This window comes from Neopsephotus bourkii, unplaced genomic scaffold (genome assembly GCF_033783945.1).
Source record: "Neopsephotus bourkii isolate Nb327-2 ecotype Australia unplaced genomic scaffold, CSIRO-AGI_Nbou_v1 NB_567, whole genome shotgun sequence".
Taxonomy (NCBI): domain Eukaryota; kingdom Metazoa; phylum Chordata; class Aves; order Psittaciformes; family Psittacidae; genus Neopsephotus; species Neopsephotus bourkii.
Genome location: NW_026901068.1, coordinates 2,126,533 through 2,198,621, shown reverse-complemented (window position 1 = coordinate 2,198,621; position 72,089 = coordinate 2,126,533). Strand labels below are relative to the sequence as shown.

Here is a 72,089-nt window from a genome sequence, read left to right as displayed (position 1 = left end):
TTGACAGATGAATTTTAAGGATAAGTCCAAAACTGAAGCAGGTCATAGGATGAAATTTCCCAATGTGCTGAAGGTTGCTGTTCAAACCATATCCTACAGGTCCTACTTTTAAACTACGGCATTGGAGCAAATTCTACTTATTGTAAACTGGAGCTATTTATCACTTTTGCAGATATTTTTAACAGTTTGCTGGGCTCTTACATATGTGTGTGGAAATCACCTGTCTCAGATGATTGCTTTTGCTGTAAGTGAACTTTACTGTTTTGCTAAATCTGCTCCTTGTTTTCTACCAGGATGTTTTGGAAGTGGACTAGACAGCAGCCCTGCCGATTGCTACAAAAACAGCATTTACCGGACAGAGGAACTGATGCTTATGGATTTGTGCCAAAAATAATTGACCTGGTTATCCTGACTGGGTAAATATCAGAATATCAGCTGTAAAGAGTCTGAGAGAAGTGTATTCATGTCTTGGTTCTAAAATCCTGTTCATTGATACTTTTGCCAAAGGGAATGAAAAATAAATACACAGAATAGTCACTGTAATAAACCACTGGAAGTTTGTTCTACACTGTGTAAACTGCTGAAATATTCCTCGCCTCTTTATATGAATTCAGTCTACTGAAATCTGTATGAGCTAATGTCACCTGTTTGAAATTGCTGCAGAGGCTGGAAAGATAATTACCCAGTTTAAAGCAGCATTAGTTGGTTTGATAGGCCCAAAAGGAAACACCTAATCATTTTAATTTCATATTTCCTTAGTCTTGAATAATTTCCTACCTCCCTCTGCAGGTGACAACAACTTGCCTCCTACCTCCCCTACTGAGAGCCTGAGCAAGCACAAAATATGTATGTAAGTGAAGGTTTGCAGGGAAATCTTCCTGCCTCTGCATCTTCTGAGGTGGGACCTTGGGCCCTTGTTACTTCACTACACAATATTCTGTATCTGGCAGAGATGTCTTGCTAGTTCTCATCTTAGAGAACTGTGTCTCCTCACAGAAGGAGGGCAGGGACAAAAGACACATTCGAAGATGGTGTCTCCCACTTTGGTTGGTAAATATGCCTGGGTCAGTAGGTTTGTGATCTGCCTCTACTTAGGGTTCAGACAGGGCCACCATTCCCTCTTTGCTGTGCTAACAGTATTTGTTTTGGCTTGTGTGATAAAGATGAAGAGAGACTCTGTCAGAATATCCTGGGATGTCCTTATCTGCAAAGCCATTTGGAAAATCCTGTATTTTGGGACATGGACCATTTCAATGCCAGAATATTGCCTGCTGAAGGAACATTCTTAACCTCAAGGACAACTTGTCTCTGGAGGAAAGTCTGCTGAAGAAAAGGTTGGTTCTGAGGGCAGCATTTATGTTGGAAAGTTTATGTTTAAGGTCTGAGTCCAACCATTACCCCAGCACTGCCAAGTCCACCACTGAACCATGTCCCTAAGTGCTGCACCTACACATCTTCTAAATACCTCCAGGGATGATGCCTCCACCACTTTTAGTGCTTGACAATTCTTTTGGTGAAGAAATTTTTCCCAATATCCAATCTAAACCTCCCCTGGTGCAGCTTTGAGGCCATTTGCTCTTGTCCTATCACTTGTTGCTTAGGAGAGGAGGCTGACACCCACCTCACTACAACCTCCTTCCAGGTAGTTGTAGAGAGCAGTAAGGTCTCCCCTGAGCCTCCTTTTGTCCAGGTTAAACAACCCCAGTTCTCATAGCATCTCCTTGTAAGACTTGTGCCCTACACCCTTCATTCTGATTTTCCTTCTGACTTAATATGGGTAGAAGGATTTAAGCAAGGGTCTCCAGCAGTGTTATCTAGCACATCAGAGTCTGTGGGAGCACCTTTGTGGGTGTGAGAGGAAAGTGCAGCTCTTTCAAATTAGGATGTGATACTGCTGGGAATCAAGAAGATTATTTTCTACAACTGGAAACAAATTTCAAAAGCAGGCTGGTTTTTATTTGATGTTTTCAGACATGCCAGCTTAAAGCTAATCAGGCAAAGTAATTTTTTCTAGTCCTCTGAGTTTTGAGCTAATGTGTTTTGCTGGCTAAAGGATTTGGTATTAGCCAGCCAGGAAATCTGAGATACCTTTTTTTTTTCCTTGTGATTCATACAGAAACCTGTAGCATTTTAAGCCTAGCAATTGCTATAGAAAATCAAATTGATCGAGATTAAAAATGCTGTTTTATTTATCAAAACTAAGCTGGCTATCAAAAAGCATAATAAAGAGTTAAAGCAAATCAGTGATAAAAGAAGGGCAAAGAATGAAACATCACTGTCATTCTCTCTTGTGTAGAGAGAGAAAATGTGAATCCTTCCTGATTTCTGTATCATCACCTGACAGGGGCAGCCAGCTTCAGAGCTGGACTGCAGCACTCCTCACTGCTGCTTTCATAACAGCATCACCCACACCAAATCTGCTGTGAGCAAATCTGCACACCTGAGAGCTCTGAAACAATGTACAGTTGCTTCCTACTTGGCACCTAGGACACACAGTTCCCCAATGCTAGCAGAATTTTCATGAGTGAAGGGAAAGAGACTTGGTTCAATATTCGTATACTTCAAATTAATTGTCTTTCTACATATGTAGATACAGAAATGTAAACCTCCTCCCTCTTTCCCAGGAAATTAGCATCTGTGTTCATTGTTTTCCACATTCTCAGTTTTCAGGAAGAGCTGTAATCCAGCTACAGTCATAGCCCTCAACTTTTAGTTTTCACATCAGTGCAGATTTTCAGGCCCTCACAGCCTTCCTCCTAACACATAATCACTGCCCATGAGAGCAGAATCAAACCTACCATATCAGCCTGGCATCGCTCCCTAAAACTGTACACTTGGCAGGAGGGAAGGAGGGAGGAGGGAAGGAGGGAGGGGGGAAGGAAGAAGGACAGGAGAGAGCAGGAGTGCTGAAGTTGTAGCTGTATGAATTAAAATCCCTGAAATTTTCATCTCTCTTAGGCTTTGATGGAAAATTTATATACTTCTCATTAGGTCAGGATGTCTTTGGCTGGAATGTATGACTTAGAAATGAGAAAATCAGATCAGGTTTTAAGAAAACAGTTAAAAGTCTTAAATGTCATCTATATTTTAAATATCACGAAGGTGCATCTGTTCTTCCCCTCCCCACCCAGCCCCAAGTTAACATCACAGAGTAATTTCTATGGATTGCATCATACCAGGATACCTGGTTGTTATTGCTCTGGTTGATGTTTTACCTGCATGCTGCTGATAGCTTGTGTTTCTACGCTGCACAGCAATGAAAGCAGATCATTTGTGGGAATAAACCATGGGGAGGGACACTGATAGGAAAACAGCTGTTTAAACATTAAGATAAGTATCTGAATAGTTCTTGAATGGGAACTAATTTTTAACAGTCTTTGTGGATATGGGCAAACATGAGCAAAACATTGGAGTCATCCAGTTATAATTCCAGTCTGCAGGCAAGAATGTTGGTCATGTAACATCTTTATCTTCTGATAGGGAAAAAAACTTTCATTTTAAAGAGCAGCAGATCGAAACTTTTAGGAGCCAGTCCTCCTGAGTAAAGTCCAAGTACTGCTCCATTCAAGGAAATTTTGGAAAGGACTGTGGAAGTACTGACACATGTGCTGGTGCAGGACAGGGGCAAACAGTTCTCCTTGGGGTCAGGTAAGGAGTACTTCCAGACAAGGAATAGCAAATGATTATTCTGCAGCCAGAGAAAAACAGGATGATGGTTTAAGCAGATTCTTCTTTCCCAGCTATAGAGTTTGTAGGAAGATTATGGACTTGTCCTGAGTTCAGCCACGTCAGGAGTTCTTAATGTGAAAGTGTATGGCAGATGAATATGTGTAGCTAAACAACAGCTATCTTCTTTGGAACAAACCATCTCTCCCATCCTTCTCTTCCCTTCTACCACCACCACCAGTCTCACCATGTGATGTTAAAACAAATAGTGGTCCCTCAGCAACCACAGCTGTCACTGGGGAGAGAAAGAGCATTGATCCCTGCAGAGCACAACTGCCCCACCACCAGTAATGCTGCACACAGCCCCAGGTGGGGAAGCACACAGTACGCAGGCATATGCCCTAGGGCAGCAGAGCCAAGTCACAGGCAGTGAAGACACCTCTTTCTTTCTCAGTAGATGAGCAGTAATCAGGAATCTGTAAGATGATCTCTCCTCTCAAAACTGATACCTCCCCAAAAGCAGCCATTTGTGCCAGACCTAGCTTTGCCTCATTCCTGCCTTCTATCCCTCTTCTCTCCCCCTTTGACACTCCTTCTGACCCACAGTAGGTCCAGCTTAGATGTTACCCTGCAACTTTCTTTCTGCAGAAGGTGGTTTCCTGCTGCAGGAAGTCACAGTTCCCCTTTGACTTCACCAAGCAAATCACCTCTTGTCCTTCACCTGCATTTTCAACAAAACGGATGAGTTACAATCTGTGGGTAATTTGCTTAATAAAATGTTACATAAAAATACTCCCCTTTTCATCAGGCTGTTTCATCTCCCATGCCATGTGAGTGGCAGAAAGAAGGCAGCCCATAAACTCATCAAAAGAAGAGCAGAGTCTGTAGTACGGTCTGTAGCACTCTGCAGTGAGACGGCAGCTGCCGCACCACTGCTGCAGAGAGCAAGATCTCTCAGTGTGAGGAAATGCAATAAGGGACTGAAACAACTTATTCTATCCCAAATGTATAATCCTTTTTTTCTTTGGTTTTAGCTCCATACAGTCTCACTTTCACAGCTTTAAGCTTGAGCTTCATATTCATGTAATCTCTCCAAACCTTTACGTGAATTTTGGTGTTAAATGATGAAATTTATACAATTTCTCCTCATCTGGTCCCACTAATCACTCCACAGCTCCAGTTTCATCCAAATGTCTTGCAAGCTTTTCATTAAATCTGGATCGTTTTGTGCACCCAAGGGCAGGTCACAAGAGCCCACTGGCTGATGGCAGGAGAGGGCAATAAGTTCAACAGCCTGAAGCACTAAACTTCCCCTCCAAAACTGAAAGCAAGTAGCAGTCATAAAAGCTAGAGAAACAGATGTACTACCATGTGGTGTCCACATTACCCTTTATTACATGCAAAAATATAAATCTTACTAAGACCAAACAAGTGCCCAATAATGACCAAGTCAAACTTTATCATACAGCAGAGGTCTTCTTAGCCTGAAGTAGCCCAAAAATCTTTCAGATATCCCCCAAAACAAGGAAAAGCCTTTTAAGGGCACCATAGTTCACTTCTCAACCATGACTTCCCCTGCCAGAAACTGATGTGAGCAGGTAAGTAGTGGCCTTGGTACCCTTTCGGATATGGCAGTTTTGCCCTGGTAGAAAGTTGTTCTCAACTATTTCTCATCTGTAACCCAACTCAGCCTCTGACAGGAGTAACCAGCCACGTTTTGGATGTGTCAGTGTAAGGGGACATGACATCTGGGGTAGGGATGATGGGGAAAGTGTTGCACAGCACTTCAATACTGTGGCTATTCAGCTGAAACACGTGCCATTTTGGTGGTTTCATTGAGCTGTTTACAAAAAAAAAAAAAAGGAAGATGAAAAGATAAAAATATGAATGTTAATGATGTCTGTAGCATGGACATTGTGTAAGAAAGGGATTTTATGAAAAGATTGTAAAACTCTGTGTTCTGAAGAGTACCAAGCAACGGCAATCTGTCTATAGTATCATACAAGAATGACATAAGGGCACTAAAGACACTGAGCAAAGACTAAGGAGACTCCTCCACACCCATGCCCATAAACAGCTGTTACTAAAAGTGCAGTGATATTTCCTTGGGAAAACACATTCAAAAGAGTGCTCAAACTGAAAGCATTGCTTCATACTATGAAAGCATTTTTCACTCTCACAAGCATAGAAGGGAAGGGGAAGGGAGTGGGAGTTTACAGCCAAGGACATGGAAAGGCTTCACAGCACCCTGTGATGGAGCCAGGATGAATCCTCCTGGAAGTCACTCTACTGCTTGGTTCAGACAGAGTAGGCAACCACTCTTCTGGTGGCACAAATTGTGACAAGCATAACATGGAAAAGTCATGGATTAATTTAGCTCCATCTTCGGAACTGAGCTGTAATAATCCATTCAGAAACATACCTGCATAGCACTGTGGTATTACACCAGTCCAAAAGAAAAGATTACTAGTCACAGAGAGAGGAATTAAAGGTGAAGGGAATAAGAACAGGGAAGTCTTATAATGACTTTGAATTCAAAGTTCAGACTTCGTTACTGAGAGCACTCTTTAACTCTTGAAAATGTGAAGCAACACGAATTATCTTAATTCACATTCACTGACATTTAGGCAACAGTACACTTGCCTTGGCTGTGGCTCAGAACATGCATGCATACATTTAGTGCTGCAATGATGAACAGAAAATTAAGATACAGTAATTGAATTGAGGATCATTAGCTTTAGAGTGAATAGAAACCTGTGAGATTGAAAAGCTCAGCAAAAAAGGCTAGTGGGTATGTATGAAGGAAAGGTAGCTGTTGGAGGACTGGGAGGAACTCCCACAACTGAGCAAAGAGAGTGTCCTCTAAGAAGGAAAAGATAGACAAGATGGATGTTGAGGAAAGCATGGCAAGGAGGTCTTGTCAAATACTGCATTCCTTTTAGAAGTCATCTACCCATGATAAAGGCAAGAAAGAAGCTTGAGGAAGAAGCTAAGGTAGACAAACTAGGACACTGTGGGCACAAGATGTAGCAAGAGAGGTGAAGGTGATAGACAAAGAAATCAAGATTGTTGGATTCCTGTGCTGTCTCCAGACTATTGTTAGTGTGTTAGGTGGGGCTGATTGTCTTTTAGATTGGATGCATTTGGCAGGATGCAAGCGCGCATATGGCTTCCAGAGATACACTGAATTTTAGAATAGACATCTAGGTTAGACAGTATAAGGTGTGCATTGGTTTTATGGGGACACCAAGAAGGTAGCTAAAGCCAGTGATTGATTTTTAGATGGTTAAATCTTGATTTGGAGAATCTATCTTTAGGAGATCTTACATCAGTCCCATTACATTGTTGTACATAGCTATCACCCTATAAACACCCTTGGTGCAGTTCACATGAGGTTTTCAGATTGGGCATGGAGTACATCAGCTCATACACTTATTTGGGGTGCCCTTCTCCCCATCTGCCCACAGCTTTGAAAAGCTCAGTGTAAACGTTGTCATGAACCTGGCACAAAGCAGGTGACAGTTTCATCAGGTTAGCTTACATGGGTTCACAAGAGAGGAGGAAGCTTCTCCAAGCTTACCACTGTTTCTGTACTCCCTAAAATGCTACGAGTTCCCAGGGGCTGTGCTGCCAGCACTCCCTTTGCTGCATGTAACACCAACCGCCCTTCCTGCAGCAGGAGCAGTGAAGCCCTGCAGTTAAGCCGCAAGGAAAGCCAGCAGGAAGAGCACCCACTGATACCATGCTGCAGTTAGTGTCTAGCTTTCGGTGCATGAAATGACATTATTCCCTAAATATGTGACATAATCACATCAGCATGTATCCCACTGCAAGAATATGATCCAGTTCTTACCAGTCTCAATGATATCAGCAGTGGATGACAATTTACTGTTGCTGTTACAAACACATAAAGAAGGACTTGCGATAGGACAGTGGAATTTACCTACAAGTAGTGGGAAGGAGGTTTTTTAGCTTTTAAACTGTAGTTATTGCTTCACCCTTGTTTACCCTATTCTTTTTTGTCAGTTGAATAGGAATTTAAAAGCAGAACTGAATTTTTTTAATACATAAACATTTGTGGTAAGTACTGAGCCACAATAGTGTCGCAACCAAACACAGTTGCTCAACGGCACCTGTTAGTGCAATTACTTTGACATAAAATGTGTTCTTTACTGTTGTCTACAGGGAAAACCAGCAGCAGCCTGTTACCCTGCAGCTCCAGCTGGCAACAGAATTTGTTACCTTGATCTTGCATAATATTGCAGATGAAAATAACAGAATTCCAGTGATCAAACTTGTTTTTCAGTTATTACCAAGTGCAAGGTATACCCTGCAACCAGATAACCTTGAGAAACAAGACTAAACCAAGCTGCTTATTTACAGATAAATATTTTCATGGGACCTGAATTTATATACAGCAAGGGAAGCATATCTGAGGGCATATTTTTTCCTTTATTTTTGTCCAGGGTTGAGTTAGTGCTAGAGAGAAGGCAGCCTTAACATTAGTCATCTATTTCTTTGTGTGTTCTCACAGACCCTTCCACAGTCAGAAGTAGGGGGAGACTTGAAAATAGTAACTAGAGGTAAAAGGACAGCCATATAATTAGGATCTGATCAGAAGTTCTGCCAAGTTTCTCCTAAAATAACTGCTACTGTAGAGTGCACAGTGCAGATGTTACCCATATATTTTAGTTTAAGGAGTTTTATGGTTGTTAAAGACAATATCTAAGAGGCATCTGAAAGATAACTGCAGTAAGCAAGAGCAAACTGAAGGCATTCTAGTTCACTGCAACTGGGCATTTACTACTAGTGGGAAAGGTGTACAGGCTCATAACTTAAAAAAGTTAAATTGCATTAGCCAGTGTGGAAGGTCAAAGAGGCACGTGTTCCTAGCAGGTCTACAGGGAGCCTGATCCGTAAGTCCCCGGGGAACCATCTGAAATGGGAACATTTCCTGACAGTTGGCTCCTGGACCAGATTTTTATACATCTATGTGCAAGGTACAGGGAAATAGTGTAGTAGATATAGGCTGCCCAAAGCCTTCTGGAGGGCATGGGATTGGCACTGTTTTCTATCGTCTATGTAGAAGTGTAGCACAAGTATGATAATTTGTCTCTGAAGATGTCTACATGGTTTTGACACCATTACAGCAATGTATATACTGCAATACACTATACATTCGGTCTATACATTCATTCTAAAGCCAACTTTGTCAGAATAAAAAGGCAGGAGAAAAAGAAGCAAGCAGATGGAAGGATAAAAGATTTCGTCTATCTGTGAAATGAAAGAGCACAAGAGAAATGCTAAATTTATCATGGACAATTTTCATTAAGAAGATCTGACTTCAGACTGGTGGACCCATACAGCCAGAATAAGCTGAGGGATTTTAGAATCATAGAATTGCTTAGGTTAGAAAATATATTTAAGATCATCGAGTCCAACCCCTAGTTAGTTAGTGCTAGTTAACCCAGCACTGCCAAGTCCACCATAAAGCATATCCCTAGGTGCCATATCTACATGTCTTCTAAATAGCTACAGGGATGCTGACTCCATCACTTCCCTGGGTAGCCCATTCTAATGCTTGACAAACCTTTCAGTGAAGAAATGTTTCCTAATATCTAGTCTAAACCTCCCCTGGCACAACCTGAGGCCATTTCCTCTTGTCCTATTACTTGTTACTTGGGAGAAGAGACCGATACCCACCTGGCTACAACCTCCTTTCATGTAGATGTACACAGCAATAAGGTTCCCCTTGAGCCTTCTCTTCTCCAGACCAAACAACCCCAGATCCCTCATCCACTCCCAGTAAGACTTGTTTTCTAGACCCTTCACCAGCTTCGTTGCTCTTCTTTGGACACATTCCAGCACCTCCACGTATTTCATGTAGTGAGGGGCCCAAAATTGAACCTAGTATTCACCATTGCTGAGTACAGGGAAGTGACCCTGTGTCCTGCTAGCCACACTATTTCTCATACAGGCCAGGATGCTTTTGGCCTTCTTGGACACCTGGGCACAAGCTGGATCATATTCAGCTGCCTATTGAACAACGCCCCCAGGTTCTTTTTCGTCAGGCAGGTTTCCAGCCACTCTTCCCCAAGCCTGTAGCATTGCATGTGGCTGTTGTGACTCAAGTGCAGGACTTGGCACTTGGCCTTGTTGAACTTCTTTCAATTGGTCTTGGCCTATCAATCCAGCCTATCCAGATCCCTCTGTAGAGCCTTCCTACCCTCAAGGAGATACACACTCCCACCCAACTTGATGCTGTCTGCAGACTTACTGAGGGTGCACTTGATCCCCTTGTCCAGATCATTGATAAAGATATCAAACAGAGCTTACCCCAATACTGAGCCCTGGGGAACACCACTTGTGACTGCCCACTAACTGGATTTAACACTATGCTTTTGGCATGCTCTGTGGCACTCATATAAAAGTAATCTTGTATGAATTATGATGGAGTGAGGTCTTCAGAGAAAGTGCTTATCTCACCATTTAACGGAGGTGCTGGGAGCTGGTAAAATTAAGGTTGCAAAGCCAAGGAAAACAGTAAGGAAAGCAGGGCCCTGTAACAGAGACTCAAGAAAAAATGGAATTTGAGAAACCTGAAAGTGGACCCACAAATCTATGTTTAGCATCTATTCACAGCAGTGAGTAGCAGAGTGGGAAAGGTCTCTAAGTTTGTTATTCATTGTTCTATTTTTATATATTCTTTTACCTTTAAAATTGGAAAAGAAAGAATCTCAAAAAAAATGAGCAAAAAGCACACAAAAGGACACCTGAGGGAAAAAGGTTGTTCTTTATAACTTGCAAAGCTAACATTCTATAACAACAGAAGGAATAAACGTCAAAAGAAACCAACATTGTGTACAGTGCCAGCAAAAGGGCATTACTCATAGCCTGATATAAACAACTAACAACTCCCATCTGGCAACAAAAGTCTTTGCAAAGGGAAATACACTAAAATGCCTGCCGTTGATGACTGAGGCGTGTTATGGGAAATGCCTGCAGGATCCAACTGTGATTGCAGCAGAGGGAAGGGAAATGACATGGTTATGTCCAAAATAGCTTGGAGTCCGACAGTATTTGAGGCATTTCAAAATAGCACACATCCAGAAATGAAAAGCAGGTAAAAGTAGACAGTGGGTGCAGAGCAGTTCAGGCAGGTGAGGTCTGAGATGGCTCCTTGCCCCTGACTTTTTCATGACAGAGCATCTACCTTACCATAAACCCTAACATCCAGTTTGAGGGAGGGAAGAACAGAGCCAGGCAGCAGTTGTTCAAACTGAAAAATATAGGTGAAACTCTTTGGGAAAAGAAAAACAGAAACTGAAGATGATTAATTTTTGATCGTTCCAGAGAAGAAAATGTCATTCATATAGAATTTGAGCCAGAGCCCACTAAAGCCAAAAAGAGCCTTGCTGTGAGATTCAGTGGGCTTTGGCTCATGTCCATAGGCTAAACGCTTTCTCTGGCAACTCTACAGAGTGATTCAGCCCCAAACTGCTCAGTACAGCCAAATTCAAAAGCCCTATTCATATTCTAAAAAAGGCAACTGGACATCATTCCATGGTCCCAGTTGCACAATTGTCTTCAAACAGGTGGCAGAAACAACATCCGTTGCTGGCCAGAAAACCAAAGAGAAAGTCAGGAGCCTGTGCTAGAGCAAGATTTTACATCTAACACTCATACTGTGGAACCAATTGAACATTTTCCATTGAGATTACTCTCTTTGAAAGCACTAGTCGGTTGTCTTCTAATTTGTTTTTTCTATTCCCTCCTTCCCTCCCCCTCCCCCCCCCCAATTTCACTGCAGAACTAATACATTCATATCCTCTTACAGGAAACCATATTAGCATGTGGAACTGATACAGCAGACAGTAGCAGGTATGGTGAGATACTTTGAGGGGCTTTCCATTATTGCAGGAAGATACATCAAAATTAAATTAGCATTTTTAACTAAAGGTATTAGTATTATTATTTTGGATAAAGAAGATTGGAGAAGAATACATCTCACAGAACAGGAATTTCTGGTAGGAAGAAAGCAGCTATTTTTATAGATTACCCAGGAAGGATGCAAATCAATAGGCATAAAGATACATTAGTGTGCCCATCTTTTGTAAATAGAGCTTTGTCACAAGATCATAGTTTTCAGCGTTTATGTGACTAATATCTTAAATAAAGGGTAGTGGTCAATGGCTGAACTTCTCAATGGAGATCGGTGACAAGTGGTGTCCCCCAGAGGTCTACACTGGCACCAGTACTGTCTAATATCATCTTCAATTACATGGACAGGGGGATCAAGGGCACCCTCAACAAGTCTGCAGAGAAATCAAGCTGTGTAGTGCAGTTGACATGCCCAAGGGATGGGATGCCATCCAAGGCACATGGGCAAGCTCAAGAAGTGTGCCCATGTGAACCTCATGAGGTTTAACATCGCTAGGTGCAAGGTCCTGCACATGGGGCAAGGCCACCCCTGGTATCAGTACAGATTGGGGATGAAGGGATTGAAAACAGCCCTGTGGAGAAAGACTTGGGGGTACTGGTAGATGAAAAGCAGGACATAAGCCAGCAATATGTGCCTGCAGCCCAGAAAGCCAATCCGGTCCTGGGCTGCGTAGAAAAGCTTGTTTGAAAGAGGTGAAATGTTTATTTCAGTATTTTTCTAAATGATATTTTCCTCTTTCAAAATAACATTTTTTGCTTTAAAAGAATCCAGCTGACAAGGAAAAAGATGTTGAAGATCCCACAGGTTTAACAAAAGGTTTTGAATTTAGCTTAAAATTTGAGTAGTGCATCTTCTGCTTGACTCAGACTGCGCACACTCCCCTCTAGCTTTTCAGATTTGGGCCAATGAACAAAAAAAAAAAACGTTGTGTTGTTTGAACAGTGACATGGGATGAATCTGCAGTGTAATGATGCTCCAAGAGACAATATCTTGCAAGGGAAGAAATGCTCCTTATGATAACAACACTGCTGAATTCCCTGTTGCTTTGCGCTCATTGTAAACAGTTCATGTAGGTCAATGTCTGTCGAAAACCTTCCCTCCCTTAAGGCAATATTCCTTACTGCTAAAAACAGATACAGGATAACACAAGATCAGGCCCTATGAGTCCACAGCATAAGTAAATGTTGGATGGTGTCACAGCACAAAGTTGTTCTAGAAACCCCTTTATGAGAGAAAGGAAAGAATAAAGCTAACTTTCCAAAGACCTAGAAATCCAGGTTTTCATCATCAGCAGAGAAATCCTGGTTATGCTCTAAGTCATCAAAAAGTTCCCAGAGACTTCAGTGGAACAGGAATTTAAGAAAGTATGCACCAGCCTCCCTGCAGACAACTTATTTCCTTTTCTCTTGAACTTAATGTAGGGAGGTTTTTTGCTTTTTTTTAGTCCTGGGTAAGGACACAAGGAGGAAATCTCTGTTCTTTTGTAATAAGTGCATGTAGGAACTAGTTGAGGAAGAAACAATGAAGAGCATTCCTATTGTCATTTCTGAACTTCTGCAACTTCACTGTTCACATACTTCTGGCACTAAACCATAAAAGATCATATAAGTATTCCCATTTACACATTTTGTCGTTTTTCCACAAGAAAAGCATCTTGAAGAACTTGCTTTATGTTTGATGAAATAATCTAAATTCTTTGTATGATAAACATTCATGTTTAATAGTTTACTACACCCCTTTCCAAAAGAGGAAGAAAAACAAGAATTAATAAAAAAAAAAAAAAAAAAGGCAGGGAAAGGAACATGTCACACAGATACTCTCCAAATATTCCCTCTGTTTGAGCTTGGTAGAAATGAAAACAAAGGGGTAGATATGAGAAATGCTTCCTTTCCCCATCCCCCTTGCCTCTCTCTAACTGGGAGAACAGGGTAGCAGAAAAAATTCCCCTGGTGAACTGTAATCTCTGTTATATATAATAGTCTTAAGGCCATTATACAACTGAATAAACATACTTTCATTTCTTATTATCGCTTATCTGTCTTTTCATCTCACATAAATCACTCAGATTTCCTCTCCAAATTTCTCCCATTCCCCTGCAAACACACCCATTTGCTGTCTGTTGTGAGGTTCTCACCTTGTCTTCAAGGTCCCACCAACCTGACAAAAAGTGCCTTGACCTTGCCAAGGAAGAAGGACCAGGGCAGGTAGTGCAGGTTTGTTTTCCCAGGCAATTCTAGACATACAAGAAATTTATAGCTGAGAAGTTTAAACATGCTTTCAGAATATAAATATGCTGTATAAAGTACTTACTAATATGTTCTGACAGGAACACTTGCATAAACTTTGGCAAACAATCAAACGGTATTTAAAAGCTGTCTTTGCTCACTTCACATTGTAGTGTTTTCAGTTTCTTATTGTTAAATTAACAGAATAAATGAAATTACAAGAGTTGAAAGGAAAAGGTGTACTGAAGAACATCCCCAGTCAGGACCTAGCTCTGTAGTTAATTAATTGTGACCAGCCGTATGGCCTATTGTGACACATCTCTACTGCTTTTTATTAATATGTAAAGTTCATAAAGTTCGTTAAAACTACATGAAGTTGCAGAGTCAGCATTAGAAAGGTTAGAAATGCCAGAATGAATTGGCCAACATCAACCCAGCCACATATGTGAATGCATGCAGATAAGTCTTAATTTTATAACCACACACTTCTTCCCTGCTCTCTCCTACCCTGCCTCATTGTGTGCAGGAGGCTCAACACCAGCTATATCAAATTCTATTTCATACTTTCTTTTTGAAGGTCAATTAAACTAAAGAAGAATGGACACATAATTTGGCAGTGAATTTCACAGATGTTTTTTGCCAGTGAAGAAACTGGCATTTCATTCTGGGCAGCAAGGAGAGGTATGAAAAGGAGAAGACCACACGTTCTTCTCCTGACCAAACTGTCCTGCTCCTGTCTGTCTCTTCCCTATGTTTTCTACTTCTTTCTTGCACTCCCACCCTTCCTATTTCAGTCTTCTTAACCAAGGCCCAAAACATTCCCTTCTACCCTGTTGTCAGTCACAACATTTTTCATGCATTTTTCATAATGGTCTCAGTCTCTCAGACCCTCACATTTCTATTTTCTTTCCACCACTAAGCATTTCCAGCTCACCCTTCATGATCCTTACATTAGTAAGTAACTGTCTACTACCACCAGACTTGAACCTGAGCTCTTGATACTCCTTATACAAGGCAAATTAACTCCTCTTCCAGACCACCTGAGATGCCATGAGCCATCTACTTACCTTACAACCAGAAAAACAACTTCTTACAACCAGAAAAAAACAGTGTCAGAGAAAGTCCTGGTTAGAGCATGGCACCCTGGACCTTGCATGTGTCTGTGAATGACAGATATTTTTCCTCCTTTATCTTATTTTCCTCCTTTATGTTCTTTTTTTATTTGTTCACCTTTTGCTTTGCCTCTTTTTCCAGTTATCTGGGAATTTAGCTGCCAAACTGTCTCAGTGGAGCACATATGAAGAGATTTTTAAAAATGTCCAACTTGTCCAACACCGGTCCATTTTTCTAAAGGTGGTGAAGGCAAAAAGAAAATTCCTTAAAAATAAAAAAACTTGTCAGGTTTCAGAATGCTATTTCAGGGTTGTAGAGGTACAAGTTTTGACCAATTCATTCATGGAGGTGTTGAGTTTTCCTTTTTATTAAGAAAACCTTTTTTTTTTTTTTAAGTGGATTTCAGAAGAGACTTAACTATTTTGCCTGTAAAGTTTTTTCCAGAAATATTCCATTCAAGGCAGATAGCCATCTTGGAAAATATCATATGGTCCTATTTCCTCAGAAAGATCCTTGTGGGCCCACAAAATCTGAGCTATTCCATCCAAATGGTCATCCAGCTTCCACCCTGATTTCTAATAAAATGCTTTGGTTTCTTAATCAAAACAGATTTGTACAAGATTTCTTTTTTTTTTGTTTTTTTTTTTTTCTCCCAAATGACTGTTTTCTGTGCTTTGTCACAAATGAATAAGATTATTTTTTTTTCCTCTTGGAAACTCAGTTGCTGAAAAATGGAAATTTGGCTCACTGTAAAGCACTTGATATAATAAAATCATGGGTATCCATTGAACCCCTGATACTTAGGAATATCAGGAAAAATTGAAAAAGATGCAATTCAGGAACTCCTCCAAGCAAGTCTACACACAACGGTTTTGGAAACACTTCCTGGTTTTTTTGTTGCAGTTTGGCTTAGCTGACATGTACTTCGAGAAAAACAAAAGTGCACATTTCATTCCTGCAAAGATTGACCTACATGCTTAATTTTACCATTTGAAAAGTAAGATTAAATCAGTAAGATTAAATACATGCACAAATCTTTGAAGAGGTAAGGCCTGAACAACCTTCTGATGGTGGTACAGGGGAATATGTGTGATCGTGGATGACATCTTTTTCTCTCTAGATACTACAAAGGCTAAATGCAGTCTGCAGCAACTTACAGATTAACTGTCAACTACACACAAAGTTTTTTTCATTTCTTTCTTCCTTTCTTCCTTCTTCCAGCTGACAGCTGGTAGCTTTACTTTGTTCTTACTTTGAGAGTGTCTATATTTTACTAGCAATAAGTCCTCTCAAAGATTTCTGCTTGGAGTTTCTTGCATCACAGAGGGTCTTCCAATCAAACCCATTTCTTCTGGCAGCAAGTCCAGAGATTTCCAGCAACCCACTTTCAGTGGATCATAGCAATGGAAATGCCCTTGAAGACTTTTCCTGGAAGGTTTGGTCTGCTCTGGAGTATTTACAGCTCAAAAGCAATGACCACATATTAACAGGAGAAACATGGTGGCACAAAGGTACACTAGCACACTGCTGAGAAAAGGCATTCAGGATGATTTAAAGCAAGAAAAACCCAACCAAACAAATAAAAAAAAACCCCACAAAACATTCTGGGTTTGGAGAGTTGCTTTTGTTTCGTTTTAGTTTGTTCTTACCCGGCTCTATAAATCCTGCTAGTCTAACTTTTTCCTTTGGTAATGAACCACCTAAATACATTGTTTTTGAAGAAGACTATCAAATGATTTGTGGACTCCAGCAGATGAAACACTGTAATATAGTCTCTCATAGATCCGCTGGTGTAAGTAGGCTAAATTTCCACAGAGAAACTGGGAGAAACTCTTTGAAGTCAGTCTACAGCACATGCTGAATTTCACTCCTGAGAGAGAGAAAATGTCTATCAAATGCCATGCATCTCTGACATACTAGCTGGGAGACAAAGCCCAAAATGAATGCAGAGAACAGGGTCTGACCCACTGAAGCAATTCAAAGTATATCTTAGGAAACAAACTTCATGTAAGGTATTTGTATTAAATCAAAATGCTGAAGTAGAATTAGCACCAAAAGCACAGGAAGCATGAAATAACTCACTATGCTTATAATTCAGTTATTAGCATAATGGCTTCAGTGGTTCAAAGATGCACTGCACTAGTGAAACCTGCAGTGGAATGAAATGGAGCTTGGAATAAGCTCAGGCTGCAGTCCAGAAAGTGGAGAATGTTTCACTAAAAGGACCTCAAGAGATGATCACCACGTCAGCCTGAAAAGAGAGTGGGACGCATCCTGTATGTCACTTCAGCAACTCCAGATGTCAAAACAATCACTTAGCACATTAGAAAAGCTAAAGATGGACAGTGGAGATGACTGATAAAATGCAAATTTCATGCCAAAATATTCAAAAAGTATGAGCAATGGAAACAAAGCCCAAAAAAACCAATTCAGCTAGGATGTTAGAAAGCATGAGTCAGGAGAATGATGAGTACTAATGTGCCTTTGAAAAACGTGAGGCAAATACTTATACAGAACTGGACAGAAATGGGGTTAAAGAGCCAGCAAAGAGTTGAGCAAATAACCTAAGTGTTTAAAGGAACAAAACAAATTCACTGCTGGTAGCTGAAATGTGAAGATGTGAGAGAACTTGTAACCTGATTTAGCATATCAGGAGTGAGATTGCTCAGGAGGTCAACACATGTCAATCACCACATATGTATACTGTCTATTATAAAACATGAAACAATTAGAAAACCAAAATTCAATAACCATAGTCGCACTAGATGATACATAGCCATTCAGTTCAGTATACAAAAAAAATAACAATGGTGAACAAGAAAACCAGTTTATCTAACTTCTTTATCACCCTCAGCACAAATTATGTAAGCACACAGACTTGGGCATGGACAAATTCAGTATTGGCTAGCATATCACGCTCTTAACAGTCTTTGCCAAGACTTACATTTTCAAAACAACTCACTAAATTTGCACCAGATAATCTGGCATGCCAAATATTAGCCACTTAAGTGTTTACCATCAGGAATGTTCTGAACTTAACTCTCTTCCCACTGGAGCTCCTGTTCTGAGAATCCTGTCCAGTTCACAAAAAACTGAAGTGCTTGCAGGAACCATTGGCTTTAGCTATCACTGTGGCCATTCAGCTTCTTGCTTAGCTGGGGACTTGGAGCCTCAAGCTTGAGTAATTGAAATGTAGTAACCTAAAATTTGCAAAATAAATAAAATTTGGTATAAATAATTGGTCTTTGGAGAGTTTATCTTAATCTATGGCATATTCCATCCATCTCTCTCCTCCCTACCTATCCCTCTGCCCCCCAAAAAATAAAGCACATTTTTTAAAAGAATAAGAAGGAAAAAAGTGACACATCAGAGATTATTGTAAATTGTAAACAGAACGCTCAATAACTGAGAAACAGTAAAACTTTTTAAATGACCCAGATCAAGACAGGAGCTACTTTATTTGCAGATCTTAAAGGGACCAAACTACATTTTGTGGTAGATAAAACTCACAGAATCAGAGAGCTAAGGACGACAATGACTTGGAATGCCGAGTGCTCAGGATATACTGTATGCATGCATTTGTCTTACTGAGCTCCTGGCATTGCAGGACTGAGGCCTAAATCTGGGTTTGAATTTCACACTCTAAGTCTTGCAAAAATAAGTTTAGACAAATTGTAAGAAAGGTCGGGCTCATTTCATATGCTCTGATATAACGATATATCAGAGCATAACAGATACATCTAGACACACACAAAAAGAACCAAGTGTGTTGAGAAGAGAGTTATATTGTAATTCACTTGAGGTTTTCAGAGAGGAATACATGGCAGTACACGGGTGGTTAATATTTTGCCTGACCCATTGCAAAGAACTAATAAAAGTAAAAGCTGTGCAGGTGCCCCTTCTAATCTGAGAACAAATCACAAAGGCAGGCACAAACAAAAGGCAGGTGAGCTCTCAATTGAGCAATTAGGAGGAGGACAAACAGGGAAAAAAATGAAAAGGTAAAGTAATCCACCCAACCTCTTGACAAAATTTAATCAGAAAAGCAGTTTAGAAAGGGGCTTCAAATCTACTGAAAACAAAGTTTCAAATAACAAACACCAATAAAAGTATCATATAAATAATAGCCCTGAGGCCAAAGTGTAGAGATTAGCAGAGCAATCAAAAGGAGCCAGAAACAAACAATTATATGTTTGCGAAGCAGTCTGTCAAGCAAACAGCTCTCAAAACCAGATTTAGAAAACATGCTCTGTAGAAAGAATGGTCAAATGTTGACTGATAGAGTCAATATATCCACCTAGGCTGGGAGTTCTTAGTGAATGTCAATCTAACAAAACAAAAGACTTTTCCTAAAAGGCAGCTACACATTGCCAGGATAAGGTATCACAAGGAAGAGACCAGAAGTTTGCTGCCATAATCTTAGTATTAAATAGAGCTATTCCCACTTGGCACTGAAAATTTTGGTGACATTGACTTACGGTTACTCTTAGGAAATATGTGTACTGTGGGATACAGTACACAACAGCCTAAGTGACAATAATCAATACATATTTGGTATACAGTCAATGAAAATGTACACTGAGATTCAGCAGCCTTGCCCTGAGTATGGAACCGAGTACTCATTTGTGACAAAGCAGGCAAAATGTCCCTTTTTTAATCTCCTGCACTCTCCTGAATTTTTGAGATTCAGAGCCTACCACAGCTCTCAGCCAATTGTGGACTTCTGTTCTGAGATAAAAATGTCACTAGGTGACCATTTGGTCATATGTGACCCTGCCCTTGCTTGCAAGATCATAGCATCCAGGACAGCAGTATTTCACAATAAGACGGGCCTCGAATTTAGACAGTTGGCAAGTAGAATTTTATAATTGTACATTAATATTCCAGAATTCAACTATTTAAAAAAATTGCCAAATAATGAAAGATAGAGCTAATATCTGTTTCTCCAAAATATTTATTCTGCTAAGTTTGAATTTCATGCTTATTCTTTCAAATCTCGTGTTGCACCTTCTCTGCTGAGGCAGGCTTTTGTCACATTTGGAGGTAGCAAGCCCCAAACCTGCAAAGTCTGTGTCTATTCTGAACTTTCTGGTGACAAACCGTGACACTGAGGTTAGCAGGACTAATGACATGCATGAAGGTAAGTGCATATCTAATCAAATATTTGCGGGGTCAGACCCCATTATAATATTATTAACACAGGATCATTTAACGGAGAGACCTGAAACTTTTCATTGTATTCGGGGAATAAATCACCTACTGTTTCAAACCTCCTGAACAAATAGGGGTTTCATATTTGTCTGTGTCTGCTGTCTATTTTGGATCTTTGTCATTTACCTTGCCCCACATTTAGGCCTGGAGCATCTGAGAGAAAAGTCTGGATATGTTTATTTTTCTATTTCCCATGGAGCCAAGCCATGAGATAGCCCTCCCCAAAAGGAAATTAACCCTGACTGTGTGACTGACAAGATTGGAGTAAAAGAAATATAGCTCATTTTAAAACTTACCCAAAAGCAGTGTCTCTTCAAGCAGCACGACCCTGTGGCTTCATTTAATATTTCTAGGACAGAGTCTGCAAGGTTAATGTGTTAAGACAGTAAAAACTTTCCCTTTGCCTCAGGCACATCACTTCTATTCAGCAAGGCAAATAATACCCCACCTACAGAAGCCTGCCCAGAAGCCCAAAGGCTGCACAGCAACAAGCCTTCATTTCTTCCCTGTCTCCTTGTCTCCTTGAGACTGACATTGCCTGGGTGCTGAATAGCCTGGTGGGAAGAGTTCAATGCAGGGTTTGCACTTTCCCAGCCATTAGCCAGCTGCCATCGCATTTCATTATCTTAGGGGCTGCTTTTATACATCAAAGGCACTTCCAAACAGTGTGATGAAGTGGAAGTAACGGAGCTTGGTCCACGTTGCAAGTCACAGTATTATTTATTGTCATTATTTTTTTTGCACCCATCTCATGCCATCTGGCCCTCTAACTGTAAAGGCCAGTGATGGAAAAAAGGCTCAACACACCCCTCGGTTTCTTGGAGTGAATCCTGCTGAACAACTAGGCCTTGGAGCAACTGCCTGTCGTTATCAGGACTCTCTATTGTTTTGCACAAGGAGCCCTCTAAAAAGCAAAGGGAAAAAAAACAAAGGTAGTGCACAGGATCTCATGTGAAAACAAAGTAAGCAGAGCATGAAAAGTGGCACTGAGATGGCTTTTTCTTTGCCTTCTTTCCAACGTAGCCAAGAAATAAAGAGTTGAAAAAGGTTTTCTTTGTCTTCTAAAGAAGCTGCCTGTGAACAAGCCAAGGTAGTGGGTTTTGCATTAGCCTGCCTCAGATCACTGTTCAGCTGTTTTAACTTACTTTGGCTTTTGTCTTATTATGTCTTTTAATGACAAAAGCCCATATGGTTGGTGATTTATTGTACTTCTCCAGAGTTTGAGACCTGCTTTCCCTTACCGGAAATCTGTAATTGATACATTCATAAAATGTTGAGAATTACATTAAAAGGTGAAAAACCTGAAATCTCTCTCTGCGTCACAGAGTGCTAATTAGTGGCTTAAACAGGAGTTGTCAGTGGATGTATGATTAAGTTGCAGTCTTATATGGTAGCTTGGTTTTAGAGGCCAGGGAATAAACTACAACACATTTCTGCCTCTGCTGTGCCTGCCTGCCATCAAAACAGCCTGTTGCCAGAAAAATAAACCCAACAAGAAATGTTCATCCTTCCACAGTCACATATTTTGGCATATATGTTTTGTGCAATGATTTATTTTACCTATTAACTTCAGGCTTTAAGAATACCATAGTTTGACTCTGAATGAGACAGGGCAATTGACTGCAATGTCAAGGTAGTAAGGCTTGAAAAATGCCCCGGACATGTAAGTCAGTGCTTGCAAAACATTGTTTCTCTTTTTAAAAACAACACAACATTGTTTTGCATTTTTGAATGCTTGTCATGAAAGTAAATATTTGGTATGGTGAATACTGGTGCATAAGGCCCTGATTCTGTAAACCGAGTCACGTAAGTAAAGCTTTTGCCCATACAGATTCCGAAGGTGAGTGTGCATGAAAAAGAGCTTGCAGAATCAGGGTCAAATCTGGCAGCCTTTTAGTAGGCTTGATTAACTTAATTTGAGATTGGCATGAGACAGTATAAGACTTAATTTCGTCCTGAAAACTTTTTCTGTTCCGTGCTTGCCACAGCTAACCTGTAGCTGTGAAATATCTCCCTGTAAGCTAGCAATTAGATTGCTATCTGAGACCAACTTGGAAATAGGAGTCAGAGAAGTCAAGCCACTGGCAGCTAACATCAAAACCAAAAATCCCTGACCTTGACTGCTCTTAATACAAAGGCCCTTTTCCTGCTGTTTTTGAATGAACGAAGGAATGAGAGCCAGCAAATGATATAGCAGACACTTTCTTCTGAAAAGATAAAGCAAATTTATTTTATTTCTGTATACAATCCACTGCCCAGACACAAAGCCAGGAAGCAATATTGGGAAATTCCTAAAAATATGATTTATGCTGGATAGCGCCTCCTCCTTCTCATCACTTGGAACTAATAGCGAGCCAAGAATTTCCTGACCTTTTGCAATTCTTTTGGAAAATGTGCTTTCCCCTCATTGCTACCTCATTGTGAAGAAAGTGTTTATTTCTAGTACTAGGTTTTAAATTTGACTTGAAATAAGAACGCATCTTATACACTCTGTCTCTGCTCCTTTCTTTGGTATGGGATTGAACAGGTGCTGCAACACAGCTTCATTTTCAAGCTGCACACAGATAATCTTCCCATTTTAGAGCACGGCAGGCATCCCTTCTTGGGTGACCAACCTCACACCATCCAAATGGGGGGAACGGTCACAAAGAAAGAAGTCCTTTGCTCAGTTTTAGAAACATGAGCAAGCCAGATGTATCCTGTAAGTCTCCACCAGACAGATTTGTGAAGTGTCCCAGATGAGGCATCCACAGGAGATTTAGGGCTCATGGGACAGATATTTTTATGTGGATGAACAGGGGGAATTGCTCAAAAGCAATATGACCAATGCAAGTAGGTTTCCCATCTGCAGAAGGCAATAGGATAGCACTTCTTTTGTCATTTCAATGAGCATTTATTCCCCATTCAGGACCAAATGTGTAAAACAGGGTCCCTTGATAGCCTGGATGGGCAGCGTTTTACCCCAGCAGCCCCACAAGCTGTCATTTAGGCTATGGCACCTGGACAAGCCCCCCCTTGGGGAGGCAGTGTGCAGTGTCTGCTGCAGGGAAGGGGGCAGCCAGCACAACCCCTCTCTGTGGGGTTTAAAGGCGGAAAACACAGCTGAGTAGCACGAAGCTGCAGGGCGTAGGGCTCCAAGCAGCCCAGAAAGCAGAGGAGAGAAAGGCTCCTGGAAGGCCCTGTGTTCTGAAGAAGTGAGCGTTCAGTCTTGGCAGTGTTTTTGTCTGGAGGGAGAAGCTAATTTCACCCTCTGATAGACTGGATTAGGGAAAAATTCACTGAGATAGCCTTCAGGCTTGGTTCCTCACCTGATGAAAGCAGGATGGGCTTTTATCGTCCCACCGGAGCGGAGCAGCAGCTGAGGACGTCGCTCCCATCGCTTTCTGCCCTCCTGCGAGCTCTCCACTGGCAGTGATGCTGTCAGCCCCTCGGTGCAGGCAGGTGCAAGCTGAGGGCCAGATTGCAGCTTGCTCAAACACAGCTACCACAGAGAGCACGGTCCTCTCCAGCCCTCACCTCCCCCTTGCCATCCCGCACGGATGTCATATGGATACTTTTCTTTGCCAGCTGGTTTGGAGCAGCCCAAACTGCCACTGTGACATGGCCCTGGTGTGGTAGGAACAAGAAAGGAGGTTGGATCTGGCATTGCTACAGGGAAAACAGGGAGGAAATGGAGAGAGAAAATGCAAACAGTGCTGTATTCAGAGCTACATGTAGCTCTTTCCCTTCCCAGAGAAAGGGGAAACACATTGCAGCGCTCAGGATTGCCTGTCAAACCATGCAGCAGAGCTGGTCAGCCGTGTCCTAAATCTGATGGTCTGAGAGAAAAGTTCAAACAGCACATCCCATTCACCAAAACAATGATGAAAGTAGGCTTCCATGTGAAGATATGTTTCCTCTGCTTGGAGTATCTTTAAATATCGTGACAGAAAAGACTAAAGTTAATAATAATTCTTACATTGTTTCAGACGTGGTAAACTAAAAGCAGCTTTCTTTAGCTTCGCAATGAATTATGAACCTCTCTTCTGAACTGCTCAGCTGTTTCCATGCAGTGTCACTGTCTGGACAGCCCTCCTAACACTGCAACAGCTAACAAGCAATGACAATCAGCTATGAAGCACAATTCAAGGAAACAGAAAACAAAAATGGAAGGATGTGAATTCTATGGAGCACACAAAGAAAAATGGGTGGGATGCTCGTTTCCTCAAATTGTGTATCAACTTCATAAGTTAGCTACAAATTATCCCCCTTTAAAGGATGAGGGTATCGTACATCCCACCTTTGTGTTCTTTTTCCAGCACTCCATTGTGGAACCTGATCTCTGCTGCTTCTGTTTGAAGAACTGTGATTTTTTTACATGTGTTTGAAAGATAAAGCACGGTTGTTGAAATGATCAGCGCTGCTCTTGCAGCACAAAAAAAAATCAACAGATGACTTCAAAATACCTGAAGAAAAGAAATCACAATGCAGACTTACACTAACTTATGCTCAAATGATAGTGCTTAGACTGTATTTAGCAAGTCAATAAATTAAGGATTATTACATCTTGAAAACAAACCAGATTTTTCATACAAAATCTTTCAGCAGCTCTCAGTCAAGATGCCTGCATTCCTGAATGAGACATTTTTGATATGTATTTTTAAAACTTGTGGGTTTGTTTTCCTGTTACTTCATTGTCTATTTTTCGCCGTGAAAAACAAACTCAATAAAAGCACTTTCCTCTTTTTTTTGTAACTCAGTACTTCAGGAATTCATTTTTAATCCAGTTGTTTAGTTTCTACATTATCACTGATGTCTTCTGCTTTCAATGAGATTTACACAGTAGCTAAAAATGCTGTTGCACTGATATACTGTATGCAGTACACTGTGTACCAAATGTGTGTTTGTTTTTAATGCTTAGCAGTTCTTGGTCATTAGCCTAACAGAACTTCTCTCTCCCCTCCTCCCTTTCACTCTCCATATTACTTAGGAAAAACAAAAAAGGAAAATCCTGAATCCATTTTAAGAAAATAGTTTCTCTGTAGTATTAAGGGTTTGAAACACTGATAAGTTGCAGGTTTCTGAGAACAAAATGAGAAGTAACTCTATGTAAAAATACTGATTTACAGACCAAATTTGTACATCTTTTGCTTCACAAATACAGACTTGCAAGACAGAACAAATGTGTTATATCTGTAAGGGGGCATTTTCTAAGAGAATACTTCTGTGTTTAGGAAACAGTAAATTAATGTTACTGTAGGATAGATTAATTAAATGCCAGCTCAACATTAGAGCAAAGAACATATTTGTTTCTTACATGAAATATACACTATCCAGACGAGGAAGAGTTGCAATTAGATGTAACAAGCATGGGTTTGTGTTGACAAACAAAATAGCAAGTATATAGAATAGTAATTCAAGACAAAGCAAAACAAATGGATTTTTTTTTGCTTGTTAGAATTTCACACAATAGATGCAAATTCAGAGTTAAGCAAATATAGAAACAAATAAAACTGAAAGAGGATGCTCTGTATTGAAGAAAATTTAGTTTGACATTGTTAGGTAGAGAGCTGGGATCTGCTGGGAATACATACCTTGGTTTCATCTGATTGACCTCATATCATTGTTATGGCACATAACTACACCTGACAGGTCATTGATTTGATGATATGTAAAGTGGATCCTTAAGGAAACAGCTTGGCAGAGAGCAGCTTCGCATGTTTTTACGCTCCCACAACAAAAATTCAAGTCTCTATTATAGTATTCATCACATATGGAGAGGAAAGAAAAACAATGCTCTTACAAAATGCTTTATAAAGAAAAAAGATGGCTATCAACAGCCTCACATGTCACTTAACAGATTTCAGGGCTCAGATCACAAAAATGACAGAATAATATTGATTTCAAATTTCAGAATGAAAAAAGCAATACATTTTTTTCTCTTTCCAGCCCAGCTTTCACACCACAACTCCAACAACTTTAACACTTCTCGTGCAGAAGGTCCTGCTTGATAATCTTGCCAGAAATATGCAGCACACACGTGCACAATAACAAAACCAAATTAGAATGCTATTTATTCTTCTGCCACAAAAGCATTTTTACTCTGTGCCACCAAATGTACCACAATGTTTTCATCACCAAGTTAAAGAGAGTATGCCTAATGGCTTATACGGTTCTACTGCACAAGAACCCTATTCAAACATTTGCTCAAGTCATGCATGGCTTTAGTCACATGCATAATAGCCTACAGACAAAAGGCACAAGAGACAAGGAGGGCTTTATGTATCAAACTGAAAGTAGTATTTCCCTGTGCTAATACTATGTAAACAACAGAGAGCTGCAGGATATCATAGTAACATGATTTTTTTTGTGAGAAAGGAAGATTAATCAATACCTAAAAACTAAAGTACCTGTGTCTGGAGAGAAGAAACACATAAAAAAAAATTATGAGAGACAAAACATCAATTTAGATGAAGGAAAAACCCCCAAACAAAACGATGTTTCTTACATGTTTACAATAAACCAAATTATATTACTTTAACATAGACTAATCAAAAACCTCTTCATTGGGATATAAAAGAACCACCTTTTGGGTTTCTTATTAGATAGATGGACACACACACAATTTCAGGAAGAGACATAAATAGGTAAAACATCACTCCATATTGAAAGAAGAGTGTTTAGCCATAGCATACTTCAGCATCCAGTGCCTGTATAAAACCTTATGCATTAACATGGGGCTATTGCTCTGGACTCAACACCACTCATAAGGTGTCACCCCAAGAGACAAGAGTAGGGAGAGGGGAATCATTAGGCAAAATCATCTGTTGATGTAAAATAACAGGACACTCCTCACTTCCCACTACTCCACCCCCTGCCTTCACAGCAGCCAAAGCTGCACTTCACAGTAGCAAACACAGACTACAAAACTATGACTGAAATCACTGTAATCTGACCATATTCATGGACAGCACATACAGCTCTTCTATGAGTCTAAAGGGCAGGTCACAGTCAACAGAGTTGTCTCAAATCAGATGCCTACTCAGTAACACAGGACTAGTTTGGAGATAAACTGCCATTTTCCAAGCAAAAAGCAAAGGACCCATAGGGGAAGCAGTCCTATGGATCAAGTCCTTGTTTCCACCAAGAAGACATGATGCACCTCTCCTACATCGTCCTATTATTCAAGAGTGACAATAAAAGCAGATTTTCAGAAAAGCCCAGTCTTTGAATCTTGATACAAAATGTTGCTTTAAAATATACGTAAGTCATCTAGACAAAAATTTTCCTCACTAACAAGGAGGGTCTGGTTGAAGGAGTGAAGGTTGAGGGCTGCCTTGGTTGCAGCGACCACGAGATGGTAGAATTCAGGATCTTGTCTGGTAGGGTCAGTAGAATAGCAAGTAGAATCGCAACCCTGGACTTTAGCAGGGCAAACTTTGGCCTCTTCAAGCGATTGCTAGGGGAAATCCAGTGGGCTAGGCTGCTTGAAGGGAAAGGGGCCCAAGATAGTTGGTTGACGTTCAAGGACTGCTTTTTCCGAGCTCAAGATCGGAGCATCCCGACACGTAGGAAGTCGAGGAAGAGGGTCAGGAGACCTGCGTGGTTAAATAGGGAATTGCTCGGTATGCTCAAGTGGAAGAGGAGAGTTTACAGGTCATGGAAAGAAGGGCTGGCCACTTGGGAAGAATATAAGGCTGCTGCTAGAGGATGTAGGAAAGCTGCTAGGATGGCTAAGGCCTCCTTGGAATTAAAGCTGGCGAGAGGGGTCAAGGACAGCAGAAAGAGCTTTTTCAAATACATGGCAGGTAAAACTAACACCAGAGGCAATGTAGGCCCGCTGATGAACGGGACGGGTGCCCTGGTGACAGAAGATACAGAGATGGCAGAGTTACTGAATGACTTCTTTGTCTCTGTCTACTCTGCTGGAGGCAGTCCTGAAGAGCCCTGTACCGCTGAGACCCCGGATGAAGATAGGTCAACGGAGCGGTCTGCCTTAGTTGATGAGGAATGGGTTAAAGACCAGTTGAGCAATCTGGATATCCATAAATCCATGGGTCCAGATGGGATGCACCCGCGGGTGCTGAGGGAACTGGCTGAGGTCATTGCTAGACCACTCTCCATCATCTTTACCAAGTCTTGGGAAAGGGAGAGGTGCCTGAGGACTGGAGGAAAGCAAATGTCACTCCTGTCTTCAAAAAGGGCAAGAAGGAGGACCCGGGTAACTATAGACCGTTAGCCTCACCTCCGTTCCTGGGAAAGTGATGGAACACCTTATCCTTGGTGCCATCTTAAGGCATATCAAGGATAAGAGGGTTATGAGGGGCAGTCAACATGGCTTCACCAAGGGGAAGTCGTGCTTGACCAATCTTGTAGCCTTTTATGAGGAAATAACGCGGTGGATGGATGATGGTAGAGGGGTGGATGTGGTCTACCTCGACTTCAGCAAAGCGTTTGACACGGTCTCCCACAGCATCCTTGCGGCTAAATTGAGGAAGTGTGGTCTGGATGATCGGGTAGTGAGGTGGACTGTGAACTGGCTGAAGGAGAGAAGCCAGAGAGTTGTAGTCTATGGGGCGGGTCTAGTTGGAGGCCTGTATCTAGTGGAGTGCCTCAAGGGTCAGTACTGGGACCAGTATTATTTAATATATTCATAACGATTTAGATGAGGGAATTGAGTGTACTATCAGCAAGTTTGCTGATGACACTAAGCTGGGAGGGGTGGCCGACACGCCAGAAGGCTGTGCTGCCATCCAGAGGGACCTGGACAGGCTGGAGAGCTGGGCGGGGAATAACTTGATGAAATATAACAAGGGAAAGTGTAGAGTCCTGCATCTGGGCAGGAACAACCCCAGGTTCCAGTATAGGCTGGGGAACGACCTGTTAGAGAGCAGTGTAGGGGAGAGGGACCTGGGGGTCCTGGTGGACGACAGGGTGACCATGAGCCGACACTGCCCTTGTGGCCAAGAAGGCCAATGGCATCCTGGGTTGTATTAGAAGGGGGGTGGTTAGTAGGTCGAGAGAGGTCCTCCTTCCCCTCTACTCTGCCCTGGTGAGACCTCATCTGGAATATTGTGTCCAGTTCTGGGCCCCTCAGTTTAAAAAGGACAGGGACCTGCTGGAGAGAGTCCAGCGCAGGGCAACTAAGATGATTAAGGGAGTGGAGCATCTCCCTTATGAGGAAAGACTGAGGGAGCTGGGTCTCTATAGTTTGGAGAAGAGGAGATTAGGGGTGACCTTATTAGTGTATATAAATATATAAAGGGGAGTGTCACGAGGATGGAGCCAGGCTCTTCTCAGTGGCAAACAATGAAAGGACAAGGGGTAATGGGTACAAATTGGAGCACAAGAGGTTCCACTTAAACCTGAGAAGAAACTTCTTCTCAGTGAGGGTGACGGAACACTGGAACAGGCTGCCCAGGGAGGTTGTGGAATCTCCTTCTTTGGAGACATTCAAACCCGCCTGGACACGTTCCTGTGTAACCTTATCTAGGTGTTCCTGCTCCGGCAGGGGGATTGGACTAGATGATCTTTTGAGGTCCCTTCCAATCTCTAACCTACTGTGATACTGTGTGATACTGTGAAAAATACACCTGCAGGATTTCCATCTGTAGATTCTGAAGCATGGTATGAATGAGATAAGCAAGGGTATTCTCATTTTCTAATGGAATTCAGGATATTAGGACAAGGAAAGTGAACTAGCCCCAGTCCCTCAGCAACCTGAAAATGAGCCAAGTCCTTTGTAGTCCTTTCTGAGTCCAAGTGTCGTATCTACAAGAATGTGTCACCTCCCTCAACACTAGGCTGGAACCCAAGCTGAGAAAGACCTCTATGGCAAACAGCTGCATAATTCAACAAAGCAGTGTGAAATGGAAGCTCATTCCAGATCAGAAAAAAAAAAAAAAAAAAAAAAAAAGTTAACTTATAGAAATGAAAATTTCTATGGCAATGGCTTACTTTTAAGAAAATGTTCAGAAAGAAATTGTTTCTCATGTCCAGAATAAGATTTTGTTTCAAAATGAATTGAGTTAGGTCCCTAAAATGGCTTTGTAGTTTGAATCCCCATGTACAGTGTGAGCATTTCCCACCTGATATTTCATACTCTGGCAGTTTTCTCACAGCCTAGAAGACAGACTGATGATATGACGTTAATAGGAGAAGAGGTTCAGCTTAAGCCTTCTGCCCCCCCTTGAATGCCTCATCACCAGGCTGTTACTGTTCTGGTGTATTTACTGCCCATAGCTTCAGTGTCAGGAAGACTGAATTTTTAAGGTGATATTTTTCAAGTATTTTTCCAAGGGTTAATGCTGGATGATCTTGACTTACTCATTGCATGGGAATAAGAGGTCAACGAAATCCTTCCTCACAAAAGAAAACCCTAAATAACCAATGAAACACACACAAAAGCCATAAGCCCTCATTGGGTAGTAGACTACAGGATGATGCACCCTTAGGAGGAAGCCAAGCTGCTGATCTGGCAGTTAGATACCAGCACTGCCCTTTGCAGAATGTTTTGCAGGATAGCTATCTGGCTGTTGCACACACAGATACACCCTCTTCTGAGGGAACATAACTATTCCCACACAGTGCACTTTTCCTTCTCATATCTTTTACACGTTGCCACATAACCTGCGCCTTGTTAAGAGATTAACTCAATTTACCACTACATGTAGTGTGCTTTATTGTCAACATATTTTTCAGACTATCCATCTGTGTGCACTAGCATTTCTAAAATTAAACAAAAACCCTGTGTGGAGTGCCAGTACCTACAGATTAACTGTACCTTCAGGAATCTAAAATATTAGAAAAGAATCAGGAGTTACCTTTCAGATACCCCCCTGCAGCCTGCACTGCTCAGTCAGGGTGGTTATGCTTGCAATGGGTTTTAAGCACACTCCAGATCCACCCAAAAAGCCTGGCAGTCCCCACAGCCTGTCGTGCCCATCATGTTATTTTCCTTTTTCCTATTTCCAATTGGGAACAGTTGATCAGCAGTCCTCTGGCCACCTGATATCAGCAACAGACATGAACCAAAGGAGGAAAACTTTGCCAGGACTACAGATTTTTGCTCTTTCCTTGTGTGCCAGTTTGAGCAAGGGTTATACTGTGTGTAGACCCAAGTCCTAACTCACTCATCAGGACTGACCCTTGGATAAGCCTTCTACCACCATTTGCAGGATATAAGCCTATATACAGTGTTTGAACAAGGCAAATGGAAGTGTGATAAAGCTTGAAACTAAGGTTTTGACCTTGGCTTAACATTTGTGACAACATACTCAGATACAAGATAACAGGCAGCTAGCTCCTTTATTTACCATCCTACAAAGCATGCAGGTATATTAACCTTAAGATTGCTCTTTTAGTACTGACAGAAACAAATCATTTACTAATAAGTGAAATTTCCCATTAGCTTTTAAACCTAAGCTCTGTCAAGTGACAATACAGTCTCACTGAAAGCCAACAATGAAACTATCATAAGCTTTACTGAATTGATCTTCAGGTTATAAGAACTATGAAGTACATGAAGAAGTAGGTTTTTATTTTTGGTGGGATTTAGAGAAAGTCATGAGAACACAGGTGAAATGACAACTGAGATTTTTTGTTGGGATTTTTTCCCCCTTTGTTTGCAAAATAAAAAATAAACTGCTTAAACACCTCTTTCACCGATACCAAAAGCTTTGCAAATTTGGCTTAAATTGAGTGAATGGATTTGACAGGCTGAAATACAGAAAAGAATCAGAAACACTGAAACCTTGGCTTTCCACATTTGCTACTCAAACCATAGGTTTCTGATTTTAGGGTGTTTTCACTCAGAAGGCTGCTAAAGCTTTTTACAAGCAGCAAAAATTTTAGTGGATTTTTCTCTTGGGCAATTTGAACAATTTTTTCCACTGTGTGTTCTGACTCCTAAATATATAATTTCCACAACATTAATTCTTTAGATTAGTTATTATGACATAACACTTGTGTAACCCTCAGAAACAAGCAAATTCATGTTTTCTGTGAACACAAGAGAAGAATGTACAAAGCTGGTTGGTCCCTCTGGCATTCACACCTCTCTCAGCAGTTCCTCACCGCTACCTGAAAGTGTAAAACTATTAAGCTGTCCATGGAAGGAGCTTTCTAATAGGCCTGGGCTCTGTGATGATGCAAACCTGGTGTAACATTTGTGGTGTTGCTCCCCAGGGCTGCTCCCAAGGCACGTTTCTGTGAGAAGAGCCACAAAAAGGCATAGGACTCTGGCTTCTAAGGTGACCAAGCCGCTCCTTTCACCACCAAGAAGGCAGTGCACAAGCTTTCAGGTCTCTGAAGTCCCTCTAGTCAAGCACACCAAACTCTTTCAGCATTGCAGTTCAAGCCAATTTTTAAATGGCTGCTTCCATCATTACAGCTGCAGGACAAAGACATGCACCAACATGGGCAAAGATGACTATTTTGTATCAAGAAGTATGGGCAGGAAAAGATGTTCAGGGCGTCTACCTCAGCCTTCTTCCCCCCACTGTGTTTCAGGAGCTATATTAATCAGCCTCTTTTACAATAGCTGGTGGAAATCTCTAGGGACCTTTTATTTAAGAAAAATAACAAAAAGTAATATTGCTGGCAAAGAAAACAGGGTGATTTCCGAGCCACCAAAAGGCCGAAACAAAATATGCATAGTTGGGTTTAACCCAACTGCAGCTGTAAGTTTCCGAAATTAACTGTTTCATTTATTATGACAGTAAAATGTAGGGAGAACCATCATATGCTTATTAATGCAACATCTGCAGGACTGAATGCAGGGATCACTTCCATGGATCTGACTGGCTCACAAAAATGTCCATGCTACAGGAAGTTGTATTTGTTCAGTAGCCGTTGCCAAAGTGTGAAATCATGGTCAGTCCAGGTAGAAGATAAAAGCTTCGTTCATTTAGACTTCTTGTCTGAATTTGTGTTTAAGCAAAAGGAAATCAAATATGAATTCTGTAACTGATGGAGTAAGAAATATACACCACACTTAAAACAGCTGGATAACCTGTGTACCTCTCCTGTCCCATACAGCAGACCATACTACCATGATTTAGCCAACATATGCAAAATGCCACTGCTTTTCAATCACATCTATTGGGCTTATAGATTCCTTACTTGGGGGACCCTCTCCTCCTAGAAGCTAAATCCCAATCTCAGTCTTAAATGCTAGCAAATAAGGCACTTATGGAAATAAAAGGATTAATCAAGCTTCTGTCTTTCAGTAGTTGTGCCTGTTAAAATACTGTACTTAACACAGAGAGGGCCAAAAACTCCGAGGAATCTGAGGCAGGTAACTAATTTGCCACTATGAAGTACCAAATGATGCTTTGCAATTGTCAGATGCATTTGGAACTCTAATATATATTTAAACATGCATTGAAACAATTGTCCCTTGTAGACAGTCACTTTTTCAATATGAACTCTGGTCTTATTTTTGTTTCCCTTTTGTATTTACCTTGTCCTCTATTCACTAAACCATGAGCTCAAAATGATAACATAACCTAAGCAAATAAAACAGGCATCAAAGCAATGAAAATGTTATTTTTGAAAGATAAAATTTCAACAATATCAAATACACAGGAAAAGCACTTTTGCCTTTCAGATTCCCTGAGAACCTCTCCCCTTCCTCCAGGCTTCCTATACCAGTCCAAGTGAACACACAAAAGACTTCATTTGCACAGTATGTGTATGTACTGTATGCTACTGCCCAGAGCAGTTTTCTTACATTCCTTCACCTCCATAGTGACAGAGGGGTTGACTACACTTGGAAAAGCAGAATAACCCAAAACATTTTAAAAGGCCTAGTTTATACTTTTATAGAGATTGTTTAATCATGCAACTTTTTTTAAAGTATCAGAGCTGAAGACAACTTAGTGATCACTGGAAAGAAAAGAAGTGTCTCTAAACGTGTATACATCACTGATGTTAATGAAAGCTCTTCCTCTCTAAGAAAAAGCCAAACCCTAAATATTCATAAAGTGTTTTTTTGGTTGGTTGGTTTGGTGTTTTGTTTGTCTGTATGGTTTGGCTTGAGTTGCTGGGGGTGTTTTTTTTGTTGTTGTTGTTCTTGTTGGGGGAGGTTGCTTCGGGTTGGGTTTGTTAGTTTGGTTGGTTTGGGTTTTTTGTCAGGACAGATGCATAAGGCACAGCTTGGGAAGAATGTACAAAAAAATCTGAAGTTTTAATGAACCTTACACCTCACAAATAATGAATACCAAGGCAGCATGGCACGGCTAGTTATTGATCAGGGAATGCAGGCAAATGTGAGAAAATGCCCCAAATATAGAAGCTTACATATGTGTAAACTCAAGAGTTTAAGGGAATGGAAAAAAAAGGAGGCTAATGATGTACTGTTCTATTGTTTCAACCTCTCATCTATCACATTTCATCCAGTTTTTCTAATGACAAACCTACTAACTGGTGTTTAACTTAAATATACCTTCCAGAAAGTCACATGGCTTTCATTTGCAGACACCAGGAAATGGGTCCCTTGGTTCCTTTGGTAGGTTGCTCAAAGGATTAAACCCTCTTTGTGAAAAATGTGTAATCTTATTCCAAAAAATGCCTGGATTCAGGCATTTCCCAAACTTATCATTATCTCTCTCTCCATAAGGAGAGGATTCTTGGTCACTGGCACTTGATGCTAGGAAGGTTCTTTCAGGCTGTTAAGCAGCTTCCCAGTCCTGTCCTTTTGAAATGCTAACCAGGATAGAGAGCTACAGTCCAACTGTCAGGAACTCTTTCAAGCCTGATGTCATTCTGGTGGCACTGCTCTGCTCTCTTCTCCAGTTTCTGAAGTCCTTCCTACACCAACATTGACACCAACATGATAAGCAATTTCCTAACATCCGTCATGTTGCATTTCAAAGTAAAATCACACCTTTACTTCCCCCAGCTGTTATACACCCAAGGAGCTCACTTTCTGTCCCAACATTGTGCTGTTAGCTGCTACTCTTCCTTTTCTGCCAAGCTGCAATTTCAATTCCAGCCACTAGACAGTTTCCCATTGCATACGGAGGATCTGTATTTTACACACTTAAGTGTATGAGAAACTTTGTATGCGTTTCCAAAAGGTCAAATATAATATAAACAGACTGCTTATTAAGCAATATAGATCACTCGGTATAAGCACTTTACTGTGCCTGTTTTATGCTCCTCCAAACTGTAGCATATAGGCATTTCAAGAGCAGAGATTATATGAATTTTCAAAACACTAATGAAAATCCTTAATGGCATTTTCACAGTGTTTGTCTCTGCAGGACTTCACTGGAAATATTTCCATTCAGTGATGAGTCTCCATTGACGGTCTTTCTGAGAACAGCTAGTTCTACTCCATTTATTGCATTCTATGATACATTACATAGTTCTTAACAAAGCTATTATGACTGGAAAAAATATCCAAACAAATGAAAGCTCTGTATGTCAGATCACCAAGGGACAAATCCTCTTCTCTCCAAAATCAAGTAGAGCCTGGGAATGTTCTTTGTCGAGAGCAAGAGCAGCCTCAACCTAAAAAATTAAGCCATGACTCACTCCTATATTGCCACATTCACAGAGGAAATTCATTTGCGGCAATCAACAGCATCTTTCCCTCTAATTCAAGGTAACACCAATCTGTTCTATGTAATCTGAATTACACTGTTCAACTGAGGAACTTCTTAGTGGATTTAACTAAAATGATCCATCAGCATTCACAAACACAGACAGCAAGCCAAAACTGAATAGCAACTTACTTTGAAAAGCAAAGCAAAATAAAATAACCCACAACTATTTATTTCTAGGTGCATTAATTTATGAGTAGGATAAATTCACAACCATATCAATGGATCATCATGCAAAAAGTATGATACTGTGGGGGTTTATGCAGTCACTGAATATCCATACATTCAGCTGAAAGGTGATGTTTAAAATAAATGTGCAATAAAATGCACAGAGCCAGATAAAATACAGACAGACCCCCTCCTACCATTTAATGGAAACACAAGTGTAAAATTTAGGAGAAACAATGAAATTTGATGCACTTGTGTGCTATTCTGAATTTGAGCTCACTGTCTGGTCCTTTTCACCATCACTTTTAGCTGGACAGATAAACAGGAGTAGGAGGCAGCTTTATTTAAAACACATTAAAAGAAAGATAAGGTGGAGTTCAGTGCACCACCTAAAACAGTGACACCTCTGAGTCTATCTGTTGCTCTCTGCTCTTTTAGTGGCCCTGGCTGCCCTTCCCTGAAATGAGTAAGCATCTTCCGTGCCATGAGACAACCCTGTTTCACAAGATGCCAATTCAATACAACCACCCTCCTGGTTTCGTGCAGCAAAAAGAAAACAAGCACTTAGGAAAGTGTTAGCAGTCTCCTAAAGTAAGAGGACATGGGGCAGCCCTTCTTGCTTCCTAAACTTATTTCACTATTTCATAAGGATGATGTTAAGGTTGCCCTGCTTCCTTGGGTTGCCCTTCTGTATTTTAAGATTCCCAAAGCTTCACAACAGCATACAACTCTCATCCAAAAATGGATGTTTGAGAAGATAAAGATAGCCATAATCTGGAGCTGCATGAGAAAGATTGGTTTTAATCTTATTCTGACTCCTTATAGTTTACTGTTGATACTTTTATCGGTGGGTTACAAAAAAAGTAAACAGGTATGTGATCTGTAGCTACTACATAAAAGTATTGCCATTTAAATAACTTAAGATGTCCCAAGAAGTCAGCAGTAGTACTGGGGAAAATTCTCTTTTCAAGACTGCAGAGTACAATAGGCAGCATCTATTATCCAGCTGGCTTTGACTCAGAAAAACAACCATGTTAAACTGGCAGAGACTCCTTTACCAGGCACTTTCCAGGATGCAGTGAGAGTACATCTCTTGCACTTTGGTAGCCACTATCAGACAATACTTTTCTGTTCCTCTGGCTCTGCAACACCTGCAATGCTACCTGAAAGAAGCAGAGAGACCCCATCCTACCATGTGATTCCTCAAATGGTTTGACAGCCCAATACTCTCATCCAAACCCTGAACACCTGAACTAGAGGTATAATTCACCTGGCAGGGCTACCACCCCAACAGCTACCACCCAGGAGCCAGAGTCCAGCTGTGTTCAGTTTGGGAATGGACTTTTGAAAACTGAGAGAAGCATGAAATGGGGAATGAAATAAAGATTTATTTCTTCTTTACCTAAGAAAGTAATATATATAAATTAGCATGTAGTACAAAATTCCCTGGGGAAAAGTATGTATGCCCAAGGGCACAGAGCATGGGAAGCTGCCATGGGACAAGCCAAACCCTGCAACTTCTCAGAAATACATTTCTACCATTCCAACTACTTAAACACATGCTTCCAAAATTCAGGAAACATATTGCTAATGATTTCCTGCTAGGTACTGCAATTCCAGTGTATTCCCACATGAACATTTGAGCAGAGTAACCTATTCCTCATTTGGGGCATTAGGAGTTATTAAAACAATGACAGGTACCTAATCAATATACTGCAAGCTAAAGCACATTAAACAATCACATGTAGGACCATGTGGAAGGAGAGGACCTAACTAGATGGACTGAGTGCTCTTTCTTCATAGAAGAAGAGAGCCCAGTGCTTACTCTGGAATGCATCCCCTCTAGCCTAGGACACTGAAATCAGTTTGAGGATTTTTCCATGCAGAATGTTATTTCTTCATCAGCCACCAGGAAAGCCTTGGGAAGAGGTCTCAGACTCAGGTGTGGAGGTGACCGGAGACAGTTAATCTGGGGAGAGAGAAGCCAACAGGGCATGGAGAGGCATTCTCACCTGGATGCAGGGCACTAGTAAAAGAGGTGACAAGCCTCTCTGAAAGTACTTTCTTTACCTGTGGATCAGCTTCTCCAGCTCCTGATAAAAAACAACCAAATTAACTTAAACCCAAACTGATGACACCTATGTCACACCTATTCAGAAAATGACATTTGTTCATGGCTTGAACATTCTGTAATGAGAGCCCTAACTTCAGACTTTCCTTTGACTTTCCACCCGCAAGTTTCTCCAGTTCCCTCCTCTCACTGGCATTTCTCCAAAGGACAGAACTTCAGATAAAAAGGCTAAGTATAAGAATTCTCCTCATGTTTCCAGAGAGAAGGACATCAGGTGTTGTCTTGCCTTTGGATCTGTTCACCACTTTTTGCACAAATGTTACACAATAATAATTGTTCAACCATACCAAGGTGTCCACTCCAATCTCTTCTTTCATAGCCTTCATTTAGGTTCTTGTGTATTCGCACGGATATACATACCTCCATGTACATGCAGCATGTATGTAACTGAACTGCTGAACATTTTAGGTAACCTGACAATTCTCTAGAAGGTGCGGCAGTGCGCAGGCCCACCACGGGAACAGCCAACCAACCACAATTAACTCCCCCTGAATAATTTCCACTGAAAGGGACTCTTTCTTTAGAAATCATTAGCCAAAAAGGCCTCTTTGCAGTTTATCTTATACCCCCCCCCCCACCACCACTGACAGAGTAACTGCCTTCTACATCACTGCAGCTCCCCTGGCTGCTGACCTTACATTATCTGCAGCCCAGGCTGGATCCACACTGCCTACAGCTACATCTGGAAAGCAGGCTGCGGAGAAAATAATCACTTGAGAACCTAATTCCAGCAAATCAGCACTGCCATTTATCTTGGACTTGAGCAATATATAGTAACAGGGGAGGCAGTTAAACACATACCAAACTCAAGGACCACGAAGATGAAGGACAGGATTATCCACTGAATTGTGAACGTGCAAAGTCTGTTTCCTAAAATACCACTGGCGTGCTATCTAACAAGCAGCTAACATGAATGCTGCAGAGTGACGCCCCATGTCCTGTTGGTGTACAGTTGTACAATGCTTGTTCACTTTCTATCACGCACGCTTAGCTCACAAGCAAAATTCGCCAGGCTTATTGGCACAGGAACCTGGGGCAATGAGATTTAGAATAAGGAAACTTTCAGACATACACAAGAAGTAAGCTAAAATTAAAAGCTTGCTGGGTACTTTTCCCCTGTAAATTCCCTTGCTTATCCTCAAGGACAGCATACAAATGTGTACGTTGCAGCCCATGTGATCAGACACTCTCAAGAACTATAAACAATGGGACTGAGTCATTATTACATGGAATTACGTTCAGTTCTTTCCCACTGACTCACCATACGGATTGTCCAATCTTTTGCTCTCTCCTTTCTTCCCCTTCCCAGACCATACATGACCCCTTCCTAAATTTCAGCACAAGTGTGTTTGCCTTAAACATCCTAGCTCTTGCAGCCTGGTGACACATACAGTCGCTGAGCTCACCACATCTCCAACACCCCCAGCCGTCTGCCAGAGCCTGCCAGCTCCCCAGCAGATGTGACAGCAGCACTGGGCTCCCATTGTGTCTCAGGCACTGCGGTCTGACATGACACAAATTGACCAACCCTAACAAGTTCAGCTAATTCTGAGCAAGCGTCAGAAGAGCCATTTCTGCCACCTCACCTAACAGGATAGTAATTTCTGGCAAAGTGGAGGAAGGATTGGGTTTGGATAGTTACACATCTTAACCCACTGCAGCTAGGTCAGACCTAGCAATACATCAGTCAAAGCTTTCATCTCTCATTTAAAAGAAAAAGGTAAAGGTAGCGTCTAGCCTTCATAGTTGTAGAAAAAATACGTTAAAGTTATGACTTTCAAATCTTCAAAGGCAGATTGTAAATAAAAGCACTGACATTTATTGCTTTTAAGCAAATCACATACTGGAGTGTGACTCATGAACATCGGAACTGGCAAGCACCAAGGCAATCATGTTGAGAATGAGATCATGATGCAGTAGGTGTGCAGCATTCTCTTTTCAGCCTATTCGCTATCTCTATTCTACAGTAATAAAGAGGAAAGTTTAAGTCAAAAATAAAGATTTTAATGTGCCTTCCAGTACCTATGGAAATGATAAAAAACCCCACATTTCTGCTTCACTGGGAAAGCTTTTGACACATATTTGATCTCCTAAAATACTGAAGGGCACATGACGTATTCACATGAATAAGTCAAAAGGCTTCATGGTACTCATAACGGTAAAATTAGGAATGTGCAAAGGCTGGGGTCTTAGGTTTTAAAAGCGCAGATCACATTGGAACTCCAGTCTTCCTTTTATTGAATGCAAACTGCTTACAAAGGGATGCTCCTATAGACAGGGAGGTGTACCAAAAGGGGCAAGAGAAGGAAATGAACATATTTGCACTGCAGAATTAGACACAGGGTTGCATCAGTTTGATAATTCAGGAGACATTTTGTACACATATCAGCTTGGCTTGGAATTAACCTCAGTAAACTCTATGAACAGTGCACGTATTTTTCTACTGAATAATTGCAGAAGCTATCACTTTCAGTACTCAGAGTCAGGGCTCTGCTGTTCATGATGCAGGACTTGTCAATTCTGCAAGCAACAAGCTTTGAAGATAGTCACAGGAACATTAGGATAAACAATCAGGCAGATACATCTGTTCAGCTGTCCTTCTGAAAAGTACTTACATACTTACAACACGGTTTTTCTCAGTTATATTACAAAAGCTTCATCCATGTTAAATATATCCAGACAACAAATGAACTATGATAAATATCATCAAAATTTAGACTCTGATACCTTTGTCACACAGAAACAGATCCTTCATAAACATGAAACTAAATTTATCATTGCTTTAATGTCATCATGATTCAGACTGATACTGCCATTTCCACTGCCTTATTTTCTCCCTATGGATCTGAAGTCTACAAACAGCTGATTGCAAGCTGGGGAATTAGACGACTGGCTATACATGACAAAGGAAGCAAGCAGTTAAGGGTTAAAAAAGCAATTATTATAACACAAGCTAAAGGTAGGGGTGGAATTACAAAGGTTGGTTAGTATCACCAGCATAACTTTGTAGCAGTAGGTGTACCACAGAGGCAGCAAGATATTGCAGTTATGATATACAGCCTTTCACACTTGTAAACAGATTTCTAATTCACACACTACAGAACCTGAATTCTATCAGGCATAAGCAACTGTTCTGGTGCACCCATCTAGGGAAGCATGCTAGGCTCAACCGAAACGAACCTTTCGCTAGTTGTTCAGACAACTGCTTACCAGCAACCAGAGAAAGCTCTCTTCTTCATTACAAAGTATTAGTATGAATGTACAGTTAAGATCCTAACAGTATCTTAGCTTTATTTCATTTCAGCCTGATGTTAAATTGATTAAAATGTTGCAAGCATTCCTTTTGACAAGTACGAATTGCTTTAAAATGCTACTGAAAATCTTGAAAATCTGCTCAACTGACTAGCAAATTGAGCTGAGCTGCAAATTCACATTCAGAAAGTTGAAAAAGAGGAAGACGTGTTCCTGTTAATACCAATGTATTAAGGCACAAAAAGTGCAAGATGAGGAGAATTTTCCTCCATCTATGTGAATTTACAATGTTCAGAACACCTGCAATGATTTGTGAATTAAATCACAGTGAGCAGGGACTTCAGGATGACCCACCAAAAAATACTCTAGCAATTGAATATGTATGTGCATATATATATTTATACAAGAAATTTAAATATGTGCCCCTGTGTATATACAAATAAAATTTGGCTTAAACTTCAATGCATGGAAGGAATGTTGTCTTTCAATATTCTTCTCAATGTACAAGAAACTCATCAATTAACCTGTGGCCAGCAGAACTCCAAAGACACGTGTTCTTAGGTTACAAAAAGGAATAAAAAATTCATTTTATAGAACATAGAACAGCAAGGGCATATTCTGCTGGATTTTTTTAATTGCAGTTAGTATCAGCAGATGATACAATAGGTACTAGATATCTGTCTTTAAGATGACCTTGGAGTTAGAAGCTGTACCCAAGCCTTAACTCCTTGTTATATAGCCCGTTAGGTAAGTGTGCAGTCTGGAACCCTACCATGAAAGCTGGGCAGGATCACCAGCCCTGCCCCTGTCAGTGGCCATTTTAGACACTGCTGCTCCTTGCACACATTCAAGGCTGCTCCAAGAATGCTGATGTTCTTCTTCCTTGCATTCCTACAACACTAACAGATTCATTTATTTATCACTTTATTTAGTTATATAATCAGCACATAAAATTTCAGGACTTAAAATCACATGAAATCACGCTGGATTTTATAATGCTCAGAAAAACTACACAGCTAGAAGGCATTTCCTGACATCCAAGAGGTGAAATAAAGCTACACCTCTCAAGGAAACTTTAAAAGGTTGATGCAAGTTGCGATGAGAGACTGAGCAGCTGATCACAAGGAATCGCAAGGTAAACTCATCCCTCTGCAAAAATGTACTCTACATTTTCTCATCCGAACAACCATGTTTGCCTTCCTCATGTACTGTCATGGGTCCCTTTCAATGAAGAAAAATCTCAAAATGAAGATGCAGCGTTTTGCTTTTTTTCCTCAGTTTTGAGACATCCCTCCTTGCCAGCTTTGCAGTCACAGAACTGCAATACTACTAGGGCAAATATCCACTGTCACTCCTGCAGTATTACTGCTCATGTGGATTTCTTCCCAGCAGCTGGGAGGAAATATCCCTTCTTGTTTAGGCAAATATATCAAGTGGTTAGGAAATAAGGAGTTAGGAAAAGCTGTAGACAAGGTTCATGCTTGAGAAACACAAGGGCACAGAAGACTTAGCCACTAAGAAAATTCCACTGGACATTAAGTTACAACAGTTTAGCTCTGCTCATTTATGGTAAGTCAGCCATTTTACTGTTGACCTATTTTGTATCAGCAATAATTTGTCATAGTGCATTCTCCAACAGCTACTGAAAGAAAGGTTGAAACCATACATTAGAGCACAGTGTCAAAGCAACTGACATTAATTATACCCTGCAATTCCTATGTTGATGAAATTGTCACTGCTAACCATTAATACAGCATTTACTGTTTAAGCCCAGCTTGCCCTACCAACCCTTGAAAGCCACTGAATTAACATCCTGCTTCACAATGTTCACATTGGAATGTAAATCTGAAACATGCAAAAATAACCTCTGCTATTACACCAAGAACGTGTAAATATACATTCCTTTTTCTGGAGAGCTATTTATCTCCAGTCTATAGATGTTTCACTCTTTAAACTAAAAACAGCTTTAATGTTCTTCAGTCGAGTGGCAGCTTTTGCCAATATAAACTATTTTCCCTAAAAAAATATGGCATCAAGTAGAAGAAATTGTGGAAAATGTGGAGTAAATGTAGAGTGCTACTTGATTTATGGAAACTCAGAAGTAAGCTTTACGTAGATACACAAAAAAAAAAGAAAAGCAGCAATGTTCTTAATTTTATTCATTGCTAACCTGTACAATAACAAGAGATCATATTCTCCCAGCATAAGTAAGCAAGGTTAATTAGAAGGACATCTTATGCATAGTGTTCATGTTCAGTGACATCTGCTTAATTTGGTGACAGAAATGTTTACAAGCATCAGCACGAACCAACCACTCCAGGAGCATTAACTGGATTCTTTATGGTTTGCACATCAGTAAACTGTTTTGTAAGGTCCTACTATTGCAGCACAGTTCCCCCTGCTTCTAAATCATCTCCCAAGCTACTCTTTTACCCATATAAATGGAAGGCAGTCAAGAGCATATGGGCTGAAAAATATTTAGCCTTCAGAATTGTCATCACTAGCTATGACACGAGACAGCACAACTTCATCTTCTGATCCAAGAAGACTCTTTTTAGTGACAAATAGGAAAGACTTTTATCCTATGAACTGATTCAATATGAGATACCACAAATTAGAGGCTGGTGCTGGCATTTTCACATCAGAAGAGTGCCTTACGTAGGTTACTTCCAAATTCTCATGCAGACTGATAGAGCAAACTAATAATAAGAAAATCCCATGGCACGATGAGTCCTGTCATACACCTCTACTGGAAAATCTTTGCAGAGTCAGCAGAAAAGTAGAAAACTAAATTCAGCATTATTAGTAATTGAATGAAAGCAAGCCCTCTCATCTCTATTCAGACCTAAGAATGACCTGAAGAACTACAGGAAGAAAGTTATCATGGTCCAAATAACTGGAGATGTACATCTCCAGAATAAACAGGAAGAAAATACACAACTGCAAAAAAGAAGGATGAAAATTCTTACAGGATATGTAAAATACAATCTGTACAAGAGCATCATTATTACCAAACATGAAATACAAAAGTAAACTTGAGTGCATAGGATGATACCATGCATAGAACATACTGTGAGGAAAAGAAATGTTTGCTCACCTGCCATAAACTAAAAGGCAACTGTACACTTTATAAAGACATTCACTGAATGGTGAACAACTCTTAGTAGACCAGTCCACCAGTCTAAGGAGAGCAGTAACATTAAAATTGCATACAGCTTAGCCTGCCCTTACACCAACAACAGGATTATTCAGTGCTTCATAAGGAAAGTCCATCTAATTTAACTAACGTGCACTGGGCAAGCAGGTCTTGAATGTGCTCTCTCATCTCTAATGTTTGCATTAAAATAAAAGCCTTGCTAGTTTCATAATTGCACCTTAAACAAAATTCAAAAGCGACAAGTGTTTAGCTTAGTGCTCTGTTTGTTCTACCTACACCAAAACATAGGATTGGCAACAGCCACCTCCTACAGACATACTCCATTTCTCTCAGGAGTCCTTCCTATGCCCTGCTGCCCCAGTATGCTAAGTACTTTCAAAATCAAACAAGGGCACATTGTGTGCACATTGGGGTACATTTAAATTCCAGCTGGAAGAAATCCCAACAACTCCGAGGACACAGGTTGTACCAATTACTAGTTACAGCTGCAGCTGAAAATTATGCCATGAATGAAAGCACCCTACCGTAAAAGGACTAAAATGTTAACCATCTAAGGATGCAGGCTCATTCTTGGTTCAGTGTCAATACCAGCCTCGCAGATGGAATACTTGCTGCCTTACAAAGCTGTGCTTATCAAAAGAAAGTACCGACAGCTAATGCTTTCATAACGTGCATAGATCATGTCAAAGATCAACTACACAGCTACCCTTTCTGATGGTGTTCTTTCTGTGCAGCAGCAAAGACTATAAGCAGCACCACGATATACCAAGCACAGCTAAGGCAGCAGCAAGCTTCATGAAAGTTTAATATAGCTTTACAGGAAGCCAAGCTCAATGTTTTTCTTTCTATTTGGCTACACTTATGCTGTCTGCGGACATGTAATGCAACAGAAATGCCTCTGAGTACTCCTACAGCTTGAATAAATCTCTTCCTTACAGACTTAACTTGAAAGCATCATCTTAAAAGTAGCAGAATTTTTAAGCTATCAGGATGTGCATCTACACTTTGAATCTATGTATGACTAACATCAGTACTTTACAGCAAGCTCATTCTGAGGCTTCTGAAGATGTTATTGCCAGATCCAGATACTGAGAAAGCTCTTTAAAGTTCACTGCTTCAGAACACTTATGCTTTCACCAGTCTACGCCACATAGTACAGAAGCCCCAGCAACACTTTACAGTGCTGAATGTTGACATACATTCATGGCAAAAAAACCCATCTGTAAAGCTAAGCTTTTAAAAAAAGAGTGGGGAAAATATTAGTAAAAAAAGTTCCAGCATTCAGTCTTGGTTTTGCTTATCTATAATCAGTTATATTACAGAGCAGACAACAAAGATTGAACTAGATATGATATTAGGATTGCCACATTGTAAAGGCTCACATTTGAGTAGCAGCTGCCACAATGCATGGCAAGTCTAAAGCTCAGTTCTGTTCAAGCTATTAAACAGCTGGCAAGTAACGATTATTCTTCCTTCAGAGAAAAAGCAGCATTTCTCCTACTGAAGTGACTAAGTTGGGTAGGCCTTTTATTAAACACTCACAAAACAAAGCACACAGGAGATAAGGACCAGAAAGTTCTTCAGCTTTACTCCTGCACTTCATCAAGCGTAAATGAAGTGGTAAGGAATTCCTCTCAAGTGTAACTAACTACTGTGCTGTATACAAATGACGGTGTGGTGCTTAAGTGAATCACATCTCCACATCATTCATTAACTTTGAACACAAATATAAGTATGGGCCTCAACCAACCTTTTAAGTTTGGGAAAAAAGATCTACATACCTTTTGTTGAATCCCATCTTAATGATTTCTAAAGTGAAAGTCTTGCATCTGAAGAAAGCAAAAGGCGAGCAACATTTCTGTAGAGTGGTTAACCTGCTCTTAAGGCTAAGAGACACTTGCCCCAGAAACTCTTACTGAGCAGGGAATCCATCAGGGAAGAACTGAGAACTTGTGAGCAAGTAGGTCAAAATGGACATTTAGGTTTGCTATATCCTTCATCAGGAAGCCAAGTAAATTTTAATCCTCTGGATTTATTCAAGTCATCTTTGGCGGATGTTATTTCTGTACCTTTTCCTTATATCCTGGAATTATTGGCCCTGGAGTTATTTCCACATTGATTTTAAAAGATTAAAAGTGACATGTACATCATTGTGTTTCCCTAAACTTCTCAAGCATTTACATATGAGGTCTTCATTAATCCATGTCTGTACAAGTGTCCCCTAGCATCAGGGTGCCATTGACATTCTTAAGCCTTTATAGTACCTGTTTTGTTTCCACTGTGAGACAAAAATATTTTAACTGATCCTAGGTAATCAAGACAGGAGATTAATTAAAATGCCAAGATAGGAAACAATTTATTATAGAGAGAAGAAAAATTTCTCATCCAAAATATAGAAATCTGTACAACTTTGCCACAATCAATATACATGAACTGTACAAATTTACACCAGTTCATAATTTACCAAATAAAAGATGACTAACAAAGTTCACAAAATAGATGGTGGTTTGTGGAAAAGACTTTTACCCAATTAAGAACAAGGAAATTACAAACCAGACCTCCACTTTCTAAAAATAAGAAGTTTACTCAGTCTTAGAAAACTACAAGCTAGCAAATGTACAGATAGCTGGCTGGTGCTAACACCACAGTTCAGACAGTGTCTTTATAAGGTCTTTTTAAAGCCTGTTGCCATGGCAGATTCTGATCACTTGCTACTTTTGAGTCCCATGTAAAGATCTGACCATTTCCCCAGGTCATACTTACTAGTTTATCTTATGTACATTTATACATATTTGTAAGTGCTAGGTAAAAGTCTGAAAAACAAAATTTCCAGTACTATGGTGTTCATAATAATGTCTTGTTACTGAGCTGCCAAAAATGCTAACAATTAATAAATGTAATAGTGCAAATTTACTCTGCAAGACCTACCGCAGAGAATCACTTTATAAATACAGATTGGGGTTGAAAATTGATGTAGAAATTAAAGTAAGATGTCTTGGAGAAACTGACCCTTCCTAGATCTTCTTCACTCCCTAGCAAGTTGCAATCATTTTGACTCACAGGCTATTAAATCACTGAAAGGTACTGTCCAAACTATGGCACTGTCACTTTAAAGTACACCACTCTAACGTGTGCCAGATCTTCACAGCTGTGACATGGTTTAAATTCCATAATCCATCCCCAGAGGTGCCCACCCAAAGTAAAAACCAAATTTATCCATCCATTTTAAGGTGATCCATCCACAGACTATATCTTAACCTGATACAGTCATCATATTGTAGCTTTTGGAAGGGCTAGTTCTGCCCAAGAGAAGTTCCTCCTTACAGCTTATTCTGCTGTCTACCATCTGCATGTTGGTGTTATTTTGGCTACCTCCTGCTGGTGCAGCTTCATACAGCACACAGATGGAGCCATCCTCTCCAATACGATAGGACACTTCATACGGGTCAACCCATAGAGTGAGTTCGCTGGGAAGAAGCTGGAACAGTTCCTGACTGCTCAATCCAATCCGCTGTGCTGCCTGTCCAATGAGAGGATCCATTTTATGGTTGATCCGGATACATCGGTAACCTGATCCCTTGCATGGCTTTTCTGGGAACCAGTGGTGTTTATAATGTTCTATAAAATAAAATAAAAAAAATTATCCTCTTTAAATCCCTGTTCAAAAAGACGGACAGTGTTCACTGTTCGCTGGCAACTTTCACGCCTTGAGATGTTGGGAAAGCTGATTGTTTTAGCATTGAGCGACCTGAAAAATCATTATACCCTTTATTCTTGCTGATGATTTACATAACTGCAACACCCCTTGGGAAACACTTGTGTACAAAGTTACCATTTCACACTACTATACACAGAGAACAACATTTGCCATCGAAAGGGAATAAAATACAACTTCCTGGCATTCACAGAAACAAACTAGAATACAGAAGTGATTGCACACGCAGCAGAAAAACTCAAAGGCTTCAAAACTCCAGAACCAAGAAGTGAAAAAGCACCTTTCCAGCCTCCTCTCGAGATCACACCCATGCTCAGATCCTCACGTTCTAAAAACACCCAAAAATAAACAGGGAAGGAGCTGGGCAGCGTTTACCAACTGACTCAAGCCGTATTTCACCACTGCTCTTTCCCAGCCTGTTTTCCAGGGCGAGACAGCAGTGACTTCACTTACCTTAGGAGTGTTCTCCCACCCAAAACCCTCTTGGTCTGAGACTACTTATAGACACTACCAAGCGCACTGGGACACAGGCTCGGGATTACAAAACCCACAGGGCAGCGAAGAAACCCTCGGTATTTGATCCTAACCAGGGCTGTCAGGTGGCTAAAAGATTTTCCAAAAGAAAGGGGAACTGAGGCTCATAGTCCACCGATTAGTTTTACTGACACACACAAAAAAAAAAAAAAAATAGCAACTTCGGAGCATTTTTCCTTGTGTAAACTGGGCGGCTTGAGCCCTTGGAGCGGAGCCCATGTCCAGGCTGCTCGGAACGCTTTGTCTAGGGAGCCAAGGGGGGGCTGCCGAGCCCCTTTTGTTTACAGCCCGCTCCTGCCGCCCCCACCCGAGGAAGCCGCCTCGGAACCGACGGGGGATCCCTGGAAAAGGGGAGCCTCTGTCACGGAGCCCCGCACCGGCCCCAGCCCCTCTTCCCCTTCCACCCGCCCCAGTCACCCGCTGGGCGCGGCGCTGCTTCGATCGGAGCTGTCGCCCGCACCCCGCCGTCCCAGGCGGGCGGCCCCACGGCGGAGAGGGATAGAGCGGCTCCCTCCGCCCCACGCCGCCTCACCTGCCAGCAACTCCTGCAGGCTCTGGCTGAAGGTCTGAAGCTGCCGCTCATTCATCAGCCCCTTGGTCCGCAAGAACTTGGAGATGAAACCCACGGCCGCGGCGATCTCGCGTATCATGCTGGCCCGGGTGTACAGGGCGGGATGCATGGAGGCGGCGGCGGGCGGCAGCCAGCTCTCCGGGACAGCCGGCGCTGGGAAGGGACGGGGCGCGGGGCGACCGGCGCGGAGCAGGACGGGACGGGAACGGAACGGCTCTAACTGGGAGAGGAGCGAACGGCGGAGCCGAGCTCACATCCCGGGGGCGGCAGCCTCCGCCTCCTCTTCCTTCGGCAGGGGGGCGGCGGCGGCAGCAGCGGCGGCCGCGGCAGCGCTCCCCGCATTTCCTGCTGCGAGAGGCGAAGGGAGCTGCCTGCTGCACGCCCCTTCTTATAGATCCCGACAGACGGAAGCAACGTCACGGCGCCGGGGGCGCGCCGCCGCCAATACGGCGATCGCACCATTGTGACGACAGGCTGCGGGGCGGGGACGGCGAGCGGGAGGGGGGGTGGGGGGTGACGTAATCGATTGTAAACAAATAGAGCCGGCGCGCACGGAGGGGTGTAGGGGTTTGTGTGTCGCGCAAGTGTCTCCGCGTGCGCGCAGCTTGGTCGCGGCCGCATTGCGGAGTCCGCTGTCAGGGCAGCGGTGGGGGTAGCGCTTGTGCTGTGTGTTCCCGCGCAAGTCCCTCTCTAGGAGTGAAAGCGGCGCCCATAATCCGCGCACGGGTGGGGGGAGAGTGATAGGGGTGCGCCGCGCGGATGCAGCGATGGCTGCCTGCGCGGGTGCGCAACCGGGGGCGACTGCCACGTTCGGGCGCCGCGGCGCGGGGACGGAGCGGCGGCCGTGCGCTGTATCTGGGGAGAGCTGAGCCACGTCAGCGGCGGGCGGGCAGGAGTAGCGCGCAGGCGAGTGAACTTCTTTCACTACCCTGGCGCGGCGCCTGGCCCCGCGCAGGCGGCGGGCGGTGTGTGTGTGCGGTGGAACGTGCTCCTACTTGCCTCCCCATTGGAACCAGCCGCGGCGGCGGTGCTCGAGGATCTGTTTACCCCTACAGCCTTCGGAGGTGACGCGGCTTTCTCCCTTTTACCGGAGTGCCCCCGTGGGACCGCTCCTGCGCTCAGCACGCCGGGGGGGGGAGCCGAGCGTGGCTGTGTCCTCACTCTTGTTCACCATGGCCGCAAGACCACGGTGACATGATGGGCTCCAGGCAGGGTCCTTTGCGCGTAGAGCTAAAGCCCTACCTCTGGGCACTGGTGGGCCGTCGTGCCCCGTGGCAAACGTGGGCGAAGGGCACGCCGGCCAGCAGGGAAAGGAGCTTCCCCCAGGCCACCGACAAAGCCTCACAGCCCATGTTCTCTTAGGACACCCCAAATACACAACTTCCAGTCTTCCATGCACCTCTTGCACACTGCTCAACGGCATCGTTTTCCTCGGGACTACACAATTACCCGTTTTTTCGATCACTTGCCTTGAAAGGGAAAAAACCCTGGGTAGGGGAGAGGACTGATGTATGTTGCTGAACTAGTGATGGCCAATAAGAGTGTAAAATCTAAAGCCTCCCAATGCCGTGTGTCTCTTTTTGCAAAACCAAAGGGGAGATAAAAGAAGCAGCAAAAGTATTTTTATTTTATTCTATTTTTGTTGTTGAAAACACAGAGTAGCTTCTTTGAAAACTCACTCTTCCACTAGGGTATATGCCCTGCCCTGTGCAAAGTTGCAAGTGAAATACAGCCAGATATTTACATGTGCAGTTTGACCAGTCAAAGATCAGAAATCAGACCATTAAAGGCACAATAATAGCACACTTAAATCCTAAGATTTCTCCTTTAGTAAAAGTAATTCTATAATGAAATATATAAAAATACACGTGTGAAATAATTTGAATGAACGATTAAAGTACACCATTTTTTGCTGCTTGGTGTTTGAGCTTACCTGGAGTTCTGGCCTTTTCTCTGCACTCAGGAGCTATTCTGTGTGAGACTCAGCCTCCAAGAGCTCTCTCTTTGACTGTCTATACACAGAGGAGAGCTGCAAAACACCCTCAAAAGATAATCCTGAGAGCTTAAACTCGCAACTTTACAGCATACTAAAAATGTTGGTGTGGTTTTCAGAGCACAGTCTCATCCATTTTGCCCCTACGAACCTCTGAATATTGCGCTAGTGATCATGAGCTGTCCGTCTGTCCTGTGAGAAGGGAGGAGCTGGTAATCTGGCTCCTCCTTTTGCTGCTCCATAGGTGTCTGTACATCCTTACCAGTGTTCTGCAGTGTGTGTGAGATATATCCAGAGTTGCCATTTCTGCTCTGTTCATAGGTTGGATTTTTTTAATTTTTTTCATTTGTTTGTTTGTTTTAAAGTGAGACCATCAAATGGTTTCCCTCAAATCTCCTGCAAAGTCAAGAAATTAAAAGCTCTTTAGCGATCAATATAGTTCCTGTTGCTTCTGATCAGTTACAGCATGTATAAAAAGGGTCTTGTCTATGGAAAGGGTAAATGGCTCTTCAGTCTACTAGGAAGGAATGAACTACCTCGGTGTTTTTGCTGTGCAGCCATCAAGCAGTTTAAGTGTCACATCGAGGGGAAGGCACTGTGAGGTGCCTGCCAGCAGGATCTCATCCCTACCTGTGGGAGGGAACAAGGTAACAGAAGCTGCTGATGCAGAGAAGTATCTTGTTTTCCCAGTCTAAGCAAGTCCACCTCCATCTCAGACCTGTGGTGGGATAACAAAGGAGCTGCTGCCATTTCCTGCCTGTGAAATTCTTACAAAGATCCTCATCTGTAAAGTATGCAGGTCTCGGCAGCGATGGTGACTTTGGCATACAGCTCACGGTGTCAAGGAAAGTCAACTTTCATTGAAAGGTCTTCAGTGGAGAACATCAGAGAAACTGGCCATACCTTAGCCCATTGATGGTTTGTACCTTAACCTCATGCCAGTATGTCAGTGTGTTTCTCTGCTCCAGTATTTTGCTGCAGACTTCTTCAGCACTTGTACATTTTGGGATATAGGAAGTAGTAGCCAGGTCCCAGCTGTCTATCCTGCCTCTGCAACTCCAGACACAGAGGAGGCAGTTTGCCTGATCAGTAGTGCAAGATGCTCACCGATACCTTAACGGCAGGGTGCTGAAGAAGATAAATGTGAACATTTAACAACTGCCTTATTCAGCCCATCTGATACTTTAAATGAGGCAGAGGCCCTAGAGAGAGAAAATAAAAGAGTATGCGACGATGTAATTAAATACTTGATCATAATGAATATGCAGAGAAAGGTTGAATTAAGGTTGTACTGGCAACCCATCTTCTTATATTTCCTAACTTTTAAGCAACACAATGCAACCTTTGCAACACTTCTTTCATGTTGTTTTGGCAGGAACTGTTTCTCGCCATTGGTTTGGAGAGAGCCTAGCACTTTGTGAGTTCTGTCATAATGGAAATAAGTAATAGAAATGCAACCACTTTTATCTGTGCCACACACACATACACACCCTGCAACTATTGCAACATGCTCTTTTTTCGCAGCTTTTTCAGAAGGAAGCTACTGAGTGTTCTTTATGTAAGTGGGAAGATTCAAGAGTTCAAAGGAGAAGAATTAGAATTATTTGATTTAAAAAAAAATATGTTCTGGTCTTAGAGGCTGAATTAGTATATATTTGTTTATGAAAATAAATACACTGCATGTACAGCATGTTTGGGGTTTTTTTCCTGTTTGGGAAATTTTGCCTGACAGAACAAAGAAACGCATGAAAGTCTGAAAGAGTTACAGGCTCTTTCTGTGGTGTCTTGTTAAAGCCTTTCAGTATAGAAAAGTGTTAGGTCTGTTCTCTTCCTATTTCACTGGCAGTTCTAGCTATGGTTCTGCACTGTTTGACATTGACCTAAAAGAACTAACAGTTGAGAAACAATTGGTATTTGTTTCCAAAAAGCTGTATATGTGCCTTAGATTGTCATAAGCTTTCTCTCACCAGTTAGATGAAGAGTACTGTTTGCAATACATAAAATACAACAATCCATTCTATGTATAGAGTTTAGTGTAGGCTAATGTTATTAAGATGCCACATTATTTTTGTCATTTAGCAGACATTTGAAACTGCAAGAGGTTGCTTCTTTATTTTTCGTTTCTGCAGAGGAAAGCTAAGCCTGGGATGCACAAAATATGTATTAATGATGCACAAAATATGTATTAATGTTTAGCTCCCTTCAATCTTTGCTCTGCATATGTAGTTACAGCTGTAGCAACATGAAGTTGCTATTTCAGGAGGCAGATGTAACCCAGAGAGTCCATAGCCTCTCTGAAGATAGAAGCAGTTAGCCCCCATCCCTGCAAGATGAGGGCCCTTAGGTTCCTCTCAAGGGGTATCCCTGAAGCTTTGAGAGTAGGTTGTCATTATATTGTGTTGCCACAAGAAATGGTTGCACCCAAGCTCAGGTTCAGACCCAGGCTTAGAATTGTCTTATGGATCTAGCCCACATTTAAAGTGGCAGTCTGCAGTAGAAGCAGGGATAAGGGCTTTTATTGTAAGCTCTGATTGTAAGCCTTTCTCTCAACCCAGCATTACAACATTGAAAGTAGCCGCAGTGTTGTAGCAATGAGTGTTTTATCCTGAAAAAGTGTGGGGGTGAAGAAGTCAGTCACATACAGTCTTCCAAAATGGAGAAGTAATGCTGCTGAAAGCAGAAGATAGACTGGTATGAGTCAGAGAAAGGGCAAAAGTCTGATTTGTGACCGCAGTGGGAACCCCCATCTCCCTCACCATGCTCACTTGTACACAAACACACACACACACATGCACACACTCTGCAGTTATAGACTGGTCTATCAGGCAATGAATTCCTTAAACCATTTATCACACAAATAGTCCTATGTAAGCAAGTGGAACAAATCCCAGAGTTCTATTCTGTGGTCCAGCAATAGTTGAGCAAACATCTTTGCCGCTGCAGGAAACTTGGGGGATGGAAAGACTCAGACAAGGGGAAGCTGTCAGCAAAAGTAATTTCAGGAAAACCAACTCATGACATCCTAAAATGGCAAAAGTCTGCTGCACCTATTCCATAGAGAAAAAGGCTTGCCCTGTGAGAGATAAGTTTGATTTCAAATGGACCACTTACAGAGAAGATACTCCTTATGGCATGAGCCTCAGGTGGCAAAAACCAGAATCTGGCCAGGACAGATTGAACAGAAGGCTTTTCCTATGCTATTGCTTTGATTTCAGCAAACAGCATGTGACAGCATGCACATGTAGCAGATAAAAAGCAAATTCAGAAAATAGTATTCTGGTTTTGTTATAAAGATGATGGGGTTTTTTTTCAAGCAGGATAGTAGCAGGTGTGGCAGCACATGGGGCGCTTGTTTTTAACAAAACAATCATAGTTCAGATCCAGTAACAACAAAAATTTAAGAAGACAATAGAAGAAGATTATTTGAAAGCTTGTCAATAGAGAGCTCCTGACAACACAGAGTTATACATAACCATTACTGCACAGCCAATTTTTTCATTTGTATGCACTTATGAATAAAACAGGAGAGGCTAGTATAGATGAGATAAACAATCAGACATTGCAATCCTGCATGGGAAAGTTATTAACAATAATATTAAAGTGAAAGGAGCTTTAATGTGGAAAGAACGATTTAACCATTTGTTGTCGTGGTCTGCAGTCAAATGTTGTAATCTCAAATTCCAGATTTTTACCTCTCTGGTAGTTTTTCATAGTGCAACTGGGATGGGAAGGGTGGTAAAGAGGTTTAGAGTTCTCTGTTTCCCAACATTTTCCTTTCTGGCCTATGGTACAGATTTCAGGAAGGCCTGAAGTCATTTCAGAACTCCCTTTTTCATTGTGGCTGTATATGGGCTTTTGCAGTGACTGGTCTTTTCCACCTTGGTTGATTCCATGACTCCATGACTGCCAGAAGAGCCTGTGTTGGTCATCGTGGCTGTTGGGCCCCCTGTGGTCAAGCAGGGGGAGAACCAACAGAGGTAATCTGCTGGAAGAAGAATATCCTGACATCCCTTAGGCATTTCAGGGATTCTTTGTGATGCTGAAGCAGCTTAAAGAATCTGGGGGAGGAAGGTCTAACATTTATTCCCATGTTTAATTCCACATTAAGTGGTGTTCTTGAAGGGGTGGTTTCTAGATTTGAAAGCAATAGTTCCCTCCGCAGGGGTCACAGCAATAACAAGTAGTGTTCTCAGCTCAACCACAAGTTCGTTTCTTTTGGTGTTTATGCTAGTAGTTGAGGGGGCATGAAATCAGCAGCAGGGAAACAAGACTGCATCTAGAACAAGCTTATTAGCTACTGCGTTAAGGACAGCAAAAATCAGTATGAGTTTATAATGTGGCCTTCTGCATAATGTTTGTCCACAGAATAAGCATCTAAACATCTGATCCAACTAAATGCACGTCTAAATCTTTTTATGCAGATAATCTCCAGTACAGAGCTTCATATAGTGAAGAGTTCATCAGCCTGACTATATTATCCAAAACACAGGAATTTTAAGAATAATTTCCTAACAGTATTTCTGTATGTTAGAACTATGTCTGCGGATTTTGGGTGCAAATTTCATCAAAATAATTAAAGCTTTTAAGAAACCACTATGTTGGTCCTGCAAGTGTTATTTTTTCCCCTCGTGTTTGCAGATTGTGTACTTCGATGAGCAACCTGGTCTAATGGAAGACGTCCCTGCTCATGGCAGGGGGGTTGGAACTAGATGATCTAAAGGTCCTTTCCAACCCCAAACATTCTATGATTCTGTGATGTGTTTAAAAAAACCTAGAAAAGTTTTTAAAGACAAACTTTAAAATATCTGAGAAAAAAACCCAAATCCTTTCATTTAATTTCCAGTTATGTCATAAATTTCTCTTAAGCAGTTTTATTTACTTTTGTGATTTGGAAACCAGGTACGCTTTCAGAGGGATAGAGTCTTTGGACCTGGTATTAAAAACTAGCTACACACCTTCAGCAAATCTGTCTCAAAAATACCTCAAAATAGCAAAACATGGAGCCATGGTGATGGTAACACTGGGGATTTTAGGCTAGACCTGCACAGACTACAGAGGAGCTTGCCCCCTATTCACTTAAGACAGAAGAATCAGTAAAACAGTGATGTAGGTAGACACGTACCTGCCACACAAATTCATAACATCCCTCTGCCAAAGCTGGACATGATGGTTTTGGATGTAAATCAGGTGCTCCTATTCATGCTTCATGCAGTGCAGGGTCTGACTTTGAGTACAAATGATTTTAGATTAGCTGTTTTCTATTCTTTCATTGTGGTTTGTCACATCTAAATCCTGCATATCAACATAATGAATACACACTTGTAAAAACAGGCACATACCATTTTATTTTTCATTTTTCCTAGCCAACACTTAACCACAGCTTACTCTCCCATTGTCATTTGTAGTCATGGCACCGCTCCTATTACAGCTTTTTTTTTCTCCTTCCAATGGTATTAACTTGAGCATTTTAATCAGAGACAAAAATTTAGCCTGTAAATTCTCAGGACAAAATTAATATAATTAGCTCTCTAGAACAGATTTGGCAGGCTGAGGGAACATCACATTGAGAGTCTGTATATTACCTTCTTTTGTGTACTGATAGATTTTCTGGGTATAATCAGGTAAGGGAAAAAATCACAGATACACAGTTCTTACTTAATTGTGTAGCTGTATATATATTGCTGTTTAACTACATTTATGTGTGAACACTTCAAACATGCTGTGTGAAAATATAGGTAATCATCCCTTTAACGGGATTGTATTGCATGTTGCATGCCTAAAGTTAAATCTGCTTGGCCAGTCCCTGTGCAACTTGAACTCTTTCCCCAGAAGCAATGAACACTCACTAACTTCCTTTCCTAAATTCACTCATGTGAGTAATCTCCCTGACTTTGATGAGATTATCCATATAATTGCAAACCAACAGGATCATGATTTTAGGGCATATATCCCAAGACTTTGCATCTCAGAGCTCCCACCACATGCTTTTTCTCCTTTCTGATAGATGTACCATAAACTGAGGAACCAGCTCTTAAATAAAATAAAATAAAATAAAAAAAGGAAAAAAAAGTTTTAATGGTACTGTTTTTGCAGGACATGAGCTATCTGACTGCTAATACAAATATGAGCATGCTTGATAGCACTAGAAATGGGGGGAGAGGGGCCTACATACAAGCAGAGGTAGTAGGCTACTTTTATCTCACCGAAAATCATTAATTTTCCTCCATTGTTTTTAAAGAACATCAGAAAAGACTAAAGTCTTGACAGCAGAAACATGCACCTCTATAATATTAGGCCATTAGTTCTGGTTAACAAGATGTCTCAAAGAGGCCTGCGATGAAAAACAAGAAAAGCACAGCTTTTTAATTATAATAATAAAAAAAAAACAACCCACGATGCATAGCATTTATGAATCTAAAAAAGCACAGCCTTGTGATCTAAGGCTGTTCGTCTTCTGCTTCCAACATCACCTTCAAACAGTGACCATTTTCCCTTCTGGTGCATTTCCAGACACAGAGGAACAAAAAGCTGCTTGATACCTCTCTTACAATAGAAAGGAGATGTGCCTGGCTGTGTGGGAGGAGCCGCTCGATTCTTCCATGCAGTGCTGGGTACACATGCTTTGAGCGGCATTAAGTGTTCCTGGGAGCAGGGAACAGAGTGTTCCAGCAGGCAAAGATAGAAAGCCATTTTCTTCACAACTACGCAATGCATTAATACAAGATCCCGAGCTTGCAGAGGATGAACCTACTGCTGCAGAACTTTTTCTTTCCTTTTTTGCATCTCAGTTAACTTTTAAATTATTTAATAGGACACTGATTTTCTTCAAACATGATTTTTTTTTTTTAATTCACTGCTTGAGGAAAGCCTACTTATAAAAAGATGAATGAGAGATATAGCAGTCGCATAAAGCATCCCTTAAAGATCTTCTAAGATGTCTTTGTGACAACATTTTCTTCACCTTGGGGTATTGCAACCCACAACTTGGGTAGCAGTCAGTGAAGAGGGAGAAAGTATAAATTCACATGAGATCTCAAGGGAGAAGGGAGAGCTAAAGCCATGCACACCTAGTCTATGGAACGGGAACGTGCCCCTCCAGCTGTGTCAGACCTCCTCTGATACCACGTCATTGCAGCCAGCTCAGTCCCTGAAACTGTGCTACTTCATACCAAGAAACCAACATGTACAAGGCTGAGGCAGGGAATGTCTACAGTGCATTCCTTTCCTCCCGTGTAGACATGCCTTCATTGTTTCCACTCAGTTTTGTTACCCCGGAGCTGTAGGGTATTTCCTGCAGAGTCATCTCCTCCCACTGGCTCAGAGCTTCAGTCTCATCTATCTACCAGGCAGCGTGGTTTCAGTAGAGCCATGCCAGAGTTGGTGCTGCCAGCACCCAAACACTTGTTTCACATAAATAAAATTAAAAAAGCAAACCGTAATAACAACAAAAAAAACCCTGCTAATTCCTCCCCCTCTTCCCTTACACACACACACACCCCGAAAATTACAGATCTGTTCAAAGCTCCCTTCAAGTGTTGGGTGCATACCCCCTGGATTTTCTATATTGATACCAGAGTATAAGCACATTACTAAGGATGTCCAGAAGTTACCATAAGAGAGCTCCTTCAGTTGCTACAGTCCTAGAGGAAATGGTCTGTCCGTCGGTTATGCAATTTCCTACTTTATATCAAAGGCAAGTTCAGTAGTTTATATAAAGATGGCTTAGTAATAGCTGATATTTCCTGAGCACGAGTCATCTTTTTCGTTTTTAAAGTAGTGGAATGTACAGTAAGAAATAGTGATTGAAACCTGGATTTCTCATGTACATATCTGAAATTGCTAGACTACTGCAGTGATTTCAACACAAAACAGACAATCTTAGAACAATGAACCAAACCTTACTTCTCTGCTTTGTTCATTTAACCTAAATATTTCAGCCAATGGCCAAAACTATGACAAGATGACCTTCAGTTGCTTGAGATTTGAGGAGTAATTACAACCCTCAGAAGAGCACAACAGCTATGAGGGCTCAAGACTTTGAGGAGCTTTGATGATGTGAAGAATCCCAATTTCTCAGGTGCAGATGCAAAGTTTGCCTTTTGCCATCTTATGGTGCATTTGATAACTGTGGATCTCATTTCATTTTTAATCTGATAATCTCAAATCACTTTGACCCTGTGTTTGTAAGTGCCAGAAGCATTCTTTACCTTCCCCACTCCAGCTGTAAAGCAGTTACATTGACCACAGAAATGCTTATGTCATCAGTGGAAGGTTTAGAACAAAGGCAATAGCAGTTTTACTATTCCTGATAAGGGTAAACACTCTCCTTTGTTAACACAGAGACATAAAGGATTACTTGTAGTAAATAAAGGTATGGATGGTCACATAAAAATGCAATAGTGTTGCTCATTAACTCCAAAGACTGGAGACCAAGCAGATGTTTAATGGAGGGTAGAGGAGACTTTTACATGTACTTGTTTCTGAAGCAAATGAAACAAAGGCAGTGGATTATTTTTTATATGTATATAACTGCCATGACTCCTCTCCAAGTACTTTTATAGTTATCATTACTAAATTCTTCATTGATTATATATCAGTCACACTAACTCCTTGAAAAGAAGGTGACCAGCCAATTTATCCACACATTTCTCTTCTGGAAGCATAAGGTCAACACGGTTGTGCACTGATGTCAGCTGCTTGCCATTGCATACACTTCTCAAATTCAACAGGCTTTCTTCTCATGTGAGAATAATTTTGGCATGGACTTCTGTGGGACAAGGGCAAGGTTTTTACAATATTTTTCACTGTGCTGAATGATTTAGAACCTTTCCTTTAAAATTTACCAAGGCAATTTTCCTTCACCTGGCTTTTGACCTATTGACTGACATTCACACTTGTTTTCCTCAGTTTTAACTGTCAAAGCCTTAAAAAGCTGGGAAATAGCTGAGTATGAGATCAGGCATTGTGAAGAGATAGAGTCCAAAGGATGCTGTTAGGAACTATAGACCTTAAGAACTTAGTAGCCCTTTAGCATCTAGCTCTGAGTCCTAGGACCGAAGAATCTGGTTACCCCATGGACATGGCAAATGGGTTTAAAAGCTATTAATCAAAAATGCTGGAATACTGAAGGGCCACTTTGAAGGGAGTTAGGCATATAAGTTAGGCATATATAATACTGTAACAGGTATACACTATTTCTAGGATGGTTGAATGAACTGTTTCTCTCATGCAAATGAAGCAACACAAGCAGCAATGAATGTCACCCATTTGCTAATTTGAATTATTTGAATCCCTCTGCGACTACTAAAATAACTAAAACCCATTTGTCGTGGTTTAAACTCAGCCACGCAGCCTCTCTCTCACTCCTCCCCTCTTTTCTCCCCCCCACTCCCAGAGGGATGGGGAGGAGAATCAAAAGAATGTAACTCCCATGGGTTGAGATAAGAACAGTCCAGTAACTAAGGTATAACACAAATCACTACTGCTACCACCAATAATAGTAATGGTAAGGGAAGTAATGAGGGAAGAGAATACAACCGCTCAGCACCCACTGACTGATACCCAGCCTGACTGAGCAGTGATCTAACTCTTCTGGGTAACTGCCCCCAGTTTACATCCTGGGCATGACGTGCTGTGGTATGGAATACCTCTTTGGTCAGTTCGGGTCAGGTGTCCTGTCTCTGCTTCCTCCCAGCTTCCCCTCCTCCCTGGCTCACAAAGTCCTTGGTTAGACTAAACATTACTGAGCAGCAACGAAAAACATCGGTGTTATCAGCACTGTTCCCAGGCCGAAAGTCAAAACCACAGCACGGCACCAGCTACTGAGAAGGAGAAAAATGACTGCTACTGCTGAACACAGGACACCATTTTCTAAAAAATTATGAATTACTGCACAGATAAAACACAGTTCAATGGGCACTTTCCTCAACAAGTCATTCACAATTTAGTAGGTGAAAACAGCAAATTAAATTCTAAAGAAGTTTGAAAATGTTTTCAGTTAACAGACTTTGAAGTTCTACTATTAAATTGGGACTACACTATTCACACAAATAAAGTCCTAACCCAAAAGAGGAATAAATCCATTTTGACTTTCAGTCTCATATGCACAGGTAGTACTTTGAAGAGAATTGAGTATATCCCCTGAAAAAAATTTAAAGTTTAAGCACTCTTCAACCTGCCAGGACAGAAAATGAAGGCATAACTGTATAACTGCAAGTAATGGAGCAATTCAGGTTTGTTTAGGTATGTAATTTGTACATTGCAGAGCTTGTAAAAGATGAGTAATTATTTTCACCTCCACCTTGGAAAGCCTTTTATGAAAAGAAGAAAACCCAAAACCCAACAAAACCAAAACAGTCATTCCTTTTCTCTTCTTGTGCAGGCTCTCCCATACCCTCTCCGCATGTTCCTGGCTGTAGCTGGTTTCCCACAAAGATGAAAGGACATTGGAGTCTCTACCCCACTGCCTCTGGGAGATCTGCACAGGGCTTGGTTAACATAAGCTGCATCTACAGGCATGCCTAGAAAGAATAGCCGGGGCAGAAGAGTCTTTTTTGTTCTATATGATTCCCATTTAATTCCTGATTGATTAACACTTCTTTTGCCTGTTCTGCATCTCCTCACCCTGAATTACAACCTGCGGCTGTGCCCACAAGACCGCACAGTAGCTGTGTCTGTGTGCTGTGGCACAAGAGAAGCAAATTTAGAGAGTGAAACTTCTGGTGCTGAGGACCCAAAACTCCATATACATCTTCTGGGACCTGGTCCTGAGGGCTGTATGTGACCACCCTATCCCAGTCCCATGGGCTGTATGTGCATTAGTGGATGGAGCCTATTAGGTAGGCTGTTAGGTCCTTCACAAGGATGACATACATCACGCTACTTAAATGCTGTCAGCATGGAGGAAAGCATTGCTGCAGTGGTAGCTGATAGCACATCTAAATATACTAGTGACTGGGGCTACCCTGCATAAATTAAAGTCACAGCTTTGTATCTCCCATCTGAGGCACAACCGTAGGCTTCATGACAGCACAAACATGAACTCTGTGACCTGTTTTTCCGAACTGTTTTATTGAGCACACTTTAATATATGGGGTCACTGTAGTAGTGGATCACCACAAATGCAGTCCCTTCTCCTAGGATGCCTTCCTTAAACTCCAGAAATTGTACTAGGGTGGAGCAGGCTGCATGGTTAGGAGGTCAGCTCCTTAATATTTTAGATGCGTGTGAGTTTGCCACCTTGTATTTAAAAAAACAAAACCAAAACCAAACAAAACCTGAGAAAAAAACAGAACAAATCAAAACCACTAAACTCTGTGTACAACAAAAGCTTTAAGCAAAAGCAAAAGCTCAAATTCAGGCATTTCTTTTTGTCACCACTATGGAAACAATGAATGAGATACCCTGTTTTGTCATAATGCCACCTCTTCTTTAGGGGCCTCTGTTATCTGTCTTACACATTTCAGGGGACAGAAACGGATACTGTGATCCTGAGCAAGCTGTTCTAATTGTTTGTCTGTCCAGAGGCTGAATTTAAGGCATTGCTGCCTACCTTGGCAAACAGGAGTCCCTTTGCTCTCCCTCAGAAATCCCCAATATAATTATAGAAGATCCAATTCTTCTTGTATTTTTCCCTAGGCAATGACCTGCTTTGCTTGTATGGGAAAATCAACTCCGATTTTATCATCCAGAGGATAACAAAGTTGCCTTACCCTTTTCAAATAAATACAACTGGGAATTGCAAAAAGAAAAAAAAAAGTCCTTATTCCTTTAATTGTTCACCATTTTATCATGAAGAAGTTACACACAGGGGAGCCTTGAAACTTCTTTCATGTTCATACCCTTTAATTCAATTAAGGCCCTAAGCTAAAGCAAAGAGCTAGCAAGAGTCAGATACTATTGCTACTGATAATGTAACTGCCAAAAAAATTAATGGCATATAAACAACTCAAGTAGCTGTTTTGTTATGAGAGTCCCCTTTTGAAGCAGATTCTTATGCCTAGTAGATGACAAAATTATGGATGAATTCCTGACTCACTTTTTTTCAGTCTTTGATTTAAAATAGGCCACTGGATTTAGGCACTTGAGGTGCAAAGAAGTATTTATATTTTCTAAATGTGCTTCTGTGATCTGAAGAGATCAATGGCATACATTTTACTTGCATTGCCTGCATTTGGAGCCTAGGGGGAAAGCAAAAGCGCAAATAATGGATTGATTTAGATGGAATTTGAGATTCTAAGGATTTCAGACACATTTTGAGGATGTGTGAGAGGTCATGTAAAGGCCCAACCACATGGGGGGGGGAGGGTGTTGTATGGTAAAGAGATTAGATGCCAAATGTGACTTTAAAGAAAATGGAATTTAGGCTTATGATCATTAATGTTGTCAAAGGGAAGGATTGTCATCCTGATCCTGAGCCCTAGAATGTAAAACAAAAAGCAAGTAATAGGAAAGCAAAGAAATATTTTACTGAACTAAAAAATTAATGTAGTCATGATGAAGACTTCTACACTGACACATTTTCATTTAGTATGAAATAAAGAACTCACTCAGAAATACCTGTTTTGACCCAGAGAAGAAATACATGTATATAAAATGAAAAAATACTCAGAAAAATGTCTAAAAACCCCATGAAAATACCTAAATCTGCTGAAAATACGTGAAGAAATATATTTCATTATCAAACAAAGATACTGAAATAATTGACAGTGTATATTTGAGGAGCTGCATTTTTCTCTTTTATGTTGTTTAATTAAATAATGACAAAAAGAGAAACGTGGACAATATTGGCTATACACATTTGGGATGGCTGGCCTGAAAAAGGCAAAAAATTCTCACCATCTAAAGGGAGAAGTCAGGTAGAGCTGTTACTCAATTATCTACCTGCAGATCCCCTCTCACAACAGGGATTTTAAGAAGAAGATACTTCAGCTGCTTTCTCTTGCAGCTGTTGAATACTGCTTTGGATCAAACTGATCGGAAAGTTCCCACAGAGGAACTCTGGAGTTGAAGGCAATGAGACACTGGCAACCTGGTTTGCTTGTCATCTTCTCCCAGGAGCTCCTGAGTCACAGAGTTTCTCAGGGTGAGGTGGGAGAGAGGAACCTTCTCCCTATGTAATACATGCAAATGCCAACATCCAATTCAGAAACCAGTGTAGGTCCTGTAGGTTATGTGAATTTCTCCATCAGGAGTGTTGTATGAGAAATAATTCACCTTTAGTGAAAAAGCTGGCTCTTGGACTTCACTGCACCTCCTTAGGATGTCCACGCTGCCTGACCTCATTAATCTTGTTTTTCATGGTCACTGTACTGTGCAGTTATTCCATTAACATATTGTAGTGCTGCCCGAGGCTGCTCTAATGTGTGCTGTATTCTATATTTGCCTAATTTATTTAGGCATTTGTAGTGCATTGCCCACTGTAGGGTCTCTCTTTCTATGGGCAAATGAGGAGAGCATATGGCATGGAACTGTGAGCTGTTGACTGTGCCTCTGGAAAGCCCTGTGAAAGGGCACAGATACTCTGGCACAGCAGTTCTACACACCAGCTCAATTAAAAAAAAAACACTACAACAGTTTTCCACAGAAGGAGCACTTTATATACATTTATGTGTACTCTGCAACAAAGGAAAGGAAGAGAGGAAGTGTCTACAGCTTGTAATAGGTGCTTAAACCCCCTGACAAATCTGGGATCCAACTCAAAGAATAGATGTTGCAGATCTTAGAAGCAGACCATGTGGTGTGATAACGCAGGGAGCAGCACACAGTTCACTCACTGTATATTCTATTTTCTGTCAGTTTTTACAGAGAACAATAGAACTGGCCAGATTCAGCAAGCAAAGTAAAAAAACTGTGACAAAGCACTAATGGAAAAAGGGCTTCTTTCCACGAGATCATCTCTTCTGCATTTTGCATATATACATATGTTTCCTTGCTTGGAAATAAGGGCCACTAAATGTATACAGGGCCTCTTTCTTTACAAACACACAGAAAGCACAAGAAGCCAACTGACAGAATCTAAAAAGCATGAGAATGTTGGGGTTTTTTTTTCATTACACTGAGGTTTAATATATGTTGGTGGAAGTTATGAATCAAATATAAATGATTCTGTTTTGCAAGAAAGCATAAGCATCATCCATTATTGAAAAACATTTTTAATATTAAATTGCTTCACATCCAATCCTTATTAGCATCTAAGTTTTATTATTAACTTATTTAGCAGAATAAAAGTGGAGAGAAAGCGTGGTATGTTACTGTTTCATTCTTTCATCATCAGTGTTTAAATGGTATTCCATGTTTAATGGATAGTCATCAGACAGTAAGTACCTGTAGTTCATTCTGAGTTGTTTTCCCTATGTTAAGAAAAATACTATGGATTTCTGATTATATTGTTCAGAAATGGTTGGTGACTTTGGGCACCAGTTTCGAGAACCTTTAACAGGTGTTACCCATGGTTACTGTGAATACAGTTCACACACTAAAGAACTAGCACAATATTAACAGTGAGAAACAGAAACTGATTCGCTCCAAGTCTAGGAAAATTAAAGAGCAGACAACCTGTCTTTTGTTTAAGCATTAAAACATCCATTCATCTCCAAAGTAAGCCAGGACAGCACTGCTCAAAGTAATGAAAAGCTAGTTTCAGCTTAAACTTAAGTACCCATCACTCCTCTGTCGCTGTCATTACATGTGCAGTTGATGCAGGCACAGAGAAGACATGCTTTTAGACCAGAGAGCAGTTATCAGCTCACAGCCCTGCCTTGACCATTTGTTCCTCAATAACAGCAAGAAACAAGACAGTTGGGAGAATGGAGCTGAGTGCTGCTAGAAGGATAGGAACATCCTGAAAGGCTCAAAAGCTTGTACAGATTGCTTAATGGCAACGAAGTAGCCTTTGAAATTACTTGAATGACAAAGTGAAAGTTTACTGTTAAACCGGTTATTGTTTCTGAGCCACAGGGGGCATCTGAGCAAGGAGGGAAGAGCTGGAGCCAGATGGAGGGGGAGCTTGTTACAAGTGTATGGCCAGCACAGCATCTCGAATAGTGCTAAGAGCAGATATTTGCTGGGGGAAGTAAAGCCTTTACCATTCAGGACCTATTTAGTTACCAGCACTGATCAGCTTAGTCCTGTGCTCAGGTAGGCTGCAGGAGGAAGGGGACACCATGGAAATACAAGAGGACAGAAGTATCAATATCTACATTCTTCTCCAAATCTATTTTCCTCTACAGTATCGCACATAACTTTATCTTCCCATGTGATTCTGACTTCAGTTCTAGGTGGAGCTTCTGGAGGTGAGAAAATACGGAGAAAGTGTTGAAAGTCTATAATTGGTGTTTACATCTTGTATGTCCTGAGGGAACTGAGTTCATCTTCTCACAGCTATAAAACCTGGAGGAAGAGTCCACAAGCAGGTATGTGCACACTATAATGTTGTGTGGTCCCAACATCATAAGGTCATATGGAGGTAGTTTTTCTGGAGAACTGATACTTCCCACTGATTCAGGTCAAGAGAGGAACCATCCTCTTGGGGAGAAGTTCCAGATTCCAGAAATCATGCAAAAACTACACTCTTGTACTCTACTGTACAGAGAAATGAAGTTTAAAAACTGCTGTACATTATAGCTCTACTAACGTGACTGACCAGATCTCCAGAGAAAACCAGAGAATCTAAATACAGCTGCTTGGCCCACCGATATTAACGTATCAGCCTGAAGTCCCCGATTTTAACTGTACCAGTGCATCCTTGGAACAGGAAGAAGTATTTGCTCAGAAAATGATGTCCAGAAGTGTTAGAAGCACCAGCTGATCCAAGCAAAAAACATGCTATTCCCAAGTCTGAGTAACTGATTTATGCTTCTGCTGAGGGGACACACCATTAATAAAGTTACGTCTCATTTCAGCAAGACCTCCTACCTCCAAACATCTGAAAGCACATTATCAGTGCAACAAGTGACAGCTTCAGCTCTAGGTAGGATGCATTCTGTAAAGAAACCAACTCTCTGATGAAACACAGGAAAACCTGTATAACTGCATACATTGCACAAAGTAAATTAGCAATTTATAACTCATTCTCATGATGCAGTTGCTCACAGCAGGAAGCAGACAACAATACCATATTCAGTGAAGCTTTAGGAAGACACTATTTTCACTCTGCTTACAAAAACCGGTTGCTAGGGAGGCCAAAAGGAAACTGTAGGTGTTAGCTAGCCTAACCATTGTGGATTTGACTGCCAGTTTTATGTCATATCAAGGTTGTGCATGCTTGCGTGCACATCTAAATGTCAGACTCCTTACATGCACTGCAACTCAACTAGGTCATGTTAACAAGATATTCAGAAGTGTGTCTTTAGGTGTTCCTGAGGCCAAACCAGCTTTAATCAAAGTTTTTCCTCAGCCTCATCCTCAGTAACAAAAATACACTTGTACTTTCTTCTTGGTGTTGTCAGAACTCTGACTTGACGGCCTGAGATAAAATGTGTATGCACATGTTCACATGCAAAACTAGTACTTCATGAATGCCAGAGTATTTGTCTTTGGAAATTTGTTTGAGTTGCTTATTTCCTGTCTGAGCTTTGTAAAGGCATCTCACAGTGTGACTTGGGGCGAGGGAGTGGTAATGCATGCAACAAATACATGCCCAAACCATTAAAACATTTATAGACACCAGCATGCTCATGCCCAAAATATAAGAACTTAGAAAAAGTTCTCTGTCTGTTTACATGGATTTTTTATTTTTCTCATTTTTCACCTGAAGTGGTATCAATGTAGAGGAGCTGTATTGCACAATGGGACTTAATTCAGAAATAACGCATTTGACTAGTCCCATGACATGTTATTATTTTGCAGGGTATTTAAATTACTGAATGATTATACAGACATTTACACATTCATGCAGTGTTTGCCAAAGTGAATTTCATATTCTTTTCTCTCACATTCATTACATAAGGAAATAATTTCTGATTTATATAAATGGCATACAAAACCACTTTCCCCCTCCTTTTCCAAAGTTTAATCCAACAATCAAAAATGACAGCAGCATAGATAAGCACAAATGTCAGCCAGCTGCACGCTAGCACAGACATGTTTCATGGAAGAGGTGGTAACAGCTCACAGTTTTCTACAGAAGGAAGGCTGATGTAGAGGCGTGTTCTCTTTCCAGTATATATGTTCTTAAAATACTTGTGTTGCTCAGTTAAAATAAAACAATTGCTGCTAACATGAAGACAAGCTTCAAGTGACCCTTCAGTTTTCTAGGTCATGGTTTGTTATCTTGAAATAACACATGCACACGCACATACACATGCTCTCGTACACAGAGATAAATTTTCTAAATACTAGCAGATTTTCTTAGTGCTCAAGTGCTTTTGCTGCAGAGCATGTTCTCTATGACAGAATAAATAGTTTGAGTCAAATGTAGCATTTTTTCTTACATTAGACAGAAACTTCCTCCTCAAAGCCCAAGCACAGGGAAAGCATGGGAAGTGCAAGACTAAGGACTGCACTTTGGGGAAGGGGTGGCTGGCTTCCAAGGGCACAGAAAGAGTACATGTCAGAGCAGCTGCAAATGCTTGAACTGGGATTTAAGCACACAACTGCAGCCCTCACGGTGATTAAGGAACAAGTTAACTCTCTATAGGAAGATGTTATTTATAACGTGCAGTGCTCAGCAGTTTACCACCAAGGAGAGAAGCACTGGCTTGGCTTCTTTTCTCCAATGTTAAAGTTAGCAGCAGCTTTGGATCACTCCCTGCACATGCTGCACTTGAAGCTCAGACACCTGGTTACACCAGCTTTCTTAATCATGCATTTTAAATGCATTCCTCCTCTGATTTTATACTTTCAAACCAGTTCAGCTATCACCTGATTGCAGTTTACACACAACCCTAATCAACATATTGCAGCTTGGGAACTGCTGTGCCATGTCTTTCCATGAAAAGGAAACGAGCTGTTCCTGTGATGCATCCAATTGCCTGTTCACACAACAAAGTTAAACACTTAAGGAAAAAAAAAAAAAAAAGAAAAAGAAAAGAAAGCAGGAAGTATTAAATGCTTTTTGAACTGTGCAGTCATATGAGATTAAGCCTTTCCCACCCCCTGCATAATGCACATTATGCTTCTGGAAACCTGTCCAGGTGTGCTTCCCACTGCCTGGAATCACGGGGTTGGTAGAGACAGGATCTGGAACTGCTGACATTGGCTTTCAATAGACTCCTTATTTCTAAGTAACTATTCTGCAAGCGTGTGATTTTTTGGCACTACCTTAACTATTGTGGCATTGCCCCGAAGGACAGACTAACCCAGTTTAAGTGTATTTAATAGTGCAGAGCTCTATAGTCTGTCTAGTAGGACTTTAACCATGGCTTTGTAAATGATTTCAAAACCAAGTTACAAACCAAACTGAATTTTTGTTTTTTTATAAATATTTTAAAGGTGGTTTTTCAGGTTTTTGTTTCTGCAAAGTGCACAGGTTTACCTAACTGTAAGCATATTTGTGAAGGCATCAGATTTATTTTTTGCTTTTGAATCATAACATAGACTAATGTTTTCAGAAAGTTTTCTATATTGAGCTTGCTCAATATGCATGCAGCCAGGAGGAAAACAGACCTACTGACTGACCTTCCCTCCCTCCTACCCAGACACACAGAAACTCTTATACTAGAGCCAGATCTAGTAAATGCTGGGAGTTAATTTCAACTGCTTTAGTTTATGTCCAGCACAGTTGTTGTGTTTTATGTCAATGGCCATGTAGTACTGGACTTGAGATTCAAATCTTTAATGTAAAATATTTGTGTTATTAGTAAAGCACTTGGTTGTTAATTTATGTACTAATAATGAAACATACTTTAAGTACATCTGTTAATCTATGTTTTAACACGGTAAGAAAAATTATTATCTTCAGGAAGCAGAGTCCTGAAATTATTCAACATGGAGACGATTTACTCAAATAGAGTTGTTCAAAGGTTTCATAACAAAGCCATGCCCAGTTTGGAATTTATTGCATGACCGACACACTTGGACCGGGCTTGCTGTAAGGTCCTTATGCTTCTTTCAAAGATTCTACACTGGATTTTAGCTATGCTTCTTGTGAGCCATTTCATAACCAAGTGATGGGAAAACTGGGGTTTTGCAGTCTAAGCAAAATTTACTGATTTTTGAAAAATGATGCGATCAAGACTTCGAAAATTGACCCAGGGTGAGGCTCCAACTAAAGAACATTAAGACCTAGCATGCTGCTTTTTGCTGGATCTCTATTTCCCTTCTTTCCTCTTCCTGTTCAATCTTAGAATCAGGATGGTTTGGATTGGAATGGACCTTAAAGACCATCTAGTTCAAACCCCCCTGCCATGGGCAGAGACACCTTCCACTAGTGGAAGTGCCCTTGAATACTGCCAGGGATGGGGCATCCACCACTTCTTTGGGCAACCTGTTCCAGTGAAGGACAGATAGAAAGTGACTTTAGCAGCTAAGTTAAAGCCATTAAATACTGTGTCAGCACAGTAATCTTTTTTCAAACAATTTTGTTCTAGTGATAATGTTGCTCCAATTCCCATAGTAATCCTGCATTTTTGTTTCACATCTGGTGAGGGGACAATGAGGTAATCCTGAATGATATACAAATACAAATTCATATTTGCACACCACTGTCTTTTTTTGCCCATCAGTATTCTTTGAAACAGGAAAGGTTTTGTCTTTGTTAGCACATTGGTCTACAAAAACATAAGAATGGAACGATATAGCCATTATTTGTATTACAGAAAAAGCTCAGAAAAATGTATGAAATTGTCCTGATGTCTTGTGTAGGCAAGATACGACCAAAATTTTGTTCTTCTCAACTGACTGGCGTTCTACATCTTGTTTGAATAAGACTTCTAAGGACTATTAGAAATCTACTCAAAGCCACTTCAAATGCAGAATGGACTAGGCCAGTAAGTCAGGGAAAATATAACTTTTCTCCTTGCAGACTCACCTTTGATGCAATAATATTGGCCTAAGTACAGCCCTGACAATTTGAAGTGCTTCTCTTGCTTAAGTGAGTATGAAATCTTTGCCTTCATGTTCAAAAACAACCAAGTTTTAATTGTGCTATCAGAGCTCTGGTGTTTGAGAGTCTCTCAAATACTTGCTGATGATTCTGGAGACAATAAATTAGATGATTCTATGTTTTCCCAGTATGTTTTGATTTTTAAGGGAGAACCAGTCCTCAGGAGACAGGTGTCTAGACCAAGGAAACAGCATTAAGTGGCCAACTGTCTGACAAAGCAGACAGCAGAAGCATAGCTTCATGCAGGCATCAGTCAAAGCTTCACAAAATCCTAATTTTGCCCCATCAGCAAGATACTACTTATGTCAGGAGACAGACATCAGAAAGGTGGTACACAGATGGAAAGTGGGTCACTCAAAGGTGAAGGGGCACAACAGGATACGTTTAGCTGCTGTCGCTGCTTGAAGATAAGATTATCTGAAGTCTTGCATTTTCAGTTGTTTATAGATACATCTTACTATTTGGTTCAAATATTTACTAGACCCCATCAAATAATCAAGTGAGATTTATTATTGTTTTTTCCAAAGCTGATTACAGAGAACAGATATTGCTTGTTAATCTTGTCCTATTCTTTGATTATACACTTAGAATATATGTTCCTGCATCTCTCCTCAGAGCACAGATGCTAAAACCACAGGACATCATTTTAATCCTCAGGTACTGTCACAGCTATGTATCCAACTGGTTTTATCCCAGGTAAAGTGCAGCCAACTGCGATATGCCATTAATTGGGGTAACAGCTAAGCAAATAAGTTTTAGCTGACCATACACAAAATAAAT

General features: G+C 41.1%; 1 protein-coding gene and 1 long non-coding RNA gene across 3 annotated transcripts; both read right to left on the bottom strand.

Annotated features, from left to right (window-relative positions):
* Positions 1 to 15,846: 15,846 nt before the first annotated feature.
* LOC133211142 (uncharacterized) lies at positions 15,847 to 45,715 on the bottom strand. Of its 2 annotated transcripts, none has more exons than XR_009725130.1 (3): positions 44,393 to 45,715; positions 17,920 to 18,146; positions 15,847 to 17,197 (listed from the first exon to the last, which is right to left on the bottom strand). It is a non-coding gene; the product is annotated as an uncharacterized LOC133211142 (long non-coding RNA). The 2 variants fall into 2 exon arrangements; XR_009725131.1 differs by lacking the exon at positions 44,393 to 45,715 and adding an exon at positions 24,437 to 24,511.
* Positions 45,716 to 46,783: 1,068 nt separating this feature from the next.
* On the bottom strand, positions 46,784 to 49,433 carry BTG1 (BTG anti-proliferation factor 1). Its single transcript, XM_061351305.1, has 2 exons — positions 49,234 to 49,433; positions 46,784 to 48,070 (listed from the first exon to the last, which is right to left on the bottom strand). The coding sequence occupies exons 1-2, from the start codon at positions 49,379 to 49,381 to the stop codon at positions 47,706 to 47,708; spliced, it is 513 nt and encodes a 170-aa protein (XP_061207289.1). The 5' UTR covers positions 49,382 to 49,433; the 3' UTR covers positions 46,784 to 47,705.
* Between the last annotated feature and the right edge of the window lie 22,656 nt (positions 49,434 to 72,089).

Coding starts and splice junctions, on each gene's coding strand:
- BTG1 (XM_061351305.1), bottom strand. CDS start 49,381: ATGCATCCCGCCCTGTACACCCGGGCCAGCATGATACGCGAGATCGCC. Junction 48,071..49,233: donor CCTGCAGGAGTTGCTGGCAG/GTGAGGCGGCGT, acceptor TTTATTTTATAG/AACATTATAAACACCACTGG.